The following is a 72,089-nucleotide window of genomic DNA, read 5'->3' on the forward strand; positions in this document are numbered from 1 at the left end:
AAAAGTTTTTCTGTAGATATAAGTCTTCAAAAGTAGACGTCTTCTGTAGATAGAAGCCCCCCTAAAGAGATCTTCTGTAGATAGAAGCCCCCCCAAGGAGGTCTTCTATAAACAAGAATATTCCTAAAGAGGTCTTCTACAAATAGAAAACCACCGTAAAGAGGTCTTCTATAAATAGAAGAGGTCTTCTATAAACAGGAGTCCTCCTGAAGAGGTCTTCTATAAATAGAGACCGCCCAAAAGAGGTATTCTATAAACATAAGCCCTCCTATAGAAGAAAGAATTCCTACATAGGTCTTCTATAGACTTCTAAGGTGGTGTTCTATAGATTAAAGCCCTCCTAAAGTGGTCTTCTATAGATTTAAGCCCTCCTCAAGAGGTATTCTATAGATAGAAGCCTTCCTAAAGAGGTCTTCTATAGATAGAAGCCCTCCTAAAGAGTTCTTCTATAGATAGAAGCCCTCCTAAAGTGTTCCTCTATAGATAGAAACCTCCAAAAAAGATCGTCTTGATCGATGACTTCGTAAAGAGGTCTTCTATAGATATAAACCCTCCTAAAGAGGTCTTCTATAGATAGAAGCCCTCCCAAAGAGATCTTCTGTAGATAGAAGCCCGCCTAAAGAGGTCTCCTATAGACAGAAGCCCTCCCAAAGAGGCCTTCTATAGATAGAAGCCCTCCTAAAGAGGTCTTCTAAAGATAAAAGTCCCCCTAAATATGTCTTCTATAGATAGAAGCCCTCCTAAAGAGGTCTTCTATAGATAGAAGCCCTCCTAAAGGGGTCTTCTATAGATAGAAGCCCTCCTAAAGAGGTCTTCTGTAGATAGAAGCCCTCCTAAAGAGGTCTTCTATAGATAGAAGCCCTCCTAAAGATGTCTTCTATAGATAAAAACCCTCCTCAAGATGTCTTCCTCCGAAAGAGGTCTTCTATAGATAGAAGCCCAACTAAAGAGGTCTTCTATAGATAGAAGCACTCCTAAGGAGATCTTCTATAGATAGAAGCACTCCTAAAGAGGTCTTCTATAGATAGAAGCCCTCCTATGGAGTTCTTCTAAGGATAGAAGCCCTCCTAAAGAGGTCTTCTATAAATAGAATCCCTCCTAAAGAAGTCTTCTATAGATAGAAGCCCTCCTAAAGAGGTCTTCTATAGATAGAAGCCCTCTTAAAGAGGTCTTCTATAGATAGAAGCCCTTCTAAAGAGGTCTTCTATAGATAGAAGGCCTCCTAAAGAGGTCTTTTGTAGATAGAAGCTCTCCTAAATAGGTCTTGTATAGATAGAAGCCCTCCTAAAGAGATCTTCTGTAGATAGAAGCCCTCCAAAAGAGGTCTTCTATAGATAAAAGACCTCCTAAAGAGGATTTCTATAGAAAGAAGCCCTACTAAAGAGGTCTTCTATAGATAGAAACCCTCCTAAAGGGGTCTTCTATAAATAGAAGCCCTCCTAAAGAGGTCTTCTATAGATCGAATCCCTCATAAAGATGTCTTCTATAGATATAAGCCCTCCTAAAGAGGTCTTCTTCTAGATATAAGCCCTGCTAAAGAGGCCTTCTATAAATAGAAGCCCTCCTAAAGAGGTCTTCTATAGATAGAATCCCTCCTAAAGAAGTCTTCTACAGATAGAAGCCCTCCTAAAGAGGTCTTCTATAGATAAAAGCCCTCTTAAAGAGGTCTTCTATAGATAGAAGCCCTCATAAAGATGTCTTCTTTAGATATAAGCCCTCCTAAAGAGGTCTTCTTCTAGATATAAGCCCTGCTAAAGAGGTCTTCTATAAATATAAGCCCTCCTAAAGAGGTCTTCTATAGATAGAAGCCCTCCTAAAGAGGTCTTCTATAGATATAAGCCCTGCTAAAGAGGTCTTCTATAGATAGAAGCCCTCCTAAAGAGGTCTTCTATAGATAGAAGCCCTCCTAAAGAGGTCTTCTATAGATAGAAACCCTCCTAAAGGGGTCTTCTATAGATAGAAACCCTCCTAAAGGGGTCTTCTATAAATAGAAGCCCTCCTAAAGAGGTCTTCTATAAATAGAAGCCCTCCTAAAGATGTCTTCTATAGATATAAGCCCTCCTAAAGAGGTCTTCTTCTAGATATAAGCCCTGCTAAAGAGGTCTTCTATAAATATAAGCCCTCCTAAAGAGGTCTTCTATAGATAGAAGCCCTCCTAAAGAGGTCTTCTATAGATATAAGCCCTGCTAAAGAGGTCTTCTATAGATAGAAGCCCTGCTAAAGGGATCTTCTATAAATAGAAGCCCTCCTAAAGAGGTCCTCCTAAAGAGGTCTTCTATAAATAGAAGCCCTCCTAAAGAGGTCTTCTATAGATAGAAACCCTCCTAAAGAAGTCTTCTATAAATAGAAGCCCTCCGAAAGAGGTCTTCTGTAAATAGAAGCCCTGCTAAAGGGATCTTCTATAAATAGAAGCCCTCCTAAAGAGGTCTTCTATAAATAGAAGCCCTCCTAAAGGGGTCTTCTATAAATAGAAGCCCTCCTAAAGAGGTCTTCTATAAATAGAAGCCCTCCTAAAGAGGTCTTCTATAGATAGAAACCCTCCTAAAGAAGTCTTCTATAAATAGAAGCCTCCTAAAGAGGTCTTCTATAGATAGAAGCCCTCCAAAAGAGGTCTTCTATAGATAGAAGCCCTCCAAAAGAGGTCTTCTATAAATAGAAGCCCTCCTAAAGAGGTCTTCTTTAAATAAAAGCCCTCCTAAAGAGGTCTTCTATAAATAGAAGCCCTCCTAAAGAGGTCTTCTTTAAATAGAAGCCCTCTCAAAGAGGTCTTCTATAGATAGAAGCCCTCCAAAAGATTTCGTCTATAGATCTTCTATAAATAGAAGCCCTCCTAAAGAGGTCTTCTATAAACAGAAGCCCTCCTAAAGAGCTCTTCTATAAACAGAAGCCCTCCTAAAGAGCTCTTCTATAAACAGAAGCCCTCCTAAAGAGCTCTTCTATAAACAGAAGCCCTCCTAAAGAGGTGTTCTATAGATAGAAACCCTCCTAAAGGGGTCTTCTATAAATAGAAGCCCTCCTAAAGAGGTCTTCTATAGATAGAAACCCTCCTAAAGGGGTCTTCTATAAATAGAAGCCCTCCTAAAGAGGTCTTCTATAAATAGAAGCCCTCCTAAAGAGGTCTTCTATAAACAGAAGCCCTCCTAAAGAGGTCTTCTATAAACAGAAGCCCTCCTAAAGAGGTCTTCTATAGATACAAACCCTCCTAAAGGGGTCTTCTATAAATAGAAGCCCTCCTAAAGAGGTCTTCTATAAATAGAAGCCCTCCTAAAGAGGTCTTCTATAAAAAGAAGCCCTCCTAAAGAGGTCCTCTATAGATAGAAACCGTCCTAAAGAAGTCTTCTTTAAATAGAAGCCCTCCTAAAGATGTCTTCTATAAATAGAAGCCCTCCTAAAGAGGTCTTCTATAAATAGAAGCCCTCCTAAAGAGGTATTCTATAGATAGAAGCCCTCTTAAAGAGTTATTCTATAGATAGAAGCCCTTCTAAAGAGGTCTTCTATAGATAGAAGCCCTCCTAAAGAAGTCTTCTATAGGTAGGATCCCTCCTAAAGAGGTGTTCTATAGATAGAAGCCCTCCTAAAGAGATCTTCTATAGATAGGAGCCCTCCTATAGATAAAAGTTTTCCTAAGGAGGTCTTCTATAGAAAAAAGCCCTCCTAAAAGGGGTGTTCTATAGATAGAACCCATCCAAAGAGGTCGTCTATAGATAGAAGCTATCCTAAAGAGTTTATCTAAACATAGAAGCCTTCCTAAAGAGGTCTGCTATAAATAGAAGCTCTCCTAAAGAGGTCTTATATAAATATAAGCCCTCGTAAAGAGAAATTCTATAAATATAAGCCCTCCTAAAGAGGTCTTCTATAAATGGAAACCCTCCTAAATAGGTCTTCTATAAATATAAATGGAAGCCCTCCTAAAGAGGTCTTCTACAAATAGAAGCCCTCCTAAAGAAGTCTTCAATAGAAGGAAGAACTCCTAAAGAGGTCTTCTATAGATAGAAGGATTTCTAAAGTGGTATTCTATAGATGAAAGGATTCCTGCAGAGGTCGTTTATAGATAGAAGCCCTCCTAAAGAGGTCTTTTATACATAGAAGCGCTCCTAAAGAGGTCTTCTATGGATAGAAACCCTCCTAAAGATGTCTTCTATAGAGAGATGCCCTCCTTAAGAGGTCTTCTATAGATAGAAGCCCTCCTAAAGGGATATTTTATGGATAGAAGCCTTCCGTAAGATGTATACTTTAAATAGAAGTCCTCTTAAAGAGGTATTTTATAGATAGAAGCCCTCTTAAAGAGGTCTTCTAAAGATATTTTACGGATAGAAGCCTTCCGAAAGAGGTATTCTATAAGTAGAAGTCCTCCCAAAGAGGCATTTTATAGAGATTTCCTTTAGATAGAAGCCCTCGTAAAGAGGTGTTCTATATATAGAAGCCCTCTGAAAGAAGTCTTCAATAGATCGAATCCCTCCTGAAGTCTTCTGTAGGTAGAAACCTTTCTAAAGAGGTGTTTTAAGATAGGAGCTCTCATGAAGAGATCTACTGTAGATAGAAAGTCTATATTATTCTATAGATAGAAGAAGCCCTGCCTAAGAAGTCTTTAATAGATCGAAGCCCTCCATAATGGTCTTCTGTAGGTAGAAACCCTTCTAAAAAGGTATTTTCTAATAAAAAAAATGTTCCTAAAAAGATCTTCTGTAGATAGAAGCCCTCATAAAGAGGTCTACCACAGATAAGAGGTAGAAGTCCTCTAAGGAGGTCTTATATACATAAAAACACTCCGAAACTATTCCCCTAGAGATATAAACCATATTAAAGATATGTACAATAGACAGGATTTCTATTATAGTCTTCTTTAAATAACGTTTTCTGTAAATAGAAGGCTTCCTTATGAGGTATCCTATAGATAAAAGCCATCCAGAAGAGGTTTACTACAGATAGAAGCCCTCCTAAAGTTATCTTCTACACATGGAAAGCCTTTTTAGAGAGGAGAACTTCTACAGATATATGCCCTCCGTCAAAGGACCCTCTCAGGATCCTCCTGAGGACTTCTATCGATAGTAGCCGTCCTAAGAAGGTATTTTATACGTAGAAGACCTCCTATGAACGTTTTCTATAGATAGAAGTCTTGCTAAAGAAGTCTTCTATACATAAAAGCCCTTCTATCAATAGAAGCCTTCCTAAAGTAGTCCTAGACAGGTCTTCTTTAGGTAGAAGGCCTCGTAACGAAGTCGTCTATAGATAAAAACCTTCATGGGAAAATCTTCTATAGCTAAATATAATATAAAGCGGAGGCGCTCAGTGATATTAGAGAAGTCTTGTCTCTTCGCGATGCTTGCAGGACCTCTTAGAACGATATTTTATAGTTATAGGACATCCTAAGACCTTCTATGAGGTGTTACCGTGGTGCAATGTTATGCACACCTGCCTTGCACGCTCGTGGATTCGATTCCCTGGCCAGACAAGATCAAAAATTAAGACAAGATTAAGACAAGCCGTTCGGATTCGGCAATATACAGTGGGTCCCATATCATTGAGCTAATATGAATCGGGGTGGACTCATTGATATGCGAGAAGTCTCCCTTGTCCCGTATGGGATGTTTGTGGAACAATTATTATTATAAGACTTTCTATGGGTAGATAGCCTTTTAAATGGTTGTTCTAGAGGTCTGTATCCCTTAGTGTGATCTTGTTAAGCTTCTTTATAACGTGCATATCTTTGGGCAATTTCTTCGATGAAAAAATATTCAGTGATGAAAATCTACATTGGACAACTTTTGCTATGATATAAAACTGTTTTCTCCTCTAAGCTTTATATGTTTAAGTTTAGTTTTACATTTGGGAGTGGCCAAATTTGTTCGGAGGCAGCATTGGCATTGGCGAACATGGATTAGCAACTTTTTATGAATTCATTTTAAAAATTAGTAAAATAATATTTTCTCAAAACAAAAACTATTTCATACCTCCCTTAGAAAAAAAAAACCCTGAAATCACGTCGCAGCCAATGCAGACATTTGTCGACATTTGTCACCGTATTCTAGACAAATTTATGGAATTTTGTTGTTATTCTTTTCTTTGTCGAATACTTACCGTATTTTTTATGTTGTTTTGCCACATAGCATAGGTTTGTATGTGTGTGTATAAATGTTTGTGTAATTTTTTTATATGAAAAACGTTTAATAAAGTGAATTCTTATCTTATCTTCCTTTTCTGTACTGAGCGACCGACCAGGCGAACGTTTCGTAAATATGTGCTTTAATAAAAAACTGAAACTGAAAAAAAACGTACAATAATAATAACAATAATTTTTTCACTGTTCATAACTGCGCGTACATAGCTTTGATATATGAGCGTTATTGTTTTTAAGTGGTTACCAACTTGTTTTGTAGTTGGATCTGAAGTGAAATTTTGTTCATTCACTGGAAAAAAATATTTCAGCACTATATTTAAATTGATGTGGATGAAGGATGGAAATGACCACAGTTTGATATGGAAAAATATCTATCATATGATTATATAGAACTCGTTTAGAAGATAAACTTTTATTTTCGATATCCTTTTGCATTGCAGATGAAATTGTTTTCGGTTCATTTGACAATCATAACAAATAAACAGTAAAATTGGCTAAAATAATTTAATAGTTCCCTCTACATTAAAACTTTTCTTATGTCGATTTATGAGAAAATTTGCAAATGACAGCTCAAAATAGACAGATATTTGCGATAATACCTAAAAATATGCCATACAAACAAAGGAGTATAATTGTTTGGGCTTGAATGGCAAGGAAGGGGTGTTGACATTTTTGATTGTTATCAATGCTTCTAATTTTCTGATGCTTCTGATTTTTTCCTCTACCAGGCAATGTTGTTAAAGGCTAGACTACTATATTGCAAGCCTGGCTGATACAGGACTTTCAAATATCATTAAATTATTTGTACGTACTCTTGACATAACAGTTAAAGATTTTCAATAGTCATTTGTGGAAAAATAACTTGGAAAACTAAAAATTTCTAGCCGAATTGCCTACAAAGGGACACTAATTACGACCATGCCAAAATTTCGTCATGAACATCATTATTTTTGTCGGAATCAATAACAAAACTGGAACCGATAGAGAATCAATTATTCTACCTTTCTGATTGCTAAAATAGCATAAGAAGCAAAAAAATTTCGAAATTATGATTCGATAATTTTTGGTTTTCCCGCAAAAATTTAGTATAAAGGTACTGTAAATGAAATATTTATTTATGCCATCTTAAAGACAACTTTTAAGCCTACAAAATTATATTTTGAATTGTGAAAAATCTCTACTCGTTTTGAAGTTATGAACGTTTACATTTTTTATTTCACGTTGCATTATTTTCAGTGACAGTCACTGTATATGTAGTAACTACAACGTTAAGACTAACTCACCCCTTACAATTAAAAACAGTACTTATTTCTATAAACCACCCTGTACAAGCCATGTCCCAAAGAATTTCCCCTAAAAATAATACAAACAACATTTTATGACATTGTTGCAAGTGGTGTGTGTCTGAGCTACATCCAAAACATAGTTGTATTTTACGTATATTCTCTCCTAATTGTGTTTAATCGCAGAGTGTTGCATACTTCTAGGCGTTAATCTGCCGTTTGTTGGTTGTTATTGCAGGGTGATTCATTTGTGAATAACTGAATAGTAACAAAATTGCGACTGTATGTTCAGAAACCTTTTGCTAATATTTTTATAATATACAGTATAGTCTCGATAATATTTCATATTATCGAATAGTACCAAAAATAAATTATTTTCTGTGATTAAATCAATCGTGACAGGCGTATTTTTATACTTTTTTGATTGGAATTGCTAAAAAAAATAGTGATGAGCTTTTTCTACTCGATAACCCGGACAAATTTAGTGTCTGGATTAACGCGTTGTCCGGATTATCGAGAGTATACAGTATATTTATTTTTTTTACAACATATCGTCCACTTATTCAAAGAGTGACACATCTCAAAAATTTCAGTTTCGAGAAAAACGCATTTTATGTTGCCGATTGAAATTTGAATTGATAATTTAAAGGATTATTAAACAAAAAAAAAGAATAACTACTTGGACCATTTTCAGTAAAGAGCTAACCAGACTTTACTGCTAAATTTCTGTCCAAGATTTGAAGTTTTTTAGTACTTCATAAACTCAAAAAAAATTTTTTGTTGATTTATGGCAAAATAATAGAGAGATCTCTTCTATAGACAGAATCCCGTTTAAAGAGGTATTTTATAGATACAATGTTCTATAGAGAGGTATTATATATGCTTCTACAGATAGCAGAGAAGGAGAAGTCCCCCTATATACATAAGTCTTTTATAGATAAAGACCTTTCTAATGAGCTCTAATGAGCCATCCAAATGAGGAGTTCTTTAGATAGAAGCAGTCTTAAAAAGGTTTTCTATAAGTAAAGACCCGTCGTAAAAAGTCTTCTATAGGTAAAAACCCTAGCAAGGAGATGTTCTATAGAAAGAAGAAGTGTTCGGTAGGTAAAAGTCCTAATACAAAGGTGTTTTATGGAGATAAAGATGTATTCTATAGGTAGAAGCCCCCTTATGTGGTCTTGTATAGCTAGAAGCCATCCTTACGTGGTCTTGAATAGATAGAAACCTTTCTAAAGAGATCTACTATAAATAAAAAGCCCCCTAAGAAGGTCTTCTTTAGACAGAAATCCTTATAAAGAAGTGGTCTATAGGTAAAAGCCTACGTAAGGAGATGTTCTATAGAGAGAAGTCCTCCTAAAGAGGTTTTCTATAAATATAAGCCATGCTGACGGAGTCTTTTATAGGTAGGTACCGTCGTCTGTAGGCGAAAGCTCTGTCATTAGAGCTTGGACCGGGAATTCCCGAAATTTTTTAAACGGGATTTCCGAGACAATATTTTGAAATTCCCGATTTCCCAGGAATGAAAAAAAGGCGGCGATAGAAGTCCTCCTTATGTGATCTTGTATAGATAGAAGCCTATCTAAATCGGTCTACAATAATTAGAAGACATCCTAAGAAGATCTTCTTTAGATAGAAGCCATCATCAAGAAGTGTTCTATAGGTGAGAGCCTATGTAAGGAGGTGTTCTATAGAGCGAAATCCTTCTAAAGTGGAATCCTATAGTTAGATATAAGCCATCCTAATGTGGTCTTGTATAGATATAAGCCTATCTAAAGAGGTCTACTATAAGTAGAAGGCCTCCTAAGAAGGTCTTTTATAGATAAAAGTCATCGTAAGAAGTGCGCTATAGGTAAAAGTCCTACTAAGGAAGTGTTCTATAGAGACAAGCCCTTCTAAAGAGGCAAGAGGTAGAAGCCTTCGTAAAGACGTCTGCCACAGATAGAAGCCCTCCTAATGAGGTGATGTATAAATAGAAATTTTTATAAAGAGGTCTACTATAAGCAGGAAGGTATTCTATAGATAGAGGCCAACATAAAGAAGTGTTCTATAAATAAAAGGAGAGATAAGCCTTCCTAAAGGAGTCGGTTATAGATAGAAGCCCTCCTTAAATGGTCTTGCATAGATAGAAGACTTTCTAAAGAGGTCTACTATAAGTAAAAAGCCTCCTAAGGAGTTCTATTAATAGAAGCCGCCATAAAGAAGGGTTATGTAGGTAAAAGCCGTGGTAAGGATGCTTCGTAAAGAGAGAAACGCTCCTAAAGAGGTACTATATAAGTTGAAGCCCTTCTAAAGAGATTTTGTATAGATAGAAGACCTCCTAACGGGATCGAACCAGTGTCGTGAAGTGTAAGATCGTCTTGATCACTTTTTGTAAACCCCCAAAAAACCAAAACCCCATCTCAATAAAAAATCCTGCCGACTTGGCAGTAGTTTTGAATTTTAAATAGTTTTTTTATTGTGCCTTAAAAACAACATCAGAGTGAGTATAAAAACGTATACGTCTGGTGTTCGTCCTTTTGTGTTTGCTGTGTTGTTTTTGAGTTGTTGCATTTACCGCCAACAACAATTCTCTAGACCTTAAATTACGCCTGTAATTTAAAGTCGAAATTGCAGATTCTTCGTCCTTTGGAGGAAATCGGGATAGAAACCGTTGTAAAGTAGTGGTCTGTAGGTAAAAGTCCTAGAATAGAGGTGTTCATAGAAATAAGCCATCCTAAAGACGTATTCTATAGGTAGAAGCCTTCCTAAAGAGGTCTGCCATAGATAGAAGCCCTCCTAATATGGTATTAGATAGAAGCCACCGTAAAGAAGTGTTCTATAGGTAAAAGTCCTATTAAGGAGGTGTTCTATAAACAGAAGCCCTCCTAAACAGGCATTCTATAGGTAGAAGCCTTCGTAGAGAGGGCTGAATAGATAGAAGCCCTCCTAATGTGGTCTTGAATATAGAAATCTTTCTAAAGAGGTCTAATATAAGTAAAAGGCCTTCAGGAAGGTATTTTGTATATAGAAGTCACCGTAAAAAAGTGTTATTTAGGTAAAAACCCTAATAACGAGGTGTTCTGTAGAGGAAAGCCCTTCTAAAGAGGCATTATTTAAGTAAATACCTAAAGAGGTATTCTTTAAGTAGAAGCCCTCCTTAAGATGCATTCTTTAAGTAGAAGCCTGTGTATTGCAAATCAGATGAGTAGGCTTGGTGGGGCAGTTGAATACGTGCTTAGTATCGTGCGGGCCCATGCCGCATACTGGGCAGATGTCTTGCACGGTGCGATCGATTCCCGCCCAATAGTAATTTAGGCGACTGCAATATCCTAAGCGTAATTGAGCCAAAACTACTCTGGTTTGTCCTGGCAGCTGACGCTCTTCAGCTGCGATAGATGGGGGATGTGCTCCAATGACTGCATTCACACAATAATTGCGTATAGTCTTAGCAACTGTGTCCGTGTGAATGCTGTTCAAACCTGCCTGATATGCCTGTTGATCTAGAGGTTCTCTCCTATATTGTTGGACCGTCATCTCTAGAGCATAAATATCCTTCTTGATATGCCTGGGTATATCGGTGGCCAGCAGATGGTGATTGGGATGGCTCTCACGGTAACACCCAAGCAAGTACTGCAACGAAAGCATCTCATTGTGTTGCTTTACTGGAAGAATCTTTGCCTCCTCATGTACTAGATGGTCCACTGAAGACTTGAAGAGGAACCCTGTTGCTGTTCTCAGGGCGGCATTCTGGCAGGTTTGAATCTTTTTCCAAGTCGTATCATATAATCCCGGTGACCAAACTGGCGCGGCGTAGCTTACCACCGACCGACCTATCGCGTTATATCTGGTCAACAAGGTTTCTTTATCTGCACCCCAAGTGCTGTCGGCTAGGGACTTGAGGACCTTGTTCCTACTTTTCAGTTTGTCGCAGATAGCTGTGGCGTGCGCGCAGTTTGGGCAGTTCGTGGTCGGAATTCTGCTACCGTCGACCACGACATTCAATTCTCTTCCAAACTGCGCTGTCCATGTAGTGAACAGAGTGGCTGTTGATTTCGTGGCGGAAATCTGCATATTCCTCGAATGGAAAAAAGGTGGTGAGATCGTTTAAATAGTTGTTCAGTCTCTCACAGATGCCATCAGGATAGGTACCTGACGCCAGGATCGTGCAATCATCCGCATACGTTACGATCTCGATGCCGTCTAGAGGGGGCGGAATACAGGAGAGGTAGAGGTTACACAGTTCCGGAGATATCACCCCACCTTGGGGAACCCCCTGTTTCACTCTATGGGGTTTGGACTTCTTGTCCCTGAATTCCACGTACGACTGGCGTCCACACATATAATTGACTATCCAACGTTTCAAGCTTGGTCGGAGGGTTGTCTGCTCAATGTCCTCAAACAGCGTGGAGTGCCTAACTGTTGACTTTTAATAAGTCAAGCGCCACCATCACTGTTTTATCGCACGGCCGTCTCTGGTTGAGTCCTTGACAAATATATGTGGTAATGGCGTGCAGCGCAGTTGTCGTGTTGTGCTGCTTACGGAATCCTGATGATCGGCAACTTGATAGCTATTTCTGATACTGGGGAGGACAAAGGCCTCAATGGTCTTTGCTACGGGCGACAAAAGCGAAAACGGCCTGTACGATTCACTTTTGCTGTCATCCTTGCCGGGCTTCCGTAGTGGGACCACCCTGTCCATTTTCCAGACTTCGGGAACAATAAGGGTGGCTAGCGACAGGTTGAGAACTTTAGTGAGATACTCCACTCCCGGCTCATCCAGCTGATTCAACATTACCATGGAAATTCCGTCAGGGCCCAACGCTTTGGATGATTTAGCGTTCCTGATGGCATTTGCAACATCATCCATTGTAAACAGTGGTGGTTCATCCTCCGCAGGAGGAGATCTGATGCGACGTAATAATCTTCGCCCTGTCACTCTCGGGGTGCTCGACAAACTGTCGATTGAAAAACTTGCGCACCTCTTTGGGTCAGTCAACGTAACATCGCCAAACGTGTCTGAGGTCCTATCCCCCCTTCTTCCAGGGTTCGAGAGTGACTTAACCGTTGCCCACAATTCACCTATACCGGCTCCAATGTTGCAATTCTTGAGATGATTTAACCACTTGTTCCGCTTATGCTCGCCGACCAGCCTGTTAACTTCCAGTATCAGCACCCTGACTCTGGGGTTATTGGGGTTGGTTCGACGAAGCTCATCACGCTCATTTGCTAATACCATCGCCTCTGCTGGGGAGTTTGGTCTTACTTCAGGTATTCGACCAGCAGGGATGTGGCGAGTGGCTGCAGCAGTGATGATTTCTCGGATCGTCCTTTCCGCTACCCGAACATCAGAAGGATTGGGCAGTTCTCTGAAGCGAACTCTCCGGCCAATCAGATTTCTTATGATTGACGAATGTGCGGCGTTCAGAGGTAATGAAATCGGGTGGTCTGCTGATGGAGACAATTATGGGGAGATGGTCTGATCCAAGGGAAATTACGGGTTGCCGGGTGACGTCATTTGTCAGACCAGGTGACACGATGGTTATGTCTGGCGAACTGTGACACGCTCCTTTAATTCTGGTAGGAGCGTCCTCATTGACCTTGCAAAACGTAGAGCTGTCAACCTGCTCTGCCAGCGCTGAACCTCTCTGATCGTTTCCGAGGGCCGAATGCCACATCTCATGATGCGCATTAAAGTCCCCAAGGACCAGACGATTATGACCTTCCAAAAGCGGGCTAATGTTAGGCACGTAATCTCGGCGGGATGTATACGTTCAGCATACATTCCATGTACGGGTCATTAGAGACAGGCTCAAGCGAGATAGGTATTGGACAGACTGGTGCAATAGGAAAGCTAATCCCCCACCTCCACTTCTGGTGCGATCCACGTTGTAACCATCACAACGGTGTAAGCTACGGTTGTTGTTGAGATTGGTTTCTTGCACCGCAGCGACCTCGATATTCCTCGACTCATGAAATCTACTATTTCCTCGATCTTACCTCGGAGTCCATTGCAATTAAATTGCAAAAAGGATACATTTTCCGAGTTTGGGACAACAACGGCTGGTGTTAAATTCTGCATGTGCGGTTGTTGTCGAGGAGACTGCGGGGGAGTCTCATAATCAGACGACGAGGGAGTTTCGTAATCCGATGACGACTCACTGGGGACTGTATCCACGCAGCATGCAGCAACATAGTCCCTGTCGTAGTCCCTCACGTGGACGAGTCCAGGGCAACCCCTTAGATGCACCCACTCCTGACATCTATTGCATCTCACCGAAGGTTGGATGTGGGTGAAGACGCGGATGTGACAAACTGAGAACAGATATATTGGTCCTGGGTTTTCCTCCGTCCCGGCTCGGACCAATAGAATTCGGAGCAGGCATTCCGGGATATGCTGCTCCCAACACAGAAAAACGAAACAAGTAGAAACATATATACACTGAGGTGGCAGCCGCTGGCCGGGTCAATCCGGTACATAAGAACCCGCTGTCGTGGGTTTACCGTTTCCCATATAAAATTTAGCTTTTTTACACAAATACAAATTTTTTGGAATGAATGAGTTTTTTGGAAACCAGAGGAGTTTAAATTATTTAACAAAATTTAATTTTTTGAAAAAAAAAACTTGAAAACATTTTTTTTAATTTTTTTATTTTTATGGTTTGTTTATTGGGTTTGATCTATTTTAATAGATTGGATCATATGAAAAACTCAAAAACACTCACATTTTGATGCAAAATATGAAAAAAAAACCAAGTAAAAAAGTATCAGTCGGCTTTGCCGACAGAGATATACCCTCAGCCTGCATATATTGAAACAATTTTTTCCCAAAAAACGTATGTATTTAGGGGTTTTTAAACATTTTGGGTATTTGAACCGACAAAAATGTTCATTAGGATTAGAGATCAAAAGTTTTGCGGAGGAGATACTAAAAGGAATGGACTACATTGACCATTATGAAAGTGGATCTCCAGCCACATATGGTGCCAAAGGGGGTTTTTACACCCTTCGGGATGTTTGCTCAAGAAGTATGGACTTATCCCTGAAAAAACGTTTACCATCGTAATTGAGGCAGCGAATGCAAGTTGCTTCAACAAAAATCAAAGTGATTCGAGAGCAGGTCTTAAAGTGAACATATCCGAAATTTTGTGTGGGAGGTACCGGATGGAGTGGACAAATATAGTCCATATTTGAATCTGATCTAAATCTAGTAGATATATTAGGATGTGTAAAGTATGGACCAATTCGGCGACTCCCTTCAAGAGTTACCGTATGAACAAATTTTCCGAACATTTTTGAACTTTTGTGGGGGAGATACCTGAAGGAGTGGACCGATATGGCTTATCTTCAAACTTAAACTATGTTTGGGCAAAATATTACCATGGCCAAATTTTGGACCGAATCGGCATATCCGTTCTAGAGTTATCTTGAGCTCCAACAACCTCACACGGTGTCATAGGGGTTTTTTGCAACTTTCGGGCTATTTTCTCAGGAAGTATGGCCTTGCCCCTAATGAAACTTACAGCGTTGTATAGAGGACAGCGAATACAACTTGCGTAAACAAAAATCAAAGCGATTCGAGACCAGGTCCTAAACTGAACTTTTCCGAAATTTTGTGTGGGAGGTACCCGAAGGAGTGGACCGATTGAGTCCATTTTGGAACCTCATCTAAGTTTGGTAGAAATTACACGATGTGCAAAGTATGGACCAAATCGGTTACTCCCTGCAAGAGTTATCGTGCGCACAAATTTTCCGAACATTTTCGAACTTTTGTGGGGGAGGTACCGGGAGGTTATCGTGCGCACAAATTTTCCGAACATTTTCGAACTTTTGTGGGGGAGGTACCGGAAGGAGTGGACCGATATAACCCATCTTCGAACTTAAACTAAGTTTGGGCAAAATATTACGAAAGCCAAAATTTGAACCGAATCGGTTCATCCGTTCGAGAGTTATCGTGCGCTCCAACCAGCCAGACAGACAGACGGACATTGCTCAATCGACTCCAAATTGTCTGAAACACATTTCGTCCAAACATACTTGGGGTCTAAAACCATTATTTCGATGAGGCACATTTTGCCCGTATGAAAGTGTATATACCCTCGTTAGCATAAATGCTGGGGGTATAACAAGTAAAAAAGTGTCAGTCGGCTCTGCCGGCAGATATATACCCTCAGCCAATGTGAAGCGAAACTTTCACCTCCGGACAGATCGAATGTATTTAAGCTCTCTTCAGAATTTTGTGGACCTTTTTGGACATTTGAATTAACTGCACTAAGACGCAAATGTTTAACTTTTGTAGGGCAGGTACCCTTAGGGGAGACCGATATGGGCAATTTTAGAAGTTAAACTAAATTTTGATAAAATATTAAGAGATCCAAAGTTTGGACCGAATTGATTGCCCTATTCAAGTGATATCGTGCTAGCATTTTAGTGACATTTTTTAAACATTGGGGAGAAGTACCGAAAATTATGGACCGGTATTGCCCATGAAACTAAGTTTGGATATAATATGACGAAGACCAAATGTTGGACCAAATCGGTTGAACAGTTCGAGAGTTATCGTGCTCTCCGACCGCCACATATGATGACATAGGGGTTTTTTACACCTTTCGGGCTATTTTCCCACGAAATATGGAATTACCGCTGAAAAAACGTTTACCGTCGTAATGGAGTTAGCGAATGCAAATCGCTTCAACAAAAATCAAAGTGATTCGAGAGCAGGTCTTAAAGTGAATTTATCCGAAATTTTGTGTGAGAGGTACCAGAAGGAGTAGACAAATATAGTCCATATTCGAACCTGATCTATATCTGGTAGATATATTAGGGTGTGCAAAGTATAGATTACATCGGTCACTCCCTTCAAGAGTTATCGTGCGCACAATTTTCCCGAACATTTTTGAACTTTTGTGGGGGAGGTACCTGAAGGAGTGGACCGATATGGCTTATTTTCGAATTTAAACTATGTTTGGACAAAATATTACGAAGGCCAAATTATGGACCGGATTGGCAGATCCGTTCGAGATTTATCTTGCGCTCCAACCACTACACACGGTGTCATAGGGGCTTTTTGCAACTTTCCGGCCATTTTCTCAGGAAGTATGGACTTACCCCTAATGAAAGTTGTACCGTCGTATGGGGGGAAGTGAATACAAGTTGTTGCAACAAAAATCAAAGCGATTCGAGAGCAGGTCCTAAACTAATCCGAAATTTTGTGTGGGAGGTACCCGAAGGAGTTGGTCGATTGAGTCCATATTGGAACCTCATCTAAGCCTGGTAGAAATTTCACGATGTGCAAAGTATGGACCAAATCGGTTACGCCCTTCAAGAGTTATCATGCCCACAAATTTTCCGAACATTTTGGAACTTTTATGGGGGAGGTACCGGAAGGAAATATTACGAAAAGCCAAAATTTGAACCGAATCGGTTCATCCGTTCGAAAGTTATCGTGCGCACCAGCCAGCCAGGTAGACAGGCAGACGGACGGACATTGCTAAATCAACTCTAAATTGTCTGAAACACATTTCGTCCAAACATACTTGGGGTCTAAAACCATTATTTCGATGAGGCACATTTTGCCCGTATGAAAGTGTATATACTAGGGTTATGATTTTTTGACATTTTTCCTCAAAAATGATTTCCTGTAGCAGGGATGAATGAACTTTTGCCTATTAATCACTATGCTATCGTTTATTCCATTGAAATATAAAAAAAGTTCACGCACAAATCGATTTTAAAAAAATAATTTTTTTAAAAAATATATGAAATGAAAAAATAAATTTTTTCAAAAAAAAAATTTTTTGTTGCACTAATGAATAAATATAAGCCTACTAATAACTATAATAACGTTTATTTCATTCAAATATTAAATACGCCGCGAAAAAAGTCACTTTGAAAAAATTTTAATTTTTTTGTTTTTTGTTAAAAAATTATATTTTTGAATAAAAGCGTTTACGACATTTTTACTATTCTCAGAATTGAAGAAAAATAGTGAGAAATAAATTTTATGTCATTTTAATTATCTCATGTGGCTCTAAAGTTTATTTTCAATTATATATCTTTTTTCAGTGACTTAAAAAAATTTCCCATAATTTTGATAAATTCAAATTTTAAAATCATTTTGTGCGTGAGGTTTTTTCACCGAATCACCTTATAATTAAGATTTTATGTAACCTTATGGCAAAACTCATCACGCTATGATACAGGGATATGAGGTTGTAAAAAAGTCATAACCCTAGTATATACCCTTTCTAGCCTAAAGGCTGAGGGTATAAAAACTCAAAAATTTAATTTTGACCTTGAATTCCTCCGCAACTACTAGACCGAATTTGATGCATCGGCAAACAGAAAGTATTATCTGTCGAAAAAAATATGAAAACATCTCTAACTTTTCAAAAGTTACAGTGTTTTGTCCAGGAAAAAACGATTCTGAACTATTTATATCCTCCATAAACCCCCAAAAATAAGCTAAATTTTTTTAAAGAAAAAAAATACAATTTCTTTCTAAAATAATTTGTTTTATTTTTTTTATTAGTTTTACTTATAAAACTATGGAAGAATATCAATATGAAGTAACAATATAAAAAACATGTAAAATTTAATTTAATTATTATTTTTGTGTGTATATAAAAATTGTAAAAAACAAATATTAACTTATAAAAAATGAGATTTTTCGTTTATGTATGGAATTATATATAAATAATATTTCGTATAAAATATAAATTTACAAAATATGATTTCCTAAAAACAGTTTAAAATTAAATTTTAAAAATATATGCTTATATAATTATATAAAAATATATTGTAAAATATAAAACAAAAATCTCTTGAATGAAATAAACGAAAAAAGAAAATAATTGCAATTTGTGTGTTTTTATAAACTAAATATGATCCGGATTTACAAAAATTATATTGCTTGTTCTTATTTTAGGGTTTTTGTATAAACTTTCTTATATAAAATATTTTTTTTTTGGTATATTTACAAACTAACTGTTTTTGGATTTTTGTTACAGGTTCCTTAAAGGATTTGTTTTTGTTTTAAAAGAGCCTAAATAATTTAGCTCATTTAGTATACATGGTGATTCTAATTGTATCATTATTACTACTTATATAATTTTTTGTATTACAAATAATATTTTTTGTGTTTTTGTTTTCATTATTTTCATATAAATTTTGCTAATTCTAAAGATTCTTTGGAATTGTGTCTTTGATTTGTCTCTCAATTTTTTTTGGGTTAATTCTTTTGATCTTTGGTGTCTTTGTAGGTGTGGTGAATTATGTTGGCAACACCGGGCTGTCTTGACCCAATAACTATTCTATTACAGAGTCCCTTAACAAGTCCGTAAAGATCTTTTGACCTAACCTCACTCGTTGTAAATGTTTGTACAAACTGCAACAACAGGACAATGTTCTACATATTTTTGCCAAGAACACAGTTTCAGTTTTAAAGTATGCTCAAAGGCCAAAATTATCTAGTAATTTGTTAAATTTTTTGTACAAAAAAATAATTTTGCCATAACCTCACATTCAACATTTCTTTAAAAAACGCTGAATTTGTGGTTACACTCTGCACAAGCTTGAAAAATAATTTTGAGGACATTGACTGGTCACTTCTTCTTCTTCCTATTCCCACACAAATTTCGAGGAATTACTTCGGATTATGGTCCCTAAGAGATCGAAGAATTACTCCGGATCCTTACTCCTCTCTTACCATTTAAGAGGTTACTCTCTGCCATACGAAAATCCTATTCCATTTTCACCACAGTTTCACGTTCAAATTTACGTCCAAAATCGGCTAGATTTTGTGGCATAAAACTGTGAAATTGTAAGAAATTATGTTGTTGTTGCTGCTGCTGAAGATGATGATGTTGCTGTTGTTGTTGCTCCAATTGCTGTTGATGATGATGCAACATTAGCTGGGTACGTTGATATTCATATTCTTCATCCATGGAGGGGCTGCGGCTTGTCATATTCAAATGTCCAGAGGATGACAACATTTCGTTTTGTTGTTGTTGATGATGTTGTAGTTGTTGCTGTTGCATATGTTGTTGTTGCAATTCTTCGAGTTTAATATTGTTGTTGTTACCGTTACCGGGTATTAAATCACCATAACATTCATATTCTTCAGGAGATAAGGGGGGAGAATTTTGACCGATTGTTGCGGCCGCTGCTGCTGCGGACTCATGTTGCTGATGGTAGCTATTCAGAGGACTGTGATGAGCATTGGAGGGTGAATGGTGTTGTAGGGCTTGGTGTTCGCCATGTTGAGGCGATTGTTGTGTAATGTGTTGGTGTTGTTGTAGATATTGTTGCACTGTTGTTGGACTGTGGGGGGTAGGTGAAGTTTTCGTGTGCGTGGTGGTGTTGTTCGGAGAATTCGGGTTCAGATTGCTGTTGCTGGTGGTGTTCGAACGTTGTTGCAATTGTTGCTGTTGTTGTTGCATAAATTTAACAAATGACATATTCTCATCATTAGCTTGTTGGTGATCATTAAATGTAGAATTGTTGTTGGTGTTGTTATTTGGTGATGATGAAGCTGATGAGGCATTCTGTTGCTGATAGGCATTCAATTGGACATGCTGTTGGTGGTGTTGTTGTTGTTGTTGCTGGTATTCATGTGGTGACATGTTACCCATATTATGATGATTATGTTGTTGTTGCTGTTGCATTAACGGTGATGTTGGTGACATTTTCATGCTGTTGTTGTTGTTATTCGTGTGATGATGATTACTTGGCGATGGTATACTAGTTGTGGGTGATGTAGCCGCCGATTGGGTTAATGATGAAGCTGATGTATTTAGTAGTTGTTGTTGTTGTGTTAAAGGTTTAATATCTAATGTATAGAAAAAAAAGAACACAAAAAGGAAACACCGTTATTAGTTTGTCAAGCCCCAAAATAAAAAGTGTTAAAACTTACCATTCTCGCTTAGATTCAGTCCTGAAATATTTCCATTGGAATTTTCATTTAAATCCATATTGCTGGCATTTGCTGCAGCAGCCGCCGCAGCAGCAGCTGCTGCTTGCTTCTTGGACATTTTTTCCGATTTACAACCTTTGGGCTTGCGTTTGCGGGTCTAAAAGAGAAAACATAAAAAAAATTAAATAAATTTTAATTTGCCTAAATTTTAAATAAATGTTGTATATAACAGAATATTAATATTGCATATAATTAATAAATTTTGAATGCATTCGAAAATAAATTCTGAATTTATTTCAAGATAAATTTATTTTTTGAAAATTAATTTCTAATTTATTCAACAAAACAATTCCAATTTTTTAGAAAATAAATTTCGAATTTATTCGATAATAAATTTCAAATTTATTCGAAAATTAATTTCAAATTTATTCGAAAATAAATTTCAAATTTCAAATTTACTCCAAAATAAATTTCAAATTTAATCGAAAATAAATTATGAATTTAATTTTTCGAAAAATAAAATGTCGATTTTTATTAATTTCGTATTTTACAGTATTTTTTATTTTTAAAAAATTAAAAAAATTGAAAAAATAGGTTTTGTTAAAAAAATTAAATTAAGTTAATTAAATTAAAAATATGTAAATTAAATTTCAAATTGATTCGAAGACAAATTTCAAATTTATTCGAATTTTTTTTTCGAAATTAAATTTTCTAATTTTTTCAAAAATTTACTGCTAATTTTTTGGAATATAAATTTTGAACTATTTTGTTTTTTACCTTCTACTTTTTTTAACAAAATGTTGAATTTGTAGGAAATAATATCGATTTATGAAAATTCAATTTTGATTCAAAACTTAAATTTTAATTATTTTTATCTTATGAATATTTAATTAATTACAAATTATTTTTAATAAATTAATTTAAAATATATCCAAAATTATTTTGGAATTGAATTGAAATATAATTTTCCAATTTACAATACATTTTGAATTTATTTGAAAATTAATCGGAAATTATGTTTCGAATTTTTGAAAATTGATTTCAAATTTTAGTAAATTTTTTTTTATTTTGGATTTATTCCCAAAAAATGTATTTTTTAATAATTTTTTTTATTTTGAATTTATTCCAAAAAAAATAGTTTTTTTCGAAAATAAATTTTGAATTAATTTGATAGGATATTTTTTTAAATTGAAATAAATTTTGTATGTAATAGAAAATTAGTATTGCTTCCAATTAATTCATTTCAATTTCTGTAAATCTAGAAATTTTAAAATACAATAAATTATTTTTTTAATGAATATCAAATTTATTCCTATATTATTTTGAAAAATATTATTTGGAAATATTAATAGAAATTAAATTTGCTAATGTATTTTTATTCAAAAAAAGTTAAATGTATTCGAAATAAATTTCAAATTGATTCGAAGACAAATTTCAAATTTATTCGATTTTTTTGGAAATTAAATTTTCGAATTTCTTCAAAAATTTACTGCTAATTTTTGGAATATAAATTTTGAACTATTTTGACAGTAAACTTCTACTTTTTTTTAACAAAATGTTGAATTTGTAGGAAATAATATCGAGTTATGAAAATTTAATTTTGATTCAAAACTTAAATTTTAATTATTTTTATCTTATGATTGTTTGTTTAATTATTTTTTTTTTTTTATTTTTTATTACAATATATTTTGAATTTATTTGAAAATAAATTAAAAACCAAATCAAAAACCAAATAAATTAAAAACCGAATCAATCGGAAATTATGTTTCGAATTTCTTAAAAAATTAATTTCAAACATGATTCGAAATAATTTTGTATTTCCAAATTATTTTTAATAAGCGAATTTCCAATGCCATTCTCATAAATTATTATATATTTTTAAATTTTCCGAAAATTTAATTTGAATTTATTTGAATTGGACAAAATTAAATTGAATTTTTTAATTTAATAAATACCGATTTTTTTTTTTTTGAAAATTAAATTAAAGTTCCATATTATTTTTAACAACTAAATATAGAATTTATTCCAAAATTTACGTTAAAATTTTTGAAATTAAAATTCTGTTTTTTAAGTAAATGTCTAAAAAATTTAAATTGACGCAAAAATAAATTTCTTTTTTTTTTCTAAAAAATTCTGATCATTTGAAAAATAAATTTGAGTTTTTATCAAAAATAAATTTCGGGTTTTTAAATATTTTTTTTCTAGAATAAATTTCGAATTTGTCTAAAAAAATTTAAATTGACGCAAAAATAAATGTCTATTTTTTCCAAAAAAAACTGATTGTTTGAAAAAAAATGAATTTTTATCAAAAATAAATTTCGATTTTAAAAATATTTTTTTTTCTAGAATAAATTTCGAATTTATCTGAAATCAAATTAAGAATTGTACGAAAATTAAAATCGAATTATACTCAAGTAAATCGCAAAGCTTTCGACATATATTTGAAAGTTTAAATGAAAATAAAATAAAATAAATTTTGATGTTAAATTTTCAAAATTTTCGAAAATAATTTTTAATGTTATTCGAAAATTATAATGAAATCTAATTTAATTAAACAAGGTTCATAATTTTCGAAAATTAATTTGAAATTCAAATGTCGATTTTTTCAAATTACATTTCGAATTATTCGAATCTAACCAAATAAAATTCGATGTTATTGAAAAATTATATTGAAATTCAATTTAATTAAATTTCATATTAAAATAAAATTTAAACTTAAAATTTCCAAAAATTAATTTGAAAATAGATTTTGAATATAACCTAAATTTAGATTAGTTTGGAAAATTATTGAATTAACTTTGCAGTTTCAAATATATGTAACTCACCTGTATCGTATCTTTCTTCATTGTCAAAGGACGTTTTACACTATGCAATTTATAGTACAGGCCACAGGCATTGCAGACCGGTTCACCATTGGGATTTCTACGCCACAATGAAGTTTGGGTTGTCAAGCAATTGGAGCAGGTCAAACCGGCACGGCGGGAGGCACTCTAAATTAAAATAAAAAATAAATTAATAAAAAATTCCACAATAAAAACAATTTGAAAAAAAACAAAATTTTTGAATTTTATTTTTGTTTAGACCTACCAAACGTCTGGAGGTAGCACGACTAACAACATGTTCCTCTTTTATGTTTGGCGTTGAGCCACTGTTGTTGTTCTGATGGGCAGTATTGCTTGTGCTGCTGTTGTTGTTCCGATTTGTTACGTTAAACGCATAGCTCTTATAGAAATCCCCGCCCGATTCAGCGGCCACTGTAATTAAGTAAGTAGTGGTGGATTGAATTTTTTAATTAATTATTTAGAAAAAAATTAAAGTGGATTTTTTTGCTTTTTACGAAAAACAAAAAAACTAACTAAAAAATAATTTATTTATTTTTAGTTTTAAGGGTTTTTTGGGGTTAATTATAATAAATTCAATTAATTTTTTGCAACTATTCTTTCGATTATTGGCATTCTTTCACGAAAAGCGAGAACGTTTCTTTGCATTTGAACAAAAAAAAGAAGAGGGCTAAGGATTTCTATAAGATTTCGGATTTGGTTTTTTTTAATTCAAAAATTTTGTTTTTTTTTTTTCTTTTAAAATAAAATTATATTTTTTTTGTTATGTTTACCAATCTTCGGGGTGGTTTTATTAGGGGACGATTCATGCCATTCATTTTATGATAAAGACCGCACGCATTGCATAAATAGTGTCCGGTGTTATCACGTCGCCATAGTGGAGTTGAAATCGCACCGCAATTGACACATTCTCGCCCCTCCGTAAAAAAATCCGCATCGAAAAATGCTTTATGTATAGAAGAAATGATGTTACATTTAAGTGATATTTAGAAAGAGACAATCAAAGAAAAAAAATTACAATATTATAAGCAGAAAATGATTTCCCTTTATTTTTTTTTTGTTTTTTAATGTGAATTTTTTGTGTGTCCATTGTTTTTGTAAGAAAGAAATCTTTTCTGTGTCTTGTTCTATGTGGGTGTGTGTTTTTTTTTGTGTAGCAATAAACAGAAAAATTAATTGAATTTATTATAATAAATAGGTTATTTGTTTATAATTGATGTTTTAGAATAATTAGTATGTAGAGATAGAGGGGAAGAGGGGTTAGTCACATTTTATATATGTAAATTAGGTTATTTTAAAATAAAAAAATATGAAAGAATGTTGGGTTTATTTCTTTAAAAATGTCTCAAAAAGGAAATATTGGTTAAGAATTGTAAACATTTTATTTTGTTGAAAAAAAATTGTTCGTTTTTTAACATGATTTTTTAAATTTTGTTCCTTATTAAAAAATGTGCCACTAAGGAAAATTTCTGTTTTCAGAAATTGAAAAAAAAAATATTTTTTATCATTATTAAAAATATTTAAATCATTTGGCATTAAAAAATAAAAAAATTATTTTTGGAATTTTAATTAAATTAATTATTTTAATTGCAAAATTCCCTTTAAGGGGAATTTTAGTTTTAACGTTTTTTTTTACAAAAATGATTTATTTTTATAATTATTAAAAATATTCAAATCATTTGGCAGCATCAAATTAAAATGTTCCCTTTTGGGAAATTTGAAAGGAAATTTAAAAAAATAAAAATTCTAGAAACTGATTGTTTTGTTTACTTCTTTAAAAATATCTCAAAAATGGAAATATTGGTTAGGAATTGTCGAAATTTTATTTTGTAGAAAAAAATTGTTTCAATTTTTTTAACATGATTTTTAATTTTTTTCTTAATTAAAAAATACCATTAAGGAAAATTACTGTTTTGAGAAATTTGAAAAAAAAAATATTTTTTATCATTATTGAAAATATTTAAATCATTTGCCATTAAAAAATAAAAAACCCTTTTTGGAATTTTCTAATTAAATTAATTATTTTAATTGCAAAATTCCCTTTAAGGTAAATTTTAGTTTTAATGATTTTTTTCACAAATATTTTATTTTTATAATTATTAAAAATATTCAAATCATTTGGCATCAACAAATTAAAATGTTCCCTTTTGGGAAATTAAAAAAAAAATCTAGAAACTGATTATTTTGTTTAAAAAAAAATATTTTCTTTGTACTATTTTTTAAAAAAAATTTAATCATTTGGTATATTAAATGTTTAAATTTTCCTTTTGGGATTTTTTACATTTAAATAATTTTTTTGTTTTTATTAAATTCCCAAAGAGGAAAATTTTATTTTAAAAATTTTTTCAAACATATTTTATTTTGGCATATTTGAAAATACTTCAATCATGATGCATGAAAATATCATAATTACCCTTTCGGAAATTTGCATTAAAAAATATAAATTTAGCTTTTGGGAAATTAAAAAAAAAAAAATAAAAATCCCATAAAGGGAAATTTTTTGTTTTACCGAATTTTTCAAAAAAAATTTATTTGACAAAAATATTCAAAATATTCAAATCAAATCAAAAATATTCGCATCAAAAACTTAAAATTTCTCCTTTAGGGAAAATTGAAAAAAAACTAAAAATCAAAAAAGTGACTTTTTTATTTTAAAGCGTTTTTTAATTTTTTTACCACTTTTAAAAATGGCATCGAAAATGTTTAAATTTCCCTTTAGGTAATTTTTTAAATTAATTTTATTTTTTTTAATTATAAAATTCCCAAAGTGGGAAATTTTTATTTTTAAACAATTTTCAAAAAATATTCTATTTCAAAAATATTTTATTTTTATAATTTTTAATCATTTGGCATCAAAAAATTAAAATTTTCCCTTTTGGGAAATTTGAAGGGAAATAAAAAAAATAAAAATTTAGAAACTGATTTTATTTTAACAAATTCTTCAAGAATATTTTATTTTGGCATATTTGAAAATACTAAGATCATGATGCATCAAAATATAATAATTCCCCTTTCGGAAATTTGCATTAAAAAAATAAATTTCCCTTTTAGGAAATTAAAAAAATAAAAATCCCATAAAGGAAAATTTTTTTTACCGATTTTTTAAAAATGTTTTTTTATTTGACAAAAATTTTCAAATCATTTCGCATCAAAAACTTAAAATTTCTCCTTTAGGGAAATTTAAAAAAAAAAAAAAAACTAAAAATCATAGAAAGTGATTTTTTTATTTGAACGCGTTCTTTATTTTTTTACCACTTTTACAAATCTTTCAATAAGTTGGCATCAAAAATGTTTAAATTTCCATTTAGGTAATTTTTTAAATTAATTTAATTTTATTTTTTAATTATAAAATTCCCAAAGTGGGAAATTTTTATTTTTTCAAATTTTTTAAAAATATTTTATTTTTATAATTATTAATCATTTGGCATCAACAAATTAAAATTTTCAATTTTGGGAAATTTGAAGGAAAATTTAAAAAAATAAAAATTCTAGAAACTACTTATTTTGTTTTAACGTGATTTTCAAAAATAGTTTCTTGTTACCATTTTTGAAAATATTTAAATTGTTTGGTATAAAAAAATTTTAAATTTCCCCTTTGGGATTTTTTTACATTTATTTTATTTTTCTTAAATTAAATTCCCAAAGAGGGAAATTTTTATTTTAACAAAAAAATATTTTATTTTGGTATATTTGAAAATACTTAAATCATGATACATCAAAATAAAATAATTCCCCTTTAGGAAATTTGCATTAAAAAATATAAATTTCCATTTTGGGAAATTAAAAAAAAATCCAAAAAGGGAAATTTGTGTTTACCGAATTTTAAAAAAAAAAGTATTCAAATCAGTTCGCATCAAAAACTTAAAATTTTTCCTCTTGGGAAATTTTAAGGAAAATTAAAAAAAAAGCTAAATATCATACAAAGTGAATTTTTTATTTTAAAGCGTTCTTTAAATTTTTTTACCACTTTTAGAAATATTTCAATAAGTTGGCATCAAAAATGTTTGAATTTCCCTTTAGGGAATTTCAGGAAGTTTGCATTAAAAAATATAAATTTCCATTTTGGGAAATTAAAAAAAAAATCCAAAAAGGGAAATTTTTGTTTACCGAATTTTTTAAAAAATATTTTTGGTTTGACAAAAGTATTCAAATCATTTCGCATCAAAGACATAAAATTTTTCCTCTTGGGAAATTTTAAGGGAAATTTAAAAAAAGCTAAAAATCATACAAAGTGAATTTTTTATTTTAAAGCGCTCTTTACATTTTTTTACCACTTTTAAAAATTTCCCTTTAAGGAATTTTTTAAATTATTTAATTTTTTTTAATTATAAAATTCCCAAATTTGAAAATTTTTATTTTTACCTTTTGGGAAATTAAAAAAAATCCAAAAAGGGAAATTTCTGTTTACCGAATTTTTAAAAAAAAAATATTTTTTATTTGACAAAAATATTCAAATCATTTCGCATCAAAAACTTAAAATTTTTTCTCTTGGGAAATTTTAAGGAAAATTTATATATAAAAATCATTGAAAGTGATTTTTTATTTTAAAGCGTTCATAAAATTTTTTTACCACTTTTAAAAATATTTCAATAATTTGGCATCAAAAATGTTAAAATTTCCCTTTATTTTTTTAAATTAATTTTATTTATTTTTTTATTAATTTTAAAATTCCCAAATTGAAAAATTTTTATTTTTACCTTTTGGGAAATTAAAAAAAAAATCCAAAAAGGGAAATTTACCGATTTTTTTAAAAAATATTTTTTATTTGACAAAAATATTCAAATCATTTTGCATCAAAAACTTAAAATTTTTCCTCTTGGGAAATTTTAAAGACAATTTAAAAAAAAAAAAAAAAACTAAAAATCATAGAAAGTGAATTTTTTATTTTAAAGCGTTCTTTAATTTTTTACCACTTTTAAAAATGATTCAATAGGTTGGCATAAAAAATGTTTAAATTTCCCTTTATTTTTTTAAATTAATTTTATTTATTTTTTATTAATTATAAAATTCCCAAATTGGAAATTTTTTATTTTTACCTTTTGGGAAATTAAAAAAAAATCCAAAAAGCGAAATTTGTGTTTACCGAATTTTTTAAAAAATATTTTTTATTTGACAAAAATACTCAAATCATTTCGCATCAAAAACTTCACCTTTTTCCTCTTGGGAAATTTTAAGGAAAATTAAAAAAAAAAAACTATAAATCATAGAAAGTGAATTTTAATTTTAACGCGTTCTTTAATTTTTTACCACTTTTAAAAATGATTCAATAAGTTGGCATCAAAAATGTTTAAATTTCCCTTTAGGGAATTTTTAAATAAATTTTATTTATTTATTTTTTTTTTTTAATTATACAATTCCCAAAGTGGGAAATTTTTATTTTTACAAAAATTTTCAAAAATATTTTAAGTTAGCATATTCGAAAAAAAACTTAAATCATGTTTCATCAAAAAAATAAAAATTCCCCTGTTGGAAATTTTAACGGACATTAAAAAAATTAAAAATTCTATAAAGGGGAATTTTCTGTTTTAACGATTTTTTTTTTTAAATATTTTAATATTCAAATCATTTGGCATCAAAACAAATTTCTATTTGGGATTTTTTAAAATTAATTTTTTTTACAAAATTCCCTTGAGGGTAAATTTTTCTTTAAAGGAATTTTTTAAAAATATTTTATTTTTAGTATCATCAAAAATTTTCAAATCATTTCGAATTAAAAAATAAAAAACTCCCTTTTGGAAAATTTTAAGAAATACTTTTGTTTTCAATGGAAACCACCAAATTTTGTCGAATATTAATAATTCTGAAAACAAGTTTCAGTTTTTAGAATTTTGGTTTTTCAATCAAAAATCCCAGAAAGATTTTTTGTTTTAATGATTTTTTATACAAAAAATATTTTTGGCATTACTAAAATTTTGAAATCATTAGGCACCAAAAAATAAAAATTTCCATTTGGGAAATTATAAGGGATATTTTAGATTTCATTGCTATCGAACATTTTAATTAAAATAAATTTATATTTAAAAACATATTCAGTTTTTTAGGAATTCTTTGATTATTTCATGTAAATTAAAAAAAATCACAATAAGGAATTTTTTTAACTATTTTTTTAAACGTGTTTTTTTTTAATATTCAAATATATTTTCTCTCTTTTAGAAATTAATTAACATTTCGTTTTTAAAGAAAACATCCAAAACAAATTTCCAAATAACCACTAGCATGTGTGTGTGTGTGTAAATGACCATCCAGTTAAAACTGTGTTTGTGTGCATTTGTGTAATCCTTACACAAACACACAAAATTTCCAATGCAATATTTAAAAAGGATCAACAAATATAACCACAAAAACACAGCCACATTTACACAGGTTACATAAATAAATGGAGCGGTCACAACAGACGCACACCACTTGGGTTTTGGAATTTGTTAGGAAATTTGTAGCGGACCGCCTAAAATAAATCACGCTTTATTGGTTTGCCCATGTAAACTGAGAAACTGTGAAATTTTGAACCAAATGAGTATTTCAAAAAACTGGATTGGGTAATTTAGCATGAAATTTTGAAAATGACATCACTGAAGGACATATTTTTGAACTAAGCACCCAGAAAGTAATTTGTTTTAAAATTAAATGATTTTAAATTCGTATGCCTCATATTTGTTTGTTCTGTTCCACATTTGGAGGTCATAACCTTTTTTTCTTAATTATTTTTTTATTTCATTGTTATTTTGTTATTCATTCTTTCATATTTTTTTGTTTAAAAACGGAAAACAGCTTATCAGCATTAAAATATTGAATTGAAATATTAATTTTGTTTAAGAAAAAAGTAAGAAAAAAACAAAGCTTAAATAACTTACACGCTGACAAAGAGGCAGAGGCCACCAAATTAGCATTGGCTGCCGAGACATCGGAGGCTGTTGCCGCCGTACGTCCACCATTGAACACTGCATTGCGTATAACATTGGAATTTGCCAAGGCATTATTTAAAACTTGATTTGCCATGGTGGAGGGGGCGTAGGCATCATAATTTGGCCAGGAATCAGCCTAAAATAATAGTATTAAAAAAATAATTTCAAAATTAAAAAAAAAATAATTTAAAAACTATTTCAAAATTAAAAAAATACATTTCAAAATTTATAATAAATTTCAAGATTAAAAAATAAAATTCAAAATTTAAAAAAAAATAATTTTCAGCATTAAATAAAAAATTAAAAAAAAAAAAAACAAAACCACTTTCAACTTACATGACTGCGATAATTATTCAATGAGCCATAACGTTCTACACCACTTGCATTTGCTCCATATGTATTACCGGCAATTCTTTGAAATGCTGGCAATGCACCACCACCTGTGACACCAGTATTTCCAGCTTCGCTTGGACTACTTTGGTTACTTTTGGGGGAACCATCCTCATAGTCATCATTGTGTTGTTCATTATGTGTACCATTATTGTTGCTCGATGTAGAGTTGGTATTGTTTGTTGTTGCATTATTTACTGTTGAAGGTGAATTGGCTGTTGTGGGTGTTATGGCCTGATGATGATGATGATTGTGATGGGCTGCTGGAGGTGGTGATGAATTTGCAGCCATTAAATTGGCTGTTTGCATGCCATAAGCCATACCAGCCGCACCATTTGTGCTGGCAGTGGCGGCCAATAAGGGGGCGGCATAAACGGAACTGGAAGAAGAGAAACAAAATATTAAAAAATTGCGTTCAAAAATTGAGCTTTATAGTAGAAATCTTTTAAAATTAAAAATATTTCAAATTACCTATAACAATAGTTCTTCAAGTACATGTTATTGTAATTGGAGAAAAACATTTTGGCTGCTTCAAAATTTTGTTGAAAATCGAATGAAAATTGGAAAATATTTATAATGGCATTTTGTTAATTTACTATCTTTTTTAGAGCAAATGCTTTGTGAGTCACTGTAAAAAATTCAAAAAAAAATCTTAAAGTTCCATTGAGGTATTGGAACTTTGAAAAACTATCGATTTGATAAAACAAAACTTAAAAACTGGAGTTTTTATCCCTCCAATTTGTTACAATAACTAAAATGTATTTTTATTATTTTTCTTCCGAGCTTTCAAGCTGTCAAAACCTATGAAGTACGTTGCAAATTTGGAGTCAGTCGATTATCAGACATATAAAATGTTATTTGCAGTTAAATTCGATATTATTCGTGTTATTTAGTTCACGAACGAACTAAATCATTAGTTTACTAAACTTAACCAGTGAGCCGCCAAACGTTGAACAAAGGAACGATTATCAATCTAGTTCAGCGTGTCATTCACATATTGAACCAGTCGATTATTGAACTAGTTTAGTCAAAAGGTCTGAACTATATTGAGATATATTTCAAATTAACTAAAATATTATAACACTAGAAATATTAATGATTTTTTTCATGAACGAGCTAGTTCAATTGAAGTTTCATTGAAAATAGCAGCGTATGAACTAGAGGAGTCGATACATATCACTATAGTTTATTAGTTCACTAAACTTAAATCAGTGAGCCACCAAACGATCAACAAAGGAACGATCATCAATCTAGTTCAGCGTGTCATTCACATATTGAACTATTAGATTATTGAACTATTTCAGTCAAAAGAGCTGAACTATATTGAGAGCTCTTTCAAATGAACAAAAACATATAACTCTAAAAATCTTACAACATATGAGAAAATTCCAAGCCCTTGTGTTCCTGCTAAGACAATGAACATTTCAAGTATATCGCTTTTATATTCCTATACAAGATCAGACAGTAAAGGAAAATACTAGAAATATTAGTTATTATGTTCATGAACGAACTAATTCAATTGAACATTTCATTGAAAGTAGCGTATGAACTAGAGGAGTCGATACATATCACTATAGTTCATTAGTTCACTAAACTTAAACCAGTGAGCCGCCAAACGTTGAACAAAGGAACGATTTTCAAACTAGTTCAGCATGTCATTTACATATTGAACTATTAGATTATTGAACTAGTTTAGTCAAAAGAGCTGAACTATATTGAGATATCTTTTAAATTAACTAAAATATTATAACACTAGAAATATTAGTTATTTTGTTCATGAACAAACTAGTTCAATTGAACGTTTCATTGAATGTAGCGCATGAACTAGAGGAGTCGATACATATCACTATAGTTTAATAGTTCACTAAACATAAATCAGTGAGCCACCAAACGATCAACAAAGGAACGATTATCAATCTAGTTCAGCATGTCATTCACATATTGAACTATTAGATTATTGAACTAGTTTAGTCAAAAGTGCTGAACTCTATTGAGATATCTTTCAAATTAACTAAAATATTATAACACTAGAAATATTAGTTATTTTGTTCATGAACAAACTAGTTCAATTGAACGTTTCATTGAAAATAGCGTATGAACTAGAGGAGTCGATCACTAAACTTAAATCAGTGAGCCGCCAAACGATCAACAAAGAAACGATTATCAATCTAGTTCAACATGTCATTCAAATATTGAAATATTAGATTATTGAACTAGTTCAGTCAAAAGAGCTGAACTCTATTGAGAGATCTTTCAAATGAACAAAAACGTATAACTCTCGAAATCTTACAACCTATGAGAAAATTCCAAGCCCTTGTATTCCTGCTAAGACAATGAACATTTCAAGTATATCGCTTTTATATTCCTATACAAGATCAGACAGTAAAAAAATACTAGAAATATTAGTTATTTTGTTCATGAACGAACTAGTTCAATTGAACGTTTCATTGAAAATAGCATATGAACTAGAGGAGTCGATACATATCACTATAGTTCATTAGTTCACTAAACTTAAACCAGTGAGCCACCAAACGATCAACAAAGGGACGATTTTCAATCTAGTTCAGCATGTAATTTACATATTTAACTATTAGATTATTGAACTAGTTCAGCCAAAAGAGCTGAACTATATTGGGAGCTCTTTCAAATGAAAAAAAACGTATAACTCTAGAAATCTTATAACCTACACAGAAAAAAAATCCAGCGATAAAAAACAAATTATCATATTGACGAAATTCGATAAAATTATTTGATCACAAAGTAAAAATACATTTGATAAAATATTTCACATATTGACTAAAATATTTATCGATTTTTTATATTGAACTGATAAAATGGAATATGTGAAATATTTTGATAAATATTTTTGTCAATATGTGAAATATTTTATCAGTTGTATTTGTACTTTGTGATCAAATAATTTTATCGAATTTTGTCAATATGACAATTTTTTTATCGCCGGAAAATCCATAAATTTTTGACTGAATCTTTGAATTTTTTTACAAGGAAATTCCAAGGCCTTGTATTCCTGCTAAGGCAATGAACATTTCAGATATATCGCTTTTATATTCCTATACAAGATCAGAGAGTAAAGGAAGATATTCGATCCTCTGATACCCCTGCAAAGGCAAGGAAGCTTTGAAACCCCTTTGAGTTTATATCAACGTCCAATATCAGATAAGATGGGGAAATACTGTGAAAATCTTTAATCAAAGTAACATTCAGAGTGGTGAATATGTTATGGTGGAATGGTGACAATTGAAAAGAAAAAAAAAAACTATATATTGACATAATTGGTCAGAGAAAATAGTTCAGATTTAGTGGAACTTCAAATCCCTTCGATTTTATGTATACCCTCAATATAGAAATTATGCAACTAATGGTACAAACTAATTTGTACCAAAACGTTGCTAAGTTCCTGACCTAGTTCCAGGGTTCTTTTCAATGAATCATTCAATTCAATGAATCATTCAATTCAAACTGGTTTCTTCATTTACTAAAGGGCTCTAATATAAATTATAAAGTTTAAAACGCCCCTCTAAAGCCGAGAGAATTTCTATACGCTTTTGCTACATAATGTAGTTCCGCTGAGGAATAGAACTACAACGAATTTTCTTGACTGACCTAGTTTCGGAGTTCTTTTCAATGAATCGTTTAATTGAACTGGTTCTTTCATAAACTAAGCGTCTCTAATATAAATTATAAGGTTTAAAACGGCCCCCTAAAGCCGAGAGAATTTCTATACGCTTTTGCTACAGTTCCGCTGATGAGCAGAACTACAACGAATTTTATTGACTGACCTAGTTCCGGCCTTCTTTTCAATGAATCGTTTAATTGAACTGGTTCTTTAATAAACTAAACTGCTCTTATACAAATTATAATGTTTAAAACACCCCTCTAAAGCCGAGAGAATTTCCATACGCTTTTGCTACAGTTCCGCTGATGAACAGAAATACAACGAATTTTATTGACTGACCTAGTTCCGGCGTTGTTTTCAATGAATAATTTAATTGAATTGGTTCTTTCACAAACTAAACGTCTCTAATATAAATTATAAAGTTTAAAACACTCCTTTAAAGCCGAGAGAATTTCAATACGCTTCTGCTACATTATGTAGTTCTGCTGATGAATAGAACTACACCGAATTTTATTGACTGACCTAGTTCCGGCATTCTTTTCATTGAATCGTTTAATTGAACTGGTTCTTATAGTCCCAATTTACATTAGGCGAGTTTACTTGCGGCAATTGTCAGTTTGTAGGTGAGAGAGGGTGCTGAGAGGCAAAGGGTTACCATATGCCTCACCTCTCTCTCCTACAAAATGACAATTGCCGCAAGTAAACTCGCCCAATGTAAATTGGGACTAAGAAACTAAACGGCTCTAATATAAATTATAAAGTTTAGAACGCCCCTCTAAAGCCGAGAGAATTTCTATACCTAGAAAAGGCAAACTAACACTACTACAATGAACTTATCGACTGCCGTAGTTCCAATAAGGGACACAATAGCTTAACTCCAGAACAAAAAATTTAAAATATTTAATTGTAACGAAGCTAAACTATGAAGTTCCTCTGATGAACAGGACTACAATGAACTTTATTGACTGACCTATGAAACCATGAAGTTCCGCTGATGAACAGGACTTCGATGAACCTTATAGACTGACCTATAAAACCATGAAGTTTCGCTGATAAACTTTATTGAATGACCTAGTTCCTACGCTCTTTTCGTTTAAGAAACTAGTTCCCTTTATGAACTAAAAAACTTTCACAATAGAGAATTTCGAAAAATGTTCGATTTTGATACAGGTTTAAAATGAAAATCAGTTGATCTAGTCATGATTTCTACACTGTCATAAAGGTTAATGTCTCTCCTCTGAACCCAAAGGAACTTTCAGTTATATTCAGAGAAATTCTTGCACTAAAACAAAGAGGTCTATTGATTTTATAAATTATTTTAAAGAACGGAAAATATAGCGAAAATCACTGTAATATTCAAAAGTTTAGCGTAATGGTTAAAGGTATCTCTTCAGAAGAAGAGGGAGCTATGAAACCCTTTCCATTTTATATATTTATTAAAACAGGAATGACCATAAAGAAGCCGTCGAGAGGTATCGGAAGAGTTTTCTTTTCTGTTTTATAGTCGTACTACCATGGAAGTCTTTCGAAGAGAGATATGGTAGATGGACTAGAAGAGCATGACATTTACTGTTGTGTCGATATTTTCTCCTCGGACCTTGAAAATTTATGGTGGGGTCACGCAAACTTCTCAACAGGCCGTACCAATATCCGCAGCTGGTCTCCAAGGTGAAGAGTCTCTTGTCGATAGAATAATGTAGGTAAGGGAAGTCGACAAATTAGATCCGTAACTTCGGGATAAGGATTGGCTCTGAAGATTGAGATAGTCGGGCTTGATTGGGAAGCAATAACATGGTTTACGTACTCGTTCTGGGTAAATAGAGGTCTACGGATCTTGTTCCTCGGATAGCAGTTATGTAACCAATTGTGGAACTTTCTTGCTAAAATTTTTAGGGTTGCATCGCAAGGTGTTTACTCTTTAAATTATAACGACTATCAATTAATAATCAATTCATTTGTGCACACTTCCTAAATGTCAATTTTATTCTAAATTTTTAAAACTTTTTTTAAAGATTTTTAGGTCAGGTGTAACACCATCAAGTTACTTGCAATGAAATCATGTAGTCTCAATGCCCCTTAACTGAAAAAGTCAATGTCACCACTAACAAAACTAAACCTCAATCCTCAAGGCTATCATTTGACATTATTATTTATGGACACACAGACACAAAAGGCAATTTTGTCTCTTGGACAAAATTTTGAAATTTGATAACTGCGATATTTTTTGGCACTGCAATTTCAAAATAAACAAAAGCATGCGTATTCTGGTGGCAGACAAAAAGAATGCCACCGTGGCAATTGTAAACAAGAGTCCACATTAAATATTTTTTTATAAGATCTTTAGATCTCAGTTTGATTAAGAAGATTAATTCGCCACGTCATTCATTCATTTTGTTTATGAAAGAATTTTTTGTATGTATGAAATATAATATTCAGAAAAGTGTGTATTAGAGGAGTTTAGCTTTTGGACCATAGCTTTATTATGATTTTCTTTTTAATAGTGTGTGAGGAATTTATAGCACAATAGTTTAGGACGCTGTCTTGTTATGAATATTTTGAGTGAAAATGAAAAAATATTTATTTTATTGATTGCTTAAGCTGGAGTATTATTTTATTTTTATCCAAAGTTTCTTTGGGATTTTCCAGCATCCTCAGGAATAATTTGATTGAATTAATTATATTTTTGTCAAGTGATTTTTCTTTTGTTTTAAATAAACACAACCAATAATCTAATAAATAAATGTTAAAATAATTTAAATTATTGTAAATGTCACAGTATGATTTTTATTTATTGTCTTTATCCTCCTTTCTGTTTATTGCACTTTTCATTTTCTGTAGTATACTTAAGTTTTCTTTTTTTTAATTTGTATTTTTCTACAGATATTTAGGACTTAATCGAATTTTTTAAGTCACCTGATATGATTTCCTCTAATTTATTGATTACATGGCAAATTTAAATAAAATTATAAACAATTCTGTTGTTTAGTTAATTTCTCCAGAATATTTGATGAAAATTTCATAATTTGTTATATTCTTCAATTTCATATTCAATTCGTTATGATTTATTGTTGCTGCTTTATATTTGTTGATTTTTTTAATTTTTATTATTTTCTGATATTTTCACAAACTATCACAATAATTTTCCAAATCGTAATATGCGGATTTACTCAAACTCTTAACCCCGAACACAACACTACCGCTTGAAATGTACGAGCAAAATGACAAAATGTTTACCGATCAACGTTTGGAATATGAAAACTCCCAACTAAAGAAGATCATGCATAGAAACTATAATTTGCACAGCGATTCAATTGAAAAGTTTTTTTCATATCACCACCACTCGCAGCATTCTTACGCAGCAAGCATAGGTAGGTGCAACAGAAGAATCACAACCAAACCAACTCTCGTTCGCTCGTCCCCCCTTAACAAAAAATGTCATCAGTTTAGTACGAATGCAAGTAGAAAAAAAAAATTGGTTTCATGCCAAAACGTTTTCTGTGATAAAATAATAACAAACAAGCAAGAAGAAGCATCTTCAAGAAGTCCAATAACAAAATATTATATCATTATCAATTAATACCATATTGTTGTATTTAGCTGCTTATGTATATCGAATGAAGAATGTTTTAAATAATAGTCATGTTTTGTTGGAAATTGGAAAGATATATTTCAAACCAAATTAAAAAAAATCATATGAGTTAAACAAGCCAAAATAAAAATAATAATATGAATTAAATAATTCACATACTTTCAACTAGTTCCTTATGTACGAGTAGTTCCACTGATGTACAGAACTAGAATGAAATGTATGGACTGACTTAGTTCATACACAGTTTTCAATGAATCGTCCAATTGAACTAGTTTAATCTTCGACAAAGCAGCCCTAATGTACATTTTAAAATTCCACAAATAATTTTATAGACGAGGGAATTTTGAAATACATTCATTAGTGGTTTCAGAATCGTTCATTCTTTTACGTATAAACTACGTAGTTCCGCTGATGAATAGAACTACAAAGAACTGATCTAGTTCCAATGCTCTTTTCAATGAATCAGTTTCGTCTTGGTCATGGTCATGGTGGAATAAGAAGGTGTTACATCAAGTCATGTCAAACGTCAAATTTGCTCACAATAATGCATTACTGTGAATTGCTTGTTTACATTTTTTATGTGATTTTATTCACAATAACGCATTTTGACAACTAGTGTGATAACCAGCTGAACTATACGGACATAATTCCATTAGAGAACAAGATAGTCAAATTCCAGAACTTTCATGAAGGAAATTCCACGGAAATATGGGTTCATAGATCAAGTATGCCACTACAGCAATTTAATAAAATAATTCTAATAATTTTTCTTGAAATTACTCTAGTGTGGACATCAACTTAATGGTCACTGCCTACCTCATTGACCTAGTTGCTCTATTTTCGTACAATTGAACTAGTTACTCTATTAGCTAAACAGCTCTATCATAAATTGTCCAATACCCTCTAAAGCCAAGAGAATCATGAAATACTTTCGATTTCGATTATTTTTGAATCATAAAAACAGAATTGCAATAAAAAAAATTAACTCACGAGCCATGATGTGATGGGCTCCTTTCAGTGAATCATTTAATTGAACTAGTTCATTTAAGAACAAAACACCTTTGATATGGATAATAACAGTTCATAAATACTTTTAACGCCAGGTTTAACGCTTTAGAAAATGGAAGAAAACACTTTCGATTTCGATAAATATTGAGTCTTAAAAACAGAATTGCAATAAAAAATGAACTGAAGAGCCATGATGTGATAGGCTCATTTTAGTGAATCATTTAATTGAACTAGTTAATTTAAGAACAAAACACCTTTAATGTGGATAATAAAAGTATAACTTTAACGCAAAGTATAACACTTTAGAAAATTGAAGGAAATATTTTGTCATTTCATTATGAGCAGGATAATTATTGTATAAAGAATATGTTTAAGAATTCTAAAATTCAAACCGAAGCCGAGGGATCTTTTCACTTTCGATTTTAATATAAACTTTAAAACACTATAGATTTAATGTACATATTTAAATCAGCAAAAAAATATTTTATTTAAATTTTATTATTTTATTTAATTGTAAAATTTGGAGAATATTCAAAATTTAAATATATATTAAAAATAATTGTTTTATGAATATGTTTGGGAATTTTAAAATTCGAGCTGAAGCCGAGGGGACTTTTACTTTTTCGATTTTAATAATATAAACTTTAAAACACTTTTGATTTTATAAATGTCTCAAATATCAGCAAAAAATATTTTATTTACATTGTATAACACTTCCTCCCTTTCATCGAATCCAAACCGCATGGCGAGCCTAGGACCATACCATCTGCAGAGAAGTTTAACATTTGAATATAATAATGAACTTTTTGGAGAGTATACAAAACTTTATATAGAAATTAAAAATAATTGTTTTATGAATGAATATTTTTAGGGAATTTAAAATTCACGCTGAAGCCGAGGGGACTTTTACACTTTCGATTTTAATAATATAAACTTTAAAACACTTTTGATTTTATAAATCTCTCAAATATCAGCAAAAAATATTTTATTTAAATTATATGAAACTTTCTACTTTTCATCGAGTTCGAACAGTGTGCCGAGTTTAGGTCCGCACCACTAGCAGAGTCGTTTTTCTGGAGGATTTTGAAAACTTAGCACATTAAAAGGACTATTATTGTTAAATGAATATATTTAGGAATTTTAGAAGTCAAGCCGAAGCCAAGAGTATCTTACACTTTCGAATTTAATAATCTTTAAAACACTTTAGATTTTATGCATCTCTCAAATATTAGGAAAACAACTATTTTATTTAAATTATACAGGCCTTCTGGAGTCCATTTTTTATAATTATAAGTGAAATAAGATTGACTAATTGCTTATATGGACATTAAAATAACAAGTATTATATGAAAATTTTAGAACTCAAGCCGAAGCCGAGGGGACTTTTACACTTTCGATTTTAATAATATAAACTTCAAAACACTTTTGATTTTATAAATCTCTCAAATATCAGCAAAAAAACATTTTATTTAAATTATAAGAAACTTTGTACTTTTCATCGAGTACGAACAGTGTGCCGAGTTTAGGTCCGCACCTTTAGCAGAGTCGTTTTTCTGGAGGATTTTGAAAGCTTAGAACATTAAAAGGACTATTATTGTTAAATGAATATGTTTAGGAATTTTAGAAGTCAAGCCGAAAGTACCTTACACTTTCGAATTTAATTAACTTTACAATATGACGAAAACAACTATTTTATTTAAATTATGTAGGACTTCTGGAGTTCATTTTATTATAATTATAAGTGAAATAAGATTGACTAATTGTAAGTTAAATAGGCAATCAACTATGTTCTGTAATTAAACTAAACTTTGTCAACAGGAAACTCTAATAAAAATATCCCCTGAAGAAGTCGAAAAAAGCCGACGAAACATTGGGAAAAATTGCGAATTTAAATAAGATTTTTATTCATTCTCAGTTCAACCAAATATACCAAAACCAGCAGCTATATAGGACTTTCTTCGGCTAATAATAAAAATATCCCCTGAAGAAGTTGGAAAAAAGCCGGCGAAACTTTGGGAAAATGGCAAATTTAAATAAGATTTTTATACATTCTCAATTCGACCAAATAGACCAAAAACTGCAGCAATATAGGACTTCCTTCGGCTACAGTTTCATAGTAAAACTTTTGTACAAGTGGTGTTGAGCTATATACGGCATGCCGTATTGTATCATAGACCTAAAAAAGGAATCGTGCAGTGGTATGGTGAAGAAAACTTATCCCTCTTGAGATGATTCCAAATTATTTTAACTATTGATAATAAAAAAACCCACCTATTATTTCCATACCCCAAAACTTATTGACTATTATTTCAGTCATGTCTTGAATGCATCATCATCAGGTAATGTCGCTAAGCAACGAAGTATATAGGAAGTTAATGAATGCTATCTTCTTCTGGTTTCGTAAATATGACCAGAGCTATGCATGTAATTTAAAACAAACAAAAAATAAAAAAATAGTTTCTTATTCTTTCTCGTTGATGCTTTTTAAGAACTTCAAAAGAAAAGTTTCATAATCTTTGGTAAGCTAGCAAAAACAACAACAGCAACAATACTTATGGTAATAAAGCAATCTTTAAAAAAGTCACATACCATTTGGCGAACTTTTAGCGTCATAAGATGTTGCGCATGGCTTGATTTGGATAGCTAAACCGAACGTATGATATGGTTAGAAGAAAAGTAAAATTTTTCCATAGATGTTTTGCGGCTTTTACTCGAAGTTGTAATACCTTTAATAAAGCACAACATTTCGTGAACCTCAAAGCCTTATGATGGCATATTTTTGTATAATTTTAATGTGGGGTTTTTACAACAAAATTCCATAATATTGTTTGGATTTTTTTTTGTTTCTGCTTATAATGCTAAATATAGGTATGTATATCATTTGTAATACGATATACCAGTACCTAACAACAACGTCTAAAAGTCCATATGGCCTAGACTGTGCTGACTGTGTGAATGTCATCCAATTGATTTTCATTGATTCATGCAAAATACTGAATAAACGTTTTGTTGTTGTTTGTTATTGTTTCATTTGTACTTTGCTTGTATTTTATAAACTATTTTTATTTTTTGCGCAAAAATATATGTAAAACATCACACAATGAAAAGACAACCAAGCGACTAATTAGTCATGTTTCAAATTTAGATGTTTTTAAAAGGCGTTCAACAGACATAACCACAATGAATAGAGGTAGGTCTAAAATACATCATTTGCATGTCATACATATGTAGAAACAAAATGACAATATAGTAAAATTAACCGCCAATGTTTCCTAAATTCCTCCTACATTATTTCAATACTTTGTTTTATTTTCTTATATTATTTTCGTATTTTTCACAAATTTCATTTACCAGGAGTTAACTGTTCATTTCAAAATCACATAAAAAGCACGTGCCTACCGATTTTGTACGCGTTCAAAGTCAACATAAACAATAATCGATTCGTAGAATTATTACTAGGTTAGGTGAACAAAAAAAAGTGTGGCAAATCTTCACCTCATAAAGGAACTGACTGGGTAATTAGGTGTTTTCTGGGTATTTTTGTTGTAGTTGTTGTAATAACAAAGAATGATTGACTGACTTTCATGTAAAGTCATTGTGAGTAATCACTGCGAAAATAATTGAAAGATTTGGGCTTTTTTTACTAAAATGAGGATTTAGGTTTTGCAAAAAATGCAAGGGGTCTCAATGTAGCTCAAAGAAAGTTTAATAAAAATTATTATTTTTTATTGTCATAGATGGGGCTCTGTGAGGTGCTACAAGTCCACCAGACTTAATTTTTTTAACAGATGTTAGATTAAATAATCTTAATAATAATCTAATAAAATAATACAGTGCCACCTATTGTCGCCTTTAGAAAATAAATGATATGTATTGTGAATTGGTGAGAGTCTTTGCTAAATTTGCCTTGCCCATAAGATGGCGTTTTAAACTATCATCACAATGATAGTTTAGAGTTACGAACCCATATCCATCGATTTTTCTCTTATAAACGTAGGTAAGATATTAGCTTTGTTCCCGTACTTTTTAATAGTAAAACTCGTAAAAGAGAGAAAAATTGTCACAACATTTTTTTCAAAAAGTTCGGAAACGCAAAAATGAAAAAAACGTCAAATTAGCTGGAACAAATGTCAAAGTCGGCGTACCAGCCAATCAGACGCCGGCATCCATATTACTCTTTTTACACTCTAAAATTTTTCGAGTAAAAAGTTTTTAAAGAGAGCGTCATTCAGCGCCATTTTTGTTTAAAGAGAAGTGAACATTTTACAACTATTTTATGTACGGGAACGGTTTTTCGGGTGAAATGTGTAAAAGTCGTAAAAATTGTAAAAACTTTTTAGTTCTGGAACAAAGCTATTATTTGCCGTTAACTGTCCATAAAAACACACTTAGTTGCAGCACGGAGTGCCCTCTGTTGCTGAGTTGAGTTTGTAGTAATTGGAATTTTCGCTAATTGAATTTTCCACGATATTGTGAATCGGTGAGAGTATTCGCTACATTTGTTTTGACCACATGATGGTGTTTTAAACTCACTAAAATCTTGCGCTAAATATAGAAGTTACGATACCATATTCATTAGTTTTTCTCCTATAAAGGCAAGTAAGACTGAGCCGAGGGGACTTTTACACTTTCGATTTTAAAAAATATAAACTTTAAAACACTTTTGATTTTATAAATCTCTCAGTTTCAGTACTGAGTTTATTTTTTATTGTTTGAAATCTGTGCTAATTTAATTTTTTCCTTTAAGATTTCCAGCAGATTCAGTTTGAATAGAACCGATATTCTGTGAGAATACATAGATAACTCCTTTGAGAGTATCTAAAGATATTCTGGGAAGATATTTAGATATATTCCATGAGAATCTTTAGAGATATTCTGCAAACAGATTTAAATATCTCCTGTAAGAAAAGCTAGAGATATTCTGTGAGAACTTTTAGAGATATTCGTCTAGATCTTCTGTGAGAATATCTAGAGATATTCTGTGAGAATATCTAGAGGTATTCTGTGAGCAAATCTAGGAATATTCTGTGAGAATATCCTGAGATATTCTGTGAGAAAATCTAGAGATATTCTGTGAGAATATCAAGAGATATTCCTTGAGAATATCTATCGATATTCTGTGAGAAAATCTTGTGATATTCTCTAAGAATATCTTGAGGTATTCCGTGAAAATTTCTTGATATATTCTGTGAGAATATATTGAGATATTCCGTGAGAACATCAAAAGATATTCTGTGAGATTATCTAACGATATTCTTTGGGAATATCATGAGATATTTTGCTAGAATGTCCAGGAATCTTCTGCGAGAATATCTAAATATATTCTTTGAACATATTTAGAAATATTCTGTGAGAATATCTAAAATTTTCTGTGAGAATACCTACAGATATTCGGGAGAATACCTTGAGATATTCTTTGAGAATATCGAGAGATATTCTGTGAGAATATCTAGAGGTATTCTGTGAGCAAATCTAGGGATATTCTGTGAGAATATCCTGAGATATTCTGTGAGAAAATCTAGAGATATTCTGTGAGAATATCAAGAGATATTCTGTGAGAAAATCTTGTGATATTCTCTAAGAATATCTTGAGATATTCCGTGAAAATTTCTTGAGATATTCTATGAGAATATCAAGATATATTCTATGAGAATATCTTGAGATATTCTGTGATTATATCAAGAGATATTCTGTGAGAATATCTAGGGATATTCTATGAGAATATTAAGAGATATTCTATGAGAATATCAAGAGATATTCTGTGAGAATATCAAGAGATATTCTGTGAGAATATCAAGAGATATTCTGTGAGAATATCAAGAGGTATTCCGTGAAAATTTCTTGATATATTCTGTGAGAATATCTTGAGATATACTTTGAGAATATCTAGAGATATACTGTGAGAATATCTACAGATATTCTGTGAAAATATCTAGAAATATTCTGTAAGAATATCTGGGAATATTCTGTAAGATTATCTAGGTATATTCTGGGAGAATATCTTGAGATAATCTGTGAGAATATCAAGAGATATTCTGTGATAATATCTAGAGATATTCTGTGAGAATATCTAGAGATATTCTGTGAGAATATCTTGGGATATTCTCTGAGAATATCTTGAGATATTCCGTGAAAATTACTTGATATATTCTGTGAGAATATCTTGAGATATTCAGTGAGAATATCTTGAGATATTCTGTGAGAATATCTTGGGATATTCTCTGAGAATATCTTGAGGTATTCCGTGAAAATGTCTTGATATATTCTGTGAGAATATCTTGAGATGTTCTGTGAGAATATCTTGAGATATTCTGTGAGAAAATCTAGTGATATTCTGTGAGAACATCCAGAGATATTCTGTAAGACTGTGAGATATTCTGTGAGAATATCTAGAAATATTTTGCTAGAATATCTGATATATTCTGTTAGAATATCTGATATATTCTGTGAGAGTATCTAGAGATATTCTGTGAGAATACCTAGGGATATGCTGTAAGAATATCTGGAGATATTCTGTAATAATACCTAAAGACATTCTGTGAGAATATCTATAGATATTTTATGAGAATATCTTCAGATATTATGTGAGAATATCTCTAGTTCTTTTGTGAGTATATCTAGAAATATTCCTTGAGAATATGTGCAGACATTCTATGAGAATACAAAGGGATCTTCGAGTGATCTATTTTGACGACATTTAGTGATAAGAAGTGTGAGGAGATCTTTTGAAAGAAGACCCCGTGGTCTGCTTTAAAAGTATTACTGATATTCAACAAGACCAGCTAATCTTCATTGAGAGGATTTAGTGTAGAAGAAAATCTCTATACTATCTCTTCTACTAAAAAAACAGTGACTTCTGTTGAGCATCTATAGTTAAACCCATTGACCGGTATGAGGAGATTTGGTGAAGAGTTGTAAAAATCGCGTGGTCTAATAATAAATTTTGGAATGGGTTAAGTGTCAAATAACTAACCGCAGTTTGATGATCTCATCAATGCTGCTGGGTTTGTGATGTGAGGGATATTTTATACCCATCACGCTGTGTTGGTGCAGGTGATGTTCATGATGGGCACCATAGGGTAAGGAGTATAAAGCCAAATTGGAACGCATGGCGGCAGCGGCGGCGTTATGTTCTTCTTGTAGATAACATCCGTTGAGCGGGGGGTTGTAAAAACCCGGCGAGTGATGTGGTGAGGGTAAAAGTTGCAAACCTAAATCTGGACAACTGAAGGGCGGATGATTCAGTGACAAGCCATAGGCACAGGAATAATAGGCATTTAACCAATGGTTTGCGTTAAACGTATTACTGATATTTAATTAGACCGGCTAATCTTCATTGAGAGGATTTAGTGTAGAAAGGAATCCCTATCCTATCTCTTCTACTAAAAATACAGTGACTCCTGTTGAGCATCTATGATTAAACCCATTGACCGGTATGAGGAGATTTGGTGAACAGTTGTCAAAAGATCGCGTAGTCTAATAATAAATTTAATAGCACACTTCTTTGGAATGGTCCCCTCAACTAGCAGAAGACTTCATTGTTCTCTCTCTCTCTCTCTTACTCCTTTTGGGCACCTCTTCCCCCCTCTACTCACCTATAAACACCCGCATTTCCACATAAAACCCAAACTTGTTATTGAAAAAAAATATTTCAAAACTTTTAGGAACGAAAAAAAAACCTAATATTGAGCACGTGCTCTAATTGTGGCGCCCAATTGTCAAAGACCCCTACATGCGATGCAAGTGATGCATATAGAAAAATACAAGACCTCAGAAAAAAAGGTGGCTAAGTTAAGCAAGTAGCCAAGTGTTAACTGTTTCCGCATCTTATGCGGGAATACAGTTTAAATAAAAGTTTTTTCTTGGGGGGGAGTTAACTAAAAAAATACCCCACCAAATGTTAAATGTTACTATTAACACGTTCTTCAAATGACTACTTACTATAGTTTAAAATATTACCAGGTGTGGGTTTAAAAAAAAATAAATAAAACGCTTTTATGTTTTGGTCTAATGACCAGTAAAATATTTGCTTATGTGCAATTTTTTTTTGGTCTTGCTACTCCCGCCAGGGTTTCAGGTGGCTTTGTAGTAAAGTTATTTAAAACTGTGTTTGAATTATGTTTCAAAGTTTCAAGGAAAATAAAAACTCCATCAGAGCTAATGTTAATGAATAGACGGCTGAGGTGGCTGGCGCAAACAAATATGGTAGTATTTTTTTTTATTTTCAAAATTTATTTAGGTTTTTTTTTTCTGAACCATAAACTCGTCGTCGGCCAGACTGTTTGCAAATAGGAGGATTGTTGGTTGGCTGGTATTGTGTGTGAACCCGCAGTGTGAACCAGAAACTGCTATTGAAACATTTACCTTAACCATACCTCAAGTGTGTGGGTTACATGGTTATTTACTCACACATTTTGAGTTTGTGTAAAATTTCACATAGAAGGTGAAACGTTGTTGTTGTTAGTGGCAAAAATGACTGTGGTAGAAAAATACTATGTAAAAATTGTTTATTTTTTTCTTTCTTTTGTGTATGTGTTTTTTTCACAAACATTACTTCTTTTTTCTGAGGGTCTCTCCTGTTGTGGTCTGAGGTACTACTCGTATATGAATATTGTGGTTATTTTGTTTTGTAGTTTTCTTTTGTTATGTGTTGTGGTTAAATTTAATTATTTAGTTATGAAAATGGTATTTGAAAAAGGAAACAAACACGAAGAAAAACAGAAGAACATTTGCCAACAGGAAATGCGACGAAATCCCAAACGGACCTAATATTATGGCGATATAAAAACTAAAGTTTGTTTGGTCGCTTGTAGAATCGTAAGGTCCCTATTTTTGAGAGGATCTACTGATCTTCTAGGGGAAAATCTAGTGAATTTCTAATAGAAGATCTACTGATCTTCTGGAAGAAGAACTACTGATCTTCCAGGAGAAGATCTAGTGAACTTCCAGGAGAATATCTAGTGATATTCTGGGAAAATATCTAGTGATCCTCTTTGAGATAATTTAGTGATCTTCTAGTAGAAGAGCTACTGATCTTCTAGGAGAAAATCTAGCGATATTCTTGGAGGAGGTCCTGCGATATTCTCGGAGAAGAAATATCTAGTCATCTTCTTTAAGAAAATTTAGAGTAGAAGATCTACTGATCTTCTATGAGAAGATCTACTGATCTTCTAAGAGAAGATCTAATGATATTCTAAGAGAAGATCTAGTGATATTTATGGAGAAGATCCCGTGGTCTTCTCAGAGAAGATCAAGTGATTTTCTCTAAAGTGATGTCGGAGAAGACCTACTAATCTTCCAGGAAAGGGCTAGTGATATTTTTGGAGTAGATCCCGTGATCTTCTCGGAGGATATCTAGAGATCTTCTGGGAGAAGATCGAGTGGTCTTCTTGCAGAAGACCCAGTGATCTTCTTGGAGAAAACCCAATGACCTTCTCGGGGAAGATCTTATGATCTTCTAGTGATGTTCTGGGATCTTCTTGGAGAAAATCCATTGACCTTCTCGGAGAAGATCTAATGATCTTCTAGTGACCTTCTGGGTGAAGATCTGGTGATCTAAGATCTAAAAGATCTTGTGATTTTCTAGGAGAAGATCTAGTGGCATTACGGTATTTTGGGAATCGAAAAAGTGATCTTTTAGCACAAATTCTTCTAGTCAACACCCTGAAGAACACCTACTGAACTTTTAGAAGTACATATAGTGGTCTTCTGGAAAAAGATCTAGATCCGATCTGAAAGAATATTTAGTGATATTCTAGAAAAATATCTAGTGATCTTCCTGAAGAAGATCTAGTGGCTTTCCAATATTTTCCTCTAGAAGATCACTAGATCTTCTCTCAGAGTATCTACTGATCTTCCAGGAGAAGATTTAGTGGTTTTTCAGGAGAAGATCTATTGATCTAGAAGTGAACTTCTAGAAAGCAATCAAGTGATCTTCACTGATCTTCCAGGAGAAGTACTACTGATATTATCGTCTTTGTAAAAACTTTAATTTGATACTGTGAAACGATCCATGGAAAGAATGATCTGATACACAGACTCCTTTCGATCTTCATTATAGTAGTATGGTTACATTAGAGTTTTGTGTCGGGTTAACCCAACGTTTGACGTTTGCGCTATGGAATTGACATTTGAAACCCAAACCCACTGGGTTAATAGGTTAAATCTAACCGGGGTATAGGAAGATTTTATTTCCTCTATAAAAAAACTTAAATTTATGTAAAAAAAAAACGTTTCTTTCACTTACCCATTTGACAGGACCGGTGATGGTGGTGAGGTAAAATTATACATTTGTCCCTGTTCGGGCACTGTTAACATACTATAAATATCGCGATGTCCAGCCGACGAAGAGGTGGCATTTGTTAGTTGGGTAAAATTCTGCAATGTTGCCAAATCGCCACCCGATTGTGATAGCGCCGAAGAGGGTGAGGGAGAATTGGCACCCGAGCTGGCAGAATTATTATGTTGTATATAATGGATGGCATGCAGGTGATGTTGTGGCGTAGTGGGCGAGGGAGCTTGCAGATGGGCCGGAGCTATGGCTGTTAAATGTGTTAAATCTTGACTTAAACCCGGTGAATGATATGAATCTTTCAGTGACTGTATATCTACAACCGGGTTCAGTGTCAAATAACTAACCCCAGTTTGATGATCTTCAAGACATTCATCTTTCAGAGTATCCTGGATAACCTCATCAATGCTGCTGGGTGTGTGATGTGAGGGATTTTGTGAACCCATCAGGCTGTGTTGATGCAGGTGATGTTCATGATGGGCACCATAGGGTGAGGAGTATAAAGCCAAATTGGAACGCATGGCGGCAGCAGCAGCGGCGGCGTTATGTTCTTCTTGTAGGTAAGATCCGTTGAGCGGGGGATTGTAAAAACCCGACGAGTGATGTGGTGAGGGTAAAAGTTGCAATCCTAAATCTGGACAATTGGAGGGCGGATGATTCAGTGACAAATCATAGGCACAGGAATTATAGGCATTTAACCAATGTTCTGGTGGCGGCGGCGGACAATTGCTGGCCAAGTGATGGTGTTGTTCTTGATGATGAGAATGCTGATGTTGTAGCAGCTGGTGTTGCTCGTGATGATGGTGATGATGATGATGTTCGTCGTTGTGTGAACCTGATCCCTGGACCAAATGTTCAGCTGTAATATCCGAGGTGGTTTGCAAATTATGTCCCGTCACGGCTAAATTTAAATTCGGATCACTACTTGCAACATTGAGTATATTGGAGGCATTAAATTCGGAATTGTGTGGTGTTGCGGAGCTGGTATAATTGTTGGACACTTGAGAATTTTGATGATAGTTTGTGATGATCACAGAATTATTAAGACCACGATAATTTTGTGGTGTTTGGAAGAGATTCTCTTGGTGTGATGATGATGAGGATTGTAATTCGACACTGGTATTATTTGGTTCGGATTTTAAATGAGATTCTTTTGCACTTTGGTTTGTTGTTGTTATTACACTATTTATCACTGTTTTATTGGATGTTGTTGTTGTTGTATTATCACTATTATTATTTGTTGTTGTATTATTATTTACACTTTGATTCGTTGTTGTTGTTGCTAATTTATTTGTAACACTTTCATTGTCGTTTGACTTGGCGCTGTTAAAATTTATCGCCGATGGATTACTAATGATAGTTGATGATGTACACTTTTTCACTGATTCTAAAGATTGCTGATGATAATTATTATTATTATTGGTGGTTTGTTGTTGCTGTTGATCTTCTTGTTGATTTGCGGTTACTACTGTGGTAACCCCTGCTGTCACTTGGTTATTATTATTATTATTGTTGGTGTTTTTGCTGACTTTGATTATTGGAATATCATTGTCATTATTGTTTGGTGGGTTCGTTATAGTCGTCGTCGTATTCGTTGTCGGTACTGTGGTACGTAACACTGTTTGGTTTGATCGTTCGTTGACAACTGATATGAGCTGTGGTGGTTTCGAAGCCAAAGACGATAAATTCAAATTCGTAGCAGCAGGCCTTAAAAACTCACTACAGGCCACTTGATTGCCATTGTTGTTGTTATTGTTACTGCTGTTACTGTGAAGAGCCTGCTGGTTTCCACTGTAATTGTTGTTGTGCCCGCCGACACTGTTATGCTCTCTTGAATTAGGTACTCCTGAGTACAAAGGCAATGTTGACGGCGTTGTTGTTGTTGTGTCATTGCTTGTACTTGTAGTTGTTGCTGTTTGGTTAAAAGTATGCGTGGCATTGTATTGAAGTGTGGGTGATCTTTGCTCTCTACTATTGTAGGCCATCTCTTTCTCCACAACTTGAGTTGGGTTCTCATTCGTTTTTAAGGCAGGATCTTTAAGGATTTTGGAATCCAAACTCATATCCTGTTGTTGTTCACTCACATTTAGCTCCACATTTTGAGGTTCTCTTTCGAAAAGACTAGCAGCAGAGTTTAAGGATTTTACAAGACTTGTATTTAAACTTTTTGGTGTTGTTGAGGTTTTACGATTTTGTTTTGAATTTACAATGGCTTTGGTTATTTTCATATTGGCCGCATTTGTCAACAGAGAATTGGTGGTAGTGGTATTTGTTGTATTATTATTTAAACGGTTTTTATTAGCCTTGCCGACTTTACTATTTAAAGGCAAATTGCGATTTGTGGTCGTTGTGGTGGTGGCACATTTCATGATTTGTTGTTATTCTAAATTTAGTTTTCAAAATTTCAAACAAGACTTTAGTAACTCATTTAAAATATTTTTTAAATTTTTATTTTTTTTAACTAAAAAATAATAATTTGTATTTAATTATAATTTTTTATTATGTATAACAATTTAAAATTAAAACCGTGCGCGTTATTTACTTAACGTTTTGAGTTTTTTACTAAAACTGTTGGGCTTCGCATCTCAGTGACCATTAGCAGCACAGCATCCATACATTCACTCCCATGAGCTCAGTCCAGAATTCTTAAAAAAAATAAAGCAATGACAACAAAAATCTCAAATTCTCATTTATTTTTTTTTTTAAATTCATTACAAAAATCTTAATATTTCCATACACATTATCTCTATTTTTAATAAGATTTACTAAAATATGCAGCATTTCATTTTATTTCTGTGGTATTCTCCTCATAACACAATTCTCTTTCAAATTTCTCTTCTCCTTGTTTGCCGCTTACTCTCTTAAGCTCGCCTTTTTCACCCTGCCAAAATTGAACGATATTTCCACATTCAAACTCACCACGAACGATCGATCACACATCATTCATTTGTACGTTTGTTTACCTTCTCGTTCTCTCTCGCACAAGCCATTGCTTGTTTACCTCACACATTTTGTTGTTGCCCATCCATCTCGCTCTTGCTGCTTCAAGTAACGCCCTTTCGGGTTTTTGTTTCATAAACCACAATGTTAAATTGTTGTTTTTGTTGTTTACATGTGAAAAAAAAACCAAAAAAAATTATAATGGCTGGCTGTTTGAGGTTTTTATTATTCGTTGTTGTTGTTGCTGTTGTTGATCCTCACCATACACATTTTATTGCCACCGCAACATTAACCCGTCTATGCTGATCTCTACCATGGAAAAATCGTCGTGTTATTAAATAGAAATTAGGAATTTTTGTTCCGTTCATTCATAAATAATTGTTGAAAAGTGAAGAAGAAGAAGAATTATAAGACTGTAAACTTATCGGATATGTGTGATTATTTGTTTGTTCAAATAAAACGTGAACAAATAATAAAGAGAACATGCATATTAATATGCAATTATGTTACGAAGTAAACAGCAAACACTAAGGTTTATAACGACGATTACAAAACCGCGCTGATGTCACGGGAATGATGGAAAATCTAAAGACTAAAAATTATTAGTTGATTTTGCTGATAAAATACATATGTAAATGGTAGTTTCCAAGTTTGGACTTCGTCTACCCACAAACATAACATTTAACATGCCTGATGATCGGATTTAACCCTTTCGGTGCTTCTTTTTAGTTTTTGATCTGAAACATATATTTTTCCAATTTTATGTATACTTAAGCCCACTATATTAATAATCAAAACTAATTTTTTAACAATTTGTTTGGAAAAGTGGTTTTTGGACACTATGCCATATGGCATAGATTGTATTTAAAGAAAAAAAAAAACTAAAAAATTCAAGTTATAAATTCAATTTTATCTTACAGAAGAACGGTACCTCCCGATTTTCGGTATTTTGAAGGTTTTAGCTTCATTATAACACCGAAGTGGCTGAAATTTGGTACTTAGTCTACGTTGGTGGTACAAAACTTTGCCGGTATCGGTCCATGCCTTCATATAGCCCCCATAGAACGGTGCCTCCCGATTTTCGGTATTTTGAACGTTGTGGCCTCAATATTCCCCCGGAATGGCTGAAATTTGGTATTTAGGACTTTATTGGGGGTACTCAAACTTCCCCTTTAAATTTTTCAGTATAGGTCCACGCCTTCATATAGCCCTCATGGAGAGGTACCTGCCGATTTTTCGTATTTTGAAGGTTGTGGCTTTAATATTCAACCAAAATGGCTGAAATTTGGTACTTAGTCTTCAATGTGATATAAAACTGTTCGCCAGAAATTTGTCTGTACAGGTCCACGCTTTCATATTGCCCCATTTCCGACTAAAATTCGTCGGTATAGGTCCACGTTTCGATATAGCCCCCTCAGAACGGTACCTCCCGATTTTCGTAATACTGAAGATGGTGACGACAATATCCCACCGAAATGGCTTAAATTCCTTATTTAGTCTTCCAAGAGTTATAAAATATTCCAGAAGCGTATTATCAGTATAGGTCCACGTCTTCCTATATACCCATAGAAGCGAACTTCATGATTTTCGGTATTTTTTAAGTTTTAGCCACATTCTCTTACCGAAATATAGGAAATTTGGTATTTTGTCTTCTTTGAGTCTAAAAATTTTGGTTCTTTGCATTTCAGGTATATAGTGTCTTTGGCAACTTTACAGAGGAGGATGTGGGTAATATTTTTGTTAATGTTAACCTTCATGTGGTTCGTCAAAGAAGTCTTTTTGGCCCTTTTTTGGAAAATTTTTCAAAAACTCCTTTAAAATGTGGTCATATCAAATCCAAATATTCTACAAAATTGTTCGCCATCAAATCACGAAATCTGTAAATCTTACCTAATCGCCAGGAATATTTAAAAAGTCGGACTTCATCTGAGTTTATTCAAAATTGTACGACAAAACATAATTTTAGAGAGATGACGTCAAATACAAAAATATTCTTCGTAGAACAAAAATAAAACACTCCACACTGTTAGAGTTGTGTCTTTCCGGAACGAACTAGTTCAAAGGAACTACTCCACAAAAGGAACGACTATGCGGTTCGTTTTCTCCCATTCTTTTTCCTCTTCTCTTTCAGTTAGTTCCATCAGTTCATTTAACATTAGTTGTCTCTCTCTCCCTGTCTTTTATTAGTGAATAAGAAATCCATAGTGTCATTTTGTTTTTGATTTCTTACTAAACTGATCTTGGCCGAATTAAAAAATGCAATTGAAGTATTTTTAATTAGCAAAACTATTGTAAATTTTGTTTTAAATATTTGTAATCTACCATGAAGAAAGCCGAAAACAATTTATTTTTCTTTTGTTTTGATGAAGAAGAAGCACGAACGATATGAACTGAGTGAACGAGTATGAGTGTGGGTATACATATAAAGGTTGGTACTAAAAGGAACTATGGAACTAACTGAACGACCTAGTTCCTTTTGCGGAACGGAACGGAAAAGATCGAACCGCAAAAGGAACGAGATTGCCCAACTCTACACACTGTAGAACATGTCTTCCAGGAATAAGAATATAGACAATATACGTTTTGCCTCGTTTTACATTGCGTTGTTTTCGAAGTTGCGTCCTGGCTTATAGCCCAGTCAAAATAGACATTGAAATAGCAAAAATTTCCACAAAGCTGAATTTTGGTGGAGAGCTAGGGTTTGCCGTTAAAAGCTACATCCTACAAGTTCCCATCGATCTCATGTATGCAAAAACAGTTATTAGGGTTTCGGATTTATTTTTTGAAAACGGTTAATCTAATCAAAAAGTGACTAAAGTAAACGTAGACTGAAAAATTATCTATAATTTTGGTCTTTATAATTTGTTTCCTAGAAGGAACCATTCTTGAGATATAGCTGTTCAAAAAACAACTCATTTTTATGCACTTATAAGGGAAATATGCACATACTCTGACGAATCGACTAAATAACCAAAGTAACCGGGTTTGTCCACCCAAAAAATATATGTTTCCTTGAAGAGCGAAATTATACATATCTTTAAAAAAAATCCAACAAAATCGGAGGGTGTTTAGTAGAGTTATTCCAGGTTAGAGTCATTTTATGCAAAAATAGCCCAACGGGAAAAAGTATAAAAGTTGAATATTATCTAAAGCTTTTTGCTATTTTGACCATTAAGAACCATTCATAGAGAGTTCGGATGTTTCAGAAATTTGTTTACTGAAATCTTTGCTACATTATTGTGGTTGATTGTTTTCTTGAATTTTGAATGGTTTAGTTTCACGGTGGTCTTGAAGCAACTTTAAATGGAAGGTGCTTACACCTGGGAAGTTTTTGCGGATTCTGAAACTACAATGTTCAAAGATGAGAAAAATTAAAAGAAAAATTGCCTGAGAGCTTTTTAAATAAATCGCGATTCAAATTGACATTTTTAGGGTTTTTTTTTAGATTTTCACGAGTTTGCTTGGAAACCGCAAAATGTTGTAGCTATGAAAATTCTCTACAAGATTGACCTTTATGATAATTTCATAGATTTTACCGTTATTGAGATATAGAAGTTCGAATTGGGACAATGCATTGACTGCATCGCTACCTTATAAAACATGGTGCGCCTTAATTAACTTTAAGTGAGAACCGCTTTCACCTGGGAAGTTTTTCGGATTTTGAAACAGCAATGTTCATAGGGGGGATTTTTAAATAAATCGTAGTCAAAATTCATATTTTTAGGTTTTTTTGGAAACCGCAAGTCCTATCGAAATGGATCTAAAAAGATATAGAAGTTCAGATCAATCACTCAGATTTTTTCGCAAGTCTTCAGGAGTTTGCTTGCAATCCGCAAGTCCTATCGGAATGGGACTAAAGAAAATGTTGTAGCTGTGAAAATTCTCTACACGATTGTCTTTCGTATCTTTTTCCTTGGTTGTACCATTTTTGAGATATATGTATATATAAGTTTAAGTTTGAAAATTGCAGTCATTACACTGTTTTATAAAGAGACGATACAGTCAGTGCATTGTCCCAATTTGAACTTCTATATCTCAATAATGGTAAAACCTACGAAAATACCATTTCGATAGGACTTAAAAACTTAAAAAGCCCTTAAAAATGAATCGAGATTTATTTAAAAAGCGCTCCGGCGATTTTTTTTTTTTTGGTTTTTTGATTTTTCTCATCTATGAACATTGTAGTTTCAGAATCCGCAAAAACTTCCCAGGTCACACTGCACAGTGGATCCACCCATTGGCCAAAAATAAAAAAATTAATGTAAAAATTTTGCTACAACATCTGGCAACTTTGACAGCTACGACATGGACCTTTTTAAAAATATATTAGTTTTTGTTTAATTCGAACGCGATCTTCTAAAGAATAGCTTCAAAAGTCGAACATTTGACTAATATTTTTTGTTGTGAGTACAACCTACATTTTATGTGCAAGTAAATATATTCAAAATATCGCGAAACTAATACGTATAGCAAAATATTATAGTGGCTTTTGAAGGAGAAGGTAATAGCTTAATTTTCATTAAAAATAGTGTTTTAGCGTGTTATGGAATTCTAGTTAGCTGCATATTTTCTTAGTGTATTTTGTAATGCCAATTCGATCATATACTTAAATTTGACCTAAGGTTTTAGTCATGATGCCCAACAGTGCCCACCTCGGGAATAATTTTCCAAAGTAGGTCATGGGTTTAAGATTATTCAGTATTAAAATCAGCCGCCATCTAGTGCCAGACTATAAATGGTGGGTCGCTGACTAAAGCTGCCCTAGAATAGGGTTTCTATGGATATATTAGCGTAGAACTCTGTTATCTGACCACGTACATTAACATAATTGGCATCAGTGGCAAGATGAAGAAATCTTCTACCAAATTTGTCTTACGTTGGCGCTACGTGCCTTCCGGGAAGAACGCTATGAAATATATATTAAAAATTTTACCAATTATCAGACAAAAATTTTGATTTTTTTCTAATCCACTAAATTGATTGGATTGTATGTTGTTTTGGTGTTTGTTTTGTTTCCCCAAGCCTATTTTTGCATCATAAGATAATCGGGACCTTTGTTCATGTCATTTTCTTTTACTTACTTACTTAGTTGGCCCATTACAGAACATTTGTTCCATAGACCGAACTAAGAAAAGATCTCCATTCCTCTCTGTTTTTGGAATACCGCGCCTTTCCATTTCTTTATCCACTTGTGTGCTCCATCGAAGCTTAGGCCTGCCGATTCTGCGTGCACCGCCATGTGGCATGTATTCATACGCCTTTTTAGCGGGTTCATCATCGCTCATTCTCATGATATGGCCTAGCCAACGCAATCGTTGCATCTCGATACGTTTAACTATATGCATGTCTTTGTATAGCTTATATAGCTCGTGGTTCATACGACGTCGATATTCACCGTCAACGCAAATCGGCCCGTAGATCTTTCGAAGAATTTTCCTCTCAAACACACCAAGCACTGCCTTATCTGCTTCCGCAAGTACCCATGCTTCGGAGCCATACATTAGCACGGGTAGTATCAGCGTTTTGTATAGTGTTATTTTTGTTTGACGAGATGTGGCTTTGTTTTTAAATTGCTTACTTAATCCATAGTAGCATCTGTTGGCCAATACAATTCTTCTTCTTATTTCACAACTGATGTTGTTTGTTGTGTTTATGGCAGTGCCGAGGTAGACGAAGTCTTTAACTACCTCAAAATTGTAGGTACCAACTTCTACGGTTGGTCCGAGCTCTATGGACGCTTTGCGCGTCGACACCATCAATTTGGTCTTTTCGCCGTTTACCGCCAGACCCACTTTCGCAGATTCTGCTTCGACCTTCCTAAAGGTATCAGTTACTTCCTTTACTGATCGTCCCATGATGTCTATGTCATCAGCATAGGCAAGTAACATGTGGCTATTGGTGTAAATTGTGCCATTTCTTTTGACATTTGCATCTCGTATTACCTTTTCCAGCAAAATGTTGAATAGGTCACACGAAAGGCTGTCTCCTTGTCTGAAACCTCTTTTGGTACAAAATTCTTCGGAGAGGTTCTTTCCAATTTTAACTGTGGACCTAGTATCAGTTAGAGTCATCTTACAAAGCCGGATGAGCTTTGCGGGAATACCAAATTCAGACATTGCATGGAATACCTTTGATCGGAGGGGACTGTCGAATGCTGCTTTATAATCGACAAAAAGGTGAAATGTGTCGATCTGCATCTCTTGGGTCTTCTCTAGGATTTGCCGCAGGGTAAATATCTGGTCAATGGTGGACTTGCCAGGTCTAAAGCCACATTGGTATGGTCCAATTATCTCGTTGACCATAGGCTTTATTCGTTCGCACAGTATCCCTGACACTATCTTATAGGCAATAGGGAGTAGACTTATGCCCCTATAGTTGGAGCATACAGTCTTATCTCCTTTTTTGTGGACGGGACATAGGATGCTCAGGTTCCAATCGTCGGGTACGCGTTCTTCCTGCCAGATGGTGCTAACTAGCTGATGCATACACCTTATCAGCGCGTCGCCTCCGGTTTTAAACAGCTCGGCTGGTAAGCCATCGGCTCCTGCTGCTTTATTATTCTTCAGCCGGTTGATTGCTGTTTTTACCTCATCTTGGCCGGGTGGTATACATTCTATACCATCTTCTGGGATTGGATCTGCGGTATCATCGTCTTCGCCACTATTGGATACCAGCAGATTGGAGAAATGTTCCTTCCATATCCTGAGCACGCTATCTGTATCTGTTACCAGATTACCTTGCTGGTCTCTACAGGAGGATGTGCCTGTACCAAAGCCATCTGTTTGATGTTTCACTCTTTGGTAGAATTTTCGGACTTCATTCTGGCTCCTGTACATCTCGATTTTTTCACACTCCCGCTTTTCCATTTCTCTCTTTTTCTTGCGGAAAAGACGTTTCTCTTCTCTCCTTTTCTCCCGATATCTCTCTCGTGCGCTACGCGTTGCTACTGATTGTAAAGTAGCTCTATATGCCGCATTTTTATTTTCGGTAGCAGCACGACACTCCTGGTCATACCATGAATTCCTTTGTGGAGGTCTCTGGAATCCAAGTATAGATTTTGCGGCTGTTTGCATGGAGTGGGCAATATTTTGCCATTGTGTTGTTATGTTATCGGGACAAGGAGTGCTCGCGTTAAGCAATTGGGCTAGTTGAGTGGAATATGCTGTGGCTATCTGTTGTGTTTGCAGCCTATCGATGTCCAACTTCCGCGTTGTGTCTGTTCGTGCTTTATTTGCAACGTTTAGACGGGTACGTACCTTTGCTGCAACAAGATAGTGGTCCGAATCAATGTTTGCGCCTCGGAACGATCGTACATCCAACACGCTGGATGAATGTCTTCCATCTATCACAACATGATCAATTTGATTACTTGTTCTTTGATCTGGGGACAGCCAGGTGCCCTTATGAATATCGAGATGATTAAATCTGGTACTGCTAACTACCGTGTTTTTTGCAGCTGCAAAGTCTATCAGCCTCATACCATTGTCAGATGTTTCACTGTGGAGACTGAATTTCCCGACTGTTGGGCCAAAGATATTCTCCTTTCCAATTTTGGCATTAAAATCGCCTAGAATGATTTTAATGTCATGGGCAGGGCAACGGTCATATGTTTCTTCTAAGCGCTCGTAAAATATATCTTTGGTCTGTTCGTCCTTTTCTTCAGTGGGAGCATGAGCGCAAATAAAGCTGATGTTGAAGAATTTAGCTTTTATTCGAATTGCAGCAAGTCTTTCATTCACTGGGGTGAAGCTGGATACCAGATGTTTTAGTCTCCGACTAACTACGAATCCGCAACCAAACTCATGCTTTACGTCATGGCAGCTATAATACAGTGCGTCACCTTTAGGTGTTTTTGTGACGCCTTTCCCAATCCATCGTATTTCCTGTATGGCAGTAATATCGGCCTTGTACTTTTCAAGTACGTCTGCCAATGCGAAGACTGCACCTTCTCTATAAAGAGTGCGAACATTCCAGGTGCAAATTCGCAGATCATGGTCCTTAAAACGTTTGCGGGGTTCGTCAACTTTAGAGGGGCTTGTTTTTCTTTTCTTTCGTTTTTTCATAGTAGGCAGTTTTTTTTCTAGGGGAGGGTTACTAACCCGACGCCCAAACCCAAGTTTTTAACGTTCTTATGGGTGAACGCGCGGCACATGTTAGCTCACTACCTTTAACGGGTGTTAAAGGCAGTTCCCCAGGTGACACCACGGGGAGGTCAGTGTCCACTTGAGATGAAAGAGGGACCAAGATAAATCCTTGGCTTTGCCATGTTAAAACCGGTCAGGACCGTTCCTTGGTATCTTCCATCCCCTACGTCATGATGCATATCACGAAAAATCTGTGTTAATCGTTATGGGACCTATGTCCATTCCAATAACTTTCAAAACATAAGGCGAATAGAAGATAGTTTAGAGAGACAGCAATATAATATTTTACCCGGAGCTCAAAACGATTAAATTTAAAATGAATAAATAGTCCAGAAAACATTTATCTTGAATAGTATATGACTCGTTAACATAAATGCTGAGCGTATAAAAAGAGGATAAAAATCGCATTTGTTTTGCAATTTCACCTTCGTCTACTATCATGCTGCGGTATCAGAATATGGTTAATTTTTTTCGTGTCGCACAGTGTATTCAAATTGAATAAACTTTATTTTTGTCATTTATAAGCAAAATGTTCATTCATTCCAGCTGCAGAAAAATTGTTATAAAGAAGTGGAAAAACCTTGGTGTATGTGGACCAAAATATATTGTATTCAAATCTCCCTGTCTCCAATATCAATAGGAATGATATCCTATAACATACTATTTGTCAATACATTTTTAGGAAACCGAGAATTATTTTTTAACAAAAACAAGTGGTTGAATTGTAACCTTGGCGCTTGTGGTTTTGTAACCTTACAACTAACTCTCAATTAGAGTCACTCGTAGGTAATTCAATAATTTTCAAATCGCTCTATTTTTCCCAAAATGTTTCTATTACTCGGGCTGCGCCGCCATACGACCATCATCACCGCAAATAAATAATAAGACCGTCAAAACAAACAATCTCTGGACGGACAATTAGTTTACAAAAACATCATTTGTTGTTGTTTTTTTTTAAATTTGGGATTTTTTGTTTTTATTTACCAATAGACGTGATGACACACATCCATCCGTGTGTATCCTGTTTACATAGATGGTCAAAACAAAATGCATGATGTTACATGCTCAAAGGAAATGTGCGCTATGTTGACCGACAACCGAGCCGAACAAAACGCTTTTACCTGTTTTCCTTTAGCTAACAAAATTTACAAGCCAGACCACAACGAGATTACATTCTAAATATTGTTTTCGGCAATAAACGGAAAATTTATTTGTTTTTAATTGAGCGGAAGGGGAAGTTTATAGAAAAGGAGGAGGAGGAGAAATTAAAAAGTGCTTTGAAAACTATTTAGATTTGCAATTACTGAATGTGTGTATTAAATGGTATTTTCCATAAGATACTAAAAAATACTTTAGAATTTTAAGCTTCTTATTGAACCACAATTGTTTTATGAAATCAATCCTCAAATTCTGTATCTAGTTAGAGGTTTAATTTAAATTTTATAGTCCAACACTTTTTTCGGTAGGTAGTGGCAACTAAAATGTAATTAAATTGTGGTTTTAATTAAAACACACAACAAAACAGACAAACTAAACTCAAATTGTTTGTTGTTACACCATTAAAACCACAACACACGAACTTTGTTGTAAATTATGCAAATGTTATCAGTCCAATTTTCAATTATACCGCCATTCCAAAATGTCTTGGTTTTTTGTTTCACAAAATAACCACCCAATGAAAACGGAATCAGGGGCACTTTTTAACGGGTCATGTATTTCACAAAACCAAACATTTAAACAATCCAAACAAAAAAAAATCTTAATTAATTCCTAATGAAACTCAAATAGAGTGTGACTGTGTCTAGAATTTAAGAAGCACAAAACAAATCAAAAACGGACCATAAATAAATATAAATTCTAATTCAAGAAAATAAAACTGTACACTGACTGAATTGAGGAGAATATTGAAAAATAAATTCATATTTTTTGTCTTGTTTCAAGTCCGTTGAAGAGCGTTGTTTTTTTGTTTTGAACTTTGTTGACACCCAAAAGCAACAAAAAGAAAATGTTTTTTTTTGTTTTCTTCTTTTTCCATTTTCAGCCACTGATAAGAATTTTGCCTGGTGTATGGATTCACTGGATTCACTAGTGCTGTCGTACCGCTTAACGTACAAACCATTCTGAATGTACAAACATACATATGTATATACATACATATATACATACATACATAATGTATTACAAAGTGTTTGTACATAAATAAGCAAAACAATACTGTACATAGTCTTTATTTACACGGGTAGGCTGGGTGTTGGCAGCCTCGGAGACATAAATTTAAATAATTTCATTCGCTTTTCCAGCCACACAAATATAACAAACATACAAACGTTCACACGCACACTCATACGACACACAAACATCAACTATGCCATCTGAAAACATGAATAGTAATACACCAAGTTTTCGTAATTAATCGCATTCACAAAAGTCGTATTATGTGTTAATTAAATATTAATATTTATTTGTTTATAATATTTAAAAAAATACTAAAAAGTTAAAAATAAAAAATAATTTAAAAAAATTAAGCTACAGTGTTTTATTTATAAATGCACTAAAACATCATGTAGTATATTCTTCTTCATGCTGGAATCTCTCAAACAAAACGCTCTCCGTTTCATTTTGTCACCATTTTTTAATTTAAAAGCAAGCGTTTTATTTGAGAGATTTCATCATGAAGACAAATATACTACTTATTGCTAAGGGAAAAATTATATTGTAGCTTTTAGTCCATTTATAAATAAAAGACTGTAGCTTAATTTTTTAATTATTTTTTGTTTTTAACTTTTTAGTAAATACAATATTTTTGACCATTGAGAAGCCCATAACCAAATTACAGACAATGTTGGTCGAAAATGTAGATAAAAATTTTAAAATGCATGAAATATGGTGGTACAGTTATATAAGGGCTATACCAAAACCAGGACCTATGTCCACAATTTTTGATGGGGAAGCGTCTTTACAATTTGGAACTCCAAATGCCAAGTTACAGCAATTTCGGGCTAAAAATGAAGATAAAATCCTCAAAATATCTGAAATTGGGTAGTACCGTTATATGAGAGATATAGGAAAAAATTGAACCATATTATTTAGTCATCCAAATCTAAAAAGTGTGCAAAGTTGTAGTTCGTCAACTGCAAATGCAAGAGCGTATCCAGGATCAAATTAAGGGGGTATAGTTTGTTTTTTTGTTTTTTCAACACGGCATCGAATAGCGAGAGAAGAGAAAAAAATTTTCGAAGAAAAGAGAGAAATATTGTTCAGTTGACACAAACTATTTTTGGATTTACAATACTACATGAGGAATCCAACAATATGTTAACAATACATATTTTGCTCTTGGAATATTGTTGGATCAAACATATTTTTTTCTCTGCGTGTGGATTGGACCGGCATATCTTTTCTATAGATATCGCGCCCACTAGTCATTTCAGTGGGTTATCGTACACCTGTTGGACCAGTATGCCAGGAAGCATGGACTTGTCCACGGAAAATATAATTTGGCTGTAAACACGACCACAAAGAACATTATCGGTATACATTTCCAAAGGATCTCCGAACAGACACTAAACTGCACTTGGACACAAATGTTGAACTTTTGTGGGGGATGTACCTTAAGGAGAGGACCGATATGGGCTATTTTTGAAGTTAAACTAAGTTTGGACAAAATATGACAAAGGCCAAATTTTGGACCAAATCGATTTATCAGTTCGAGAGTTATTGTACTCTCCAGCTACTACATACATATATATGTTTTCCCAAGAAGTATGGACTTGCCACTGAATAAACGTTTACCGTCGTAATTGAGACAGTGATTACAAGTTGCTTCAACAGAAATCAAAGTTAGTCAAGAGCAGGTCTTAAAGTGAACGTATCCGAAAATTTGTGTGGGAGGAAGGAATGGATAAATATAGTCCATATTCAAACCTGATCTATATATGTAAGATATATTAGGATGCGTAAAGTATGGACGAAATCGGTCCTTTCCTTCAAGAGTTATCGTGCGTAAAATTTTTCCGAACATTTTTGAACTTTTGTGGGGGAGGTACCTGAAGGAGTGAACCGGTATGGCTTATTTTCGAACTTAAATATTACGAAGGCCAAATTTTGGACCGAATCGGCAGATCCGTTCCATCCACTACACACGGTGTTATAGGGGCTTTTTGCATCTTTCAGGCAATTTTCTCAGGAAGTATGGACTTGCCCCTGATGAAACTTGTACCGTCGTATGGGGGGCAATAAATACAAGTTTTTGCAACAAAAATCAAAGCGATTCGAGAGCAGGTCCTAATCTGAACTTATCCGAAATTTTGTGTGGACCGATTGAGTCCATTTTGGAACCTCATCTAAGTATAGTAGAAATTTCACGATGTGCAAAGTATGGATCAAATCGGTTATTTCCTTCAAGAGTTATCGTGCGCACAAATTTTCCGAACATTTTCGAACTTTTGGGGGGAGGTACCGGAAGTAGTGGACCGACATAGCCCATCTTCGAACTTAAACTAAGTTTGGACAAAATATTACGAAAGCCAAAATTTGAACCGAATCGGGTCTATTTGGGACAAAGCATGTATCCGAAGATGTTGTTCAACATCAGTTTAGTTTGAGGGCTGTTCTAGGAGTCATTGCCCATTTTGACCAATGGTACTTCTTGCGGTCTTGTTTACAGCGATATTGTATTTTAAGTGGGTAAGTCCATAGTTATGTCAGGATTGGTCCAAAAGCTCTTACGCCGACCAACTAAATTGAATTCCAAAATTAGGTCTACTTCCAAAATGGACTATATCAGTTGCTACTTTCAGGTATCGTCTGTACAAAAGTGCAAAACTTTTGTGCTTTCATCGAAGTCACATTTTTGAGCACAACATAAGCATTTATTCGTTACGCCAACAATCGTGAAGTTGTATACCCCAAATGTTTCGAAATTATTGTCGGAAAGTTTATACGTCCAAATAAGGAGACGAAATTCTGAAACTTCTTGGCTATACAATTTATTGAAAAAAATTGGCTATGTAGCCCGTATTCGTATATATAAAAGTCTCAACTCACACAGGCTGAGGGTATATCTCTGTAGGCAAACACGACTGTTACTTTTTACTTGTTTTCCAAAAAACAAAAGTTATGAATTTTTAAGTTTTTGCCTTTTTAGGGGTGAAGACCGTTATTTGTGAGGTTTTAATTAATTTAATTAATCGAGCTCTATGACCTAAGGAGATTACATTGAAAAATTGATATCTAGCGAAGAAGTTGATTTGTGTGTACATCAACCGCTATGCGACGATCGTTTCGTTAGGCATATTAGATGTTGTTGTTGCTAGAAAATTTTCGCCATTTGGAGCCCCTATTTATACATCCAAGACTGCAAAGTTGCATTTGTGAATTTCAAATTGAAGCTTTTTATTTCCAAGGACGAATCATTTGTTCCCCTTCTATTGCTGAAATCAATTTTTCAATATTACATTTTCCTAAGTTTGTCTCCGCTGTGCCGGCAGAAGTGATTGGTCTATGGAAAGTTTTTAAGGTCATCGAGTCCATAAACGTTTAGTCATACAATTAATATAGAAATAAGCGGGAACAACAACCTTTGATGTATCAGATTGAGTTTTTCGACTTAACCTATTTTTTCAGGAATTTGCTAAAATGTTGCCGAGCTTTTTTTAGAGATATTTTTTCAACCATGTTTTTGCGTAGTCTCAAACAGTACTGCAAGTTGGATTCGGAGTCAATGAGTCGTAGATTGCATCGCCCGGCTCCTGATATATTTTTTTCCTTTTTAATGCAATTTTCTGAATTTTTAGTTAGCTTTCACGGACTCTATCACTTCTGGTAAAATAGTAAAGTTTTGGTGTTTTTATGCACTTACAGAATATTATTTTCTTAGAGTAATACAAAACTTTTTAATGACCTTTGGGACACAAATACTTGCCAAAGCCCACTTTTTAAAATATGTTGCATCTACAAAACTGCGGAGCCGATTTTACTGAAATTTTCAGGGGTGGCTCCCGGTGAAAATAGGCTGCATATTTTGTTTGATTTTTAAACAAACAAGTAAAAAAGTATCAGTCGGCTTTGCCGACAGAGATATACCCTCAGCCTGTGTATATTGAAACAATTTTTTTTTCCAAAAAACGCATGTATTTAGGGAGTTTTAAGAATTTTTGGGCGTTTGACCTGACAAAAATGTTGATTAGGATTTAATATCAAAAGTTTTGCGGAGGAGATACTAAAAATAATGGATCTCCAGCCACTACATATGGTACCATAGGGGTTTTTTTAGAACTTCAGGGATGTTTGCTCAAGAAGTATGAACTTACCCCTGAAACAACTTTTACCATCGCAATTGAGGTAGCAATGCAAGTTGCTTCAACAAAAATCAAAGTGATTCGAAAGCAGGTCTTAAAGTGAACATGTATCCGAAACTTTGAGTGGGAGGTACCGGATGGAGTGGACAAATATAGTCCATATTTGAACCTGTTCTATATCTGGTAGATATATTAGGATGTGTAAAGTATGGACCAATTCGGCCACTCTCTTCAAGGGTTATCGTACCCACAATTTTTCCGAACATTTGTGAACTTTTGTGGGGGAGGTACCTGAAGGAGTGGACCGATATGGCTTATCTTCGAACTTAAACTATGTTTGGACAAAATATTACTAAGGCCAAACTTTGGACCGAATCGGCAGACCTGTTCGAGAGTTTTTTTGCCCTCCAACCTCCTCACACGGTGTCATAGGGGTTTTTTGCAACTTTCAGGCTATTTTCTCAGGAAGTATGGACTTGCCCCTGATGAAACTTATACCGTCGTATGGAGGGCAGTGAATACAAGTTGCTAAAGCAAAAATCAAAGCGATTCGAGAGATGTTCCTAAACTGAACTTTTCCAAAATTTTGTGTGGGAGGTACCCGACGGAGTGGACCGATTGAGTCCATATTAAAACCTGATCTAAGTCTGGTACACGCTCCACGATGGGCAAAGTATGGACCAAATCGGTTACACCCTTCAAGAGTTATCGTGCGTACAAATTTTCCGAACATTTTCGAACTTTTGTGGGGGAGGTACCGGAAGGAGTGGACCGATATAGCTCATCTTCGATCTTAAACTAAGTTTGGACAAAATATTACGAAAGCCAAAATTTGAACCGAATCGGTTCATCCCTTCGAGAGTTATCGTGCGCTCCAGCCAGCCAGACAGACAGACAGACGGACGGACATTGCTCAATCGACTCCAAATTGTCTGAAACACATTTCGTCCAAACATACTTGGGGTCTAAAACCATTATTTCGATGAGGCACATTTTGCCCGTATGAAAGTGTATATACCCTTCATAGCCTAAAGGCTGAGGGTATAAAAACACTACATTTGCAGTATTAACGAATGTATGGGTTTGGCTTAAATACCTGATCACCTCTACTTTTTTAAATATGTTATGTCTTGTCACGCCCACTCTTTTCAATACATTTTTCCAAAACTATTGAATATAATTTCATGAAATTTTCAGAAAATGTTCAGGAATGGCTCGTGGTACAAAATGCTATACATTTGTTGATGAATTTCGTGGGCCTGTTGTTTTATAAACGCTATATTTGCTAAACCTATGAAGGCATCGGCTTGCAAATTAATTTTCGAGACAACGGTGGTTGCGCCCCCCCATCAAATGTTCTTTCCTGGTGCCCGAATTCAGACCACGGGCAGTTTTTAAGTATGTTATATCTCGAAAAATAGCGAACCATTTTCAATTTTGTGGAATGTGCCGAAATTTTGTGGTACATGTAGGCATACATTTCGAAGGTGGTACGGTATCTCCCCTATTAAGAAAAACGGCATATTTACAAATTTCCTTAAATGGTGAAGTTCAACGGTCATGAAAATCTAAAAACATACACGTCTCGATTAGCGGGAGAATTTGATTTGAACATTTTTTTTAACTTTATCGCTTAAGGACCATCTATCTATAGAAATCGCTTTTAAGTAGCCTTCTATGTATAGCAGTCTCCATTAAGGGGACTTCCATCTATAGAAGTCTCCATTAAGAGGCCTTCTATCTATAGTAGTCGCCATTAAGGGACCTTCCATCTTAAGAAGTCCCCTTTAAGGGGAATTTTGTTTAGAGAAGAACCTTTAAGAAGTCTTTTACACATATAAGATACCATTAAGGGGCCTTCTATCTATAGATATCCCCTTTAAGGGACCTTCTATTTATAGAGGATCTCTTTAAGGGGCCTTCTATTTATAGAAACCCCTTTTAAGGAGCCTTCTATGTATAGAAGTCCCCATTAAGGGGATTGCTATCTATAGAAGTCCCCATTGAGGGGATTTCTATCTATAGAAGTCCCCATTAAGGGGACTTTTATCTAGAGAAAAACCTTTAAGAAGTCTTGTATACATATAAGATACCTTTAAGTGGGCTTCTATCTATATATGTCCCCTTTAAGAGGCCTTTTATCTAAAGAAGCCATTTTTAAGGACAAGCACTCTATAGAAGTCCCGTTTAAGGAGCCTTCTTTGTATAGAAGTACCCATTAAGTGGACTTTTATCTAGAGAAGAACCTTTAAGAAGTCTTTTATACATATAAGATAACTTTAAGTGGGTTTCTATCTATATATGTCCCCTTTAAGAGGCCTTCTATCTAAAGAAGCAATGTTTAAGGACCAACTCTCTATAGAAGTCCCGTTTAAGGAACCTTCTTTGTATAGAATAAAGGGGCCTTCTATCTATAGAAGTCCCCATTAAGGGTCTTCTACCTATAGATGTCTCCATTAACGGGCCTTCTATCTATAAAAGTCCCCATTAAGGGACCTTCTATCTATAGTAGTCCCCATTAAGGGGCCTTCTATCTATAGAAGTCCCCATTAAGGAGCCTTCCATCTTTAGAAGTTCCCTTTAAGGGGAATTTTGTTTAGAGAAGAACCTTTAAGAAGTCTTTTCTACATATAAGATGCCTTTAAGTGGACTTTTATCTATATATATCCCCGTTAAGAGGCATTCTATCTAAAAGTCCTCTTTAAGGACCATCTATTTATAGAAGACCCCATTAAGGGGCCTTCTATCTATAGAAGTCTCCAGTCTCCATATATCTATAGAACTCCTCATTAAGGAGCCTTCTACCTGTAGATGTCTCCATTAAGGGGCCTTCTATCTATAGAAGTTCCCTTTAAGGGGAATTTTGTTTAGAGAATAACCTTTAAATGGCCTTTTATCTATAGATATCCCCTTTAAGAGGCCTTCTATCTAAAAAAGTCCTCTTTAAGGACCATCTATTTATAGAAGACCAAATTAAGGGGGCTTCTATCTATAAAAGTCTTCAGTCTCCATCTATATATAGAAGTCTCCATTAGGAGGCCTTCCATCCTTATCAATTCCCTTTAAGGGGAGTTTTGTTTAGAGAAGAACATTTAAGAAGTATTTTCTACATATAAAAAACCATTTTCCCACCACATCCCATACGGGACAAGGGAGACTTCTCTCATATCAATGTGTGCACCCCGATTCATATTTAGCTCAATGACCTACTGTTTATCGCCGAGTCCGAACGGCGTGTCTTAAGACACCACTTGTGGAGAAGTTTTTCAAGGCTGAAATACTCAGGAAATGTCGCCAACATTACTGAGGGGTATTTTGCCACCGTTGAAAAATGTTTGATGTTGCCTGGCCGGAGAATCGAACTACCGACCTTCTGCGTGCAAGGCGGGCGTGCATACCAATGCACCACGGTGGAACTCCATTTTCTACATATAAGATACCTTTAAGTGGCCTTTTATCTATAGATATCCCCTTTAAGCGGTCTTCTATCTAAAGAAGTCCTCTTTAAGGACCATCTATTTATAGAAGACCCCATTAAGGGGCCTTCTATCTATAAAAGTCTCCATTAAGGGGCCTTCTATCTAAAGAAGTCCCCATTAAGGGGCCTTCCATCTTTAGAAGTTCCCATTAAGGGGCCTTCTATCTACAGCAGTCCCCTTTTAAGGGACCTTCTATCTATAGATGTCCCCTTTAAGGGGCTTTTTATCTACAGAAGAATAAATAAGAAGACTTTTGTTCAAATATGATACCTTTAAAAGGTTCTATCTATGTAAACCCCTTTAAGAAGTCTTTTGTACATAGAAGATCCCATTAAATGTCTTCCATTGTCTCCATTTAAATGGTATTTTATCTATATTTTATCTATAGAACACTTAATTCTCTGGAAGACCTATTAGGAGGTCTTCTATTTGTAGAAAGTCACTGCGAAGTATATCCTTCACATTCCGTTGTCATATGTTTCATTGTGGAAATTGATTATCCAGACTGTTGGACCAAAGATATTCATTCTCCTCACCAATGTTGACATTAAAATCGCGTAGAATAATTTTAAAGTCGTGAGTAGGACACGGGTCATATGACTTTTCTATGCGCTCCTAGAATATTTCTTTCTATGTATGTATTTCCGCTCGTCCTTGTCTTTGGTACGGGAATGGTCGCAAAAATGGCTAATGTTGAAGAATTAAAACTACAAGTCCACAACCAAACATGTGGTTTATATCGTGACACCTAAAATACAGTGCAACTAAACCTTATCTGTAAATAGCCCGAATATTCCAAAGTAATTTGGAAAATATATATTAGAATTATATAGAACCAATTTCAACGAGATTATGGACTGGTTTTCAGAGACGACTATACTTTTTGTAAAAAATAGATTATGTTTGTGAAGACAATCTTAGGAAGACTATGATTCGAGGAAGAATTGTATTTTCAGATTCGCAATTGCAATCGTAAATAAATATAAATGTGGTAAATTGCAAATAAAAATTGTGGCAAAAATAGATATTGTTGCTTCAACAAAAGAAGAAAAAAATATTTATTCTCGGCGTTAGTTGAAACCCACTGGTACAATTAGATTCCTATTTTATTATGAGCGCAGGAAAAATAACAAACTGACCACACTGTTTTTGGTCGCAATTAGTACGCATTTGTCAATTTGACAACGAGATGTTGCCATCGTTTTCGAAAATTGACAACGTACAGTGGTCTCAGTGATCACGTTTGTGGTCGAAATATACAAAATTGAGCCCGCATGTGCTCATGTTGACACCATTAGTGGTTGTATTAAAAAATTACAACAATCGTGGTCAAAAAATTCAACACGCCTGTGCTCATATGGACGCCGTACGGTGTTGATTTTGAACTGACTTTTTTTCTCTGTGTGTACCTTCGTTACTTTTACCATTTGAAAATCTAATCACTGCCTTTAGTGCTTTAAACGTAGCTTTCGTGGTGATATCGCGAGGAGATTTCTCTGTTCCAGACTTTTGAAAATATTTTTTTACTGACGAAAATGGAAACTGGTCTGTGCAAAAAATATCTTCTAAGTTTACATGTTAAGGCGATGATGATCATATGATTGAATTTTGTTGTTTTTCTCTATCGAGATGATCAGAATGATCAGAAGGTTTTTGCAAATGGAAATATGTTCATTTGACTGGAACAGAGAAATCTTCCAATTATTATATTACTTTAATTTTCTGGCTGATTTGGAATTATGCTTTACATTTCCTTAACACGTTAGTGTTTTCCCATAGATTTTTCAAAAATGACTTTATTCTTGTTGGAAATCGCAACAACAATAACAGCAAATATTGATATTTTCCACAAACATACTTTCATCTATGCGAAAGGAGTTGGGAAAAATACATTTCATTTCACTTTTTTTTTTGAAATTTGTCAAATGTTACATCAATGTTACGTCGTTACGTGCTGATTTAATCTTTTAAATACACAGATCAAAGAAGAGTGGTTTGTCGGTTGGTTTGTCGGTTGACACAATGCCATAAGTCTGTTTATTTTTCTCGCTTTGCAGTGATCGAGCGGCCAAATAACCATCTTTAAGATTTAATAATGACCCTTAAGCCGGCTTAGGAGACAATTTGTTTGTTTCCGTTCACTGCGTCTGTTCAGCCGGCCATATGGCGCTTCAGATTGATTTTCTTTCAAAAATTTTCGGATGTTCAAATGTTTTTCTAATAAATTAGAAATTCCAAAAGTTAATTATTAAATAAATATATTTAGTTGGGATTTGAACA

General features: G+C 33.7%; 1 protein-coding gene across 4 annotated transcripts; it reads right to left on the reverse strand.

The window, feature by feature from the left end:
• Window positions 1–18,544: 18,544 nt before the first annotated feature.
• On the reverse strand, window positions 18,545–51,511 carry LOC141394495 (uncharacterized). 4 transcript variants are annotated; one of them, XM_073969007.1, is made up of 7 exons: window positions 48,903–51,511; window positions 30,369–30,801; window positions 29,982–30,168; window positions 23,378–23,544; window positions 23,116–23,280; window positions 20,291–20,447; window positions 18,545–19,802 (listed from the first exon to the last, which is right to left on the reverse strand). In XM_073969007.1, the coding sequence occupies exons 1-7, from the start codon at window positions 51,314–51,316 to the stop codon at window positions 19,573–19,575; spliced, it is 3,753 nt and encodes a 1,250-aa protein (XP_073825108.1). In that variant the 5' UTR covers window positions 51,317–51,511; the 3' UTR covers window positions 18,545–19,572. The 4 variants fall into 4 exon arrangements, with proteins under 4 accessions (XP_073825108.1, XP_073825087.1, XP_073825098.1 ...); XM_073968986.1 differs by having other exon boundaries at window positions 18,545–20,206; XM_073968997.1 differs by lacking the exon at window positions 23,378–23,544 and adding an exon at window positions 23,904–24,076.
• Window positions 51,512–72,089: the final 20,578 nt, after the last annotated feature.

The sequence above is a fragment of the Musca autumnalis genome, unplaced genomic scaffold, assembly GCF_047663935.1.
Source record: "Musca autumnalis isolate F117 unplaced genomic scaffold, ASM4766393v1 scaffold_1, whole genome shotgun sequence".
Taxonomy (NCBI): domain Eukaryota; kingdom Metazoa; phylum Arthropoda; class Insecta; order Diptera; family Muscidae; genus Musca; species Musca autumnalis.

Excerpts from the sequence above, each read along its gene's own strand:
- LOC141394495 (XM_073968975.1), bottom strand. The coding sequence starts at position 51,316 with ATGAAATGTGCCACCACCACAACGACCACAAATCGCAATTTGCCTTTA. Across the intron at positions 24,077-29,981 it reads CTCTGCCTCTTTGTCAGCGT|CATTTTTCGATGCGGATTTT; the intron begins GTAAGTTATTTA and ends CTATACATAAAG. Across the intron at positions 20,207-20,290 it reads ACTGAATCTAAGCGAGAATG|ATATTAAACCTTTAACACAA; the intron begins GTAAGTTTTAAC and ends TCTATACATTAG.